General features: G+C 44.8%; 2 protein-coding genes across 8 annotated transcripts in view; one reads left to right on the top strand and one right to left on the bottom strand.

The window, feature by feature from the left end:
• Ptpre (protein tyrosine phosphatase receptor type E) overlaps positions 1–26,667 on the top strand; it is a 146,581-nt gene extending 119,914 nt beyond the window's left edge. For 4 of the 5 annotated variants that reach the window (XM_027409104.2, XM_035442140.1, XM_035442141.1 and 1 more), the window contains 14 exons: positions 3,603–3,679; positions 4,352–4,388; positions 5,490–5,587; positions 10,125–10,244; positions 11,671–11,834; positions 12,454–12,589; positions 13,208–13,357; positions 13,638–13,731; positions 15,148–15,224; positions 16,418–16,552; positions 20,816–20,941; positions 21,690–21,856; positions 24,132–24,267; positions 26,041–26,667. In XM_027409104.2, coding sequence (XP_027264905.1) covers positions 3,603–3,679; positions 4,352–4,388; positions 5,490–5,587; positions 10,125–10,244; positions 11,671–11,834; positions 12,454–12,589; positions 13,208–13,357; positions 13,638–13,731; positions 15,148–15,224; positions 16,418–16,552; positions 20,816–20,941; positions 21,690–21,856; positions 24,132–24,267; positions 26,041–26,115 — 1,592 coding nt within the window. In that variant the 3' untranslated portion in view covers positions 26,116–26,667. Of the gene's footprint in view, positions 1–3,602; positions 3,680–4,351; positions 4,389–5,239; positions 5,368–5,489; positions 5,588–10,124; positions 10,245–11,670; positions 11,835–12,453; positions 12,590–13,207; positions 13,358–13,637; positions 13,732–15,147; positions 15,225–16,417; positions 16,553–20,815; positions 20,942–21,689; positions 21,857–24,131; positions 24,268–26,040 lie in introns of those variants that run through there. The other variant, XM_027409105.2, reaches the window with a different exon arrangement.
• A 5,399-nt stretch (positions 26,668–32,066) lies between these two features.
• Positions 32,067–59,826, bottom strand: Mki67 (marker of proliferation Ki-67). 3 transcript variants are annotated; one of them, XM_027409101.2, is made up of 16 exons: positions 59,428–59,826; positions 57,194–57,272; positions 56,990–57,105; positions 54,641–54,707; positions 52,125–52,170; positions 50,519–51,526; positions 49,012–49,187; positions 47,961–48,222; positions 47,756–47,874; positions 47,487–47,658; positions 45,464–45,619; positions 43,572–44,729; positions 39,470–43,205; positions 36,446–39,152; positions 35,122–35,547; positions 32,067–32,405 (listed from the first exon to the last, which is right to left on the bottom strand). In XM_027409101.2, the coding sequence occupies exons 1-16, from the start codon at positions 59,517–59,519 to the stop codon at positions 32,340–32,342; spliced, it is 10,386 nt and encodes a 3,461-aa protein (XP_027264902.1). In that variant the 5' UTR covers positions 59,520–59,826; the 3' UTR covers positions 32,067–32,339. The 3 variants fall into 3 exon arrangements, with proteins under 3 accessions (XP_027264902.1, XP_027264900.1, XP_027264901.1); XM_027409099.2 differs by having other exon boundaries at positions 39,470–44,729; XM_027409100.2 differs by having other exon boundaries at positions 39,470–44,729; positions 50,645–51,526.
• Between the last annotated feature and the right edge of the window lie 11,269 nt (positions 59,827–71,095).

Here is a 71,095-nt window from a genome sequence, read left to right as displayed (position 1 = left end):
GTAGAATGAAAAGCCCACATAGGTTTGGCACCCTTGAGAGAAGGCTTAGCAAACCTTATTGTAACTTCAGCAGCAAACAGAAACCATGAGCTGGGGAGTGTGGTTGCCAAGGAAGTCAGAGCAAGGGTGCAGGCTGCTGTGGGCTGGGCCTCTCACGGCCTGCCGTAGCTGGCTGAGCCTGGTCCTGAGGTGCCTGTCTCACTGCCAGGACAAACCCTGCATTTTCCTAGACACCTTTTCAAAAGCTGACCCAGGAGGGTTGCAATCCTAGTGCCAAGTCTGCAGGCCTCCCACACCTTCACCACAGCCTTATCCTTCAGGCCCACAGGACAACAGCCTCAAAGAGCTCCACAAAGCTCAGACTTGATTCCTGAACAGGGGCCTCTTACTGGTGCCAAAGGCCCTTGCTCTTGAGTAGAGCCCTGCGGGGTCAAGGAGCTGGCCACAGTCAGCTTTGGTGTGCTGTGTGTACAGGAGCTGTGACCTGTCCAATATGTGATCTAGATTTCTATCATTTTCTGGAGATAGCTCTTCCCCACTGTCCATGCACAAGGTTTATAAGTCATTTTTGTAAAGTCCACCATGATCCTAGGATCCAACTAAACCTAGAGTAATTGACTAATGGGCTTTAGTGTGTTGGAGCCAAGGGAGGAGGGGGTAATTGTGCCTCCAGACTGTGAGGGTTGCTTGTCCCAAGTTTAGACTCTGGATACAGTGACTTTACCGCTGGCTGGGTTGTGGAATCTGAGGAAGAAGGGGACCCATGCTGTGACTCAGTAGCTCAAAGACAAGAAAGGCCGAAGCTAGAGGGCATCTGTGCTCTTCAGAGTGAAAATCGAGGTATTCAAAGATCAGTATTGATTTCTGATTTAATGCTTCACCCTTCTTGATGAGCTTAATTTGTTCCTTGGTTTGGCCCTAGTGTTTTTGGGACAAGGTTAAGCTGGATCCTAGGATTGTGATGGGCTTTACAGAAATCTCTTATAAACCTTGTGCTACCTCCTGAAAGTGCTGGAAATCTAGTCTAGGATCATATATTGGACAGGACACAGCTCCATATACCTCAGAGTCAAGGAAATTGAGGGCATCTTACCTAACTTTCTCTCTTAGTCATTAAACCTGCTGTCCCCTAAAACTATCACTCGAAGTCTTAACCAAGAATATGTCTGAGACAGGTGACAATTCACACTTGTAGTTTCAACAGTCTCCAGGCTGAAGCAGGAAGCTCTCCAGATAGAAGCCAGCCTGGGCTACAATGCAAATGAGACCCTGGTCAGAAAAGAAAATTTAAAAAGGAGAGAAGAAACAAGGATGGGAGGGAGAAAAGGTGAGAAAAGAAAGGAGACACAGACAGACAGACAGACAGACAGACAGACAGACAGACAGACAGAGGAGTGCCAGTATCTTGTAAAAGTTCAAGGAAACCAAATGATGGCCAAGCTCCTGCAATAGGCATAGTCGGATGCTCAGCTCACCAAGGAGTCATCCTGGCACAGGCTGTGTGTCTTCCAAACTCTTCCTGCTGCGCACAACGCTGGGTTGCATTACAAAAGGAAACCAACCTGGCCTCTCTCCATGTGAAAGTGTGGCAGCTCTGTAAACATTCCCATTCAATGTCCCCCATAAGTTCCCTTGCTCCTGCCCCAGAGCGAGGGCCAACCTCAGCCTTCCCTTCCCAAGAGTAACACCTGACTTGGGGTGTTGATAGTTATCCAGGACTGTGGGTACATGATGTGTTTTGCAGGAGCAGTGAGCTGTTTGTTGTTTTCTGCGGCATGGAAACACCATGCCTGTCAAGGGCCAATAGTGTCATTCGGTTAAGGAGAGACTTTTCTGGATATATGGAATGGTTGGTCCTGCTGGGGCAAGACAGTGAGCTCAATCTCATGGAGTCGGATTAGGATCTGTAAGGTGGGATGGGAGGACCCAATGCTCACAGCTCTAGGTGCCTCATGCCTTTGTTAGTCCACCCCAAGCCAGGGAAGACTTGCAGTAGATTCAAAGATGCCCATGGGCTGGAGTGCAGTGTTGGCCTTGGCCTGGGAATCCCAGAGGTGGAGTCAAATGCTCTGTGTCCAGAGGCTAGACTTGTGTCGGGGGGGGGGGGGGGACTCTCTCTAGCCAGCAGCCTGATGGCCCTCTACTGGAAGGATGTCACTGGTGGTAATTTTAGAAAGAGATGTTTTGACAGCCAAGTGTGACTTTTCAGGATTAAGAAGCAGGAAGTGCTTAGAAGCTGTGAGAGTCTAAGTCCGTGCAGATGCTATTTTTTGTCTATGTTTCCGTAACTGTTCCACAGTGTAAGTCATTCTAAATTCTGTTCAGCTAGCGTGACATGTGCCGTGCCACAGCTGTTTCCCAAGGCCCTGAGCCCCTGAGCAGGAGTGTCTAGACGTGTGACCGTGGATTTGGGGGGCTTATCATCCTGCCCAGCATGCGTGGGCTAGTAACTGTCCCCAGAGTTGTGCCATCCCCTCCTCTGGCCAGAGCAGGACAGATGAAGCTCAGCAACGAACCTCAGCCAGGGAGTCTGGGATAACACACAGAGACCAGCCAACAGCCTAACATGGATAGCAGGCCACAGCAAAGCCCAAGTGAGCCTGGAACTCTCAATCCTCCTGCCTCGGCCTCCTCTGTGTTGGTGCTACAGCCCTTCCCACTTCAGCCATCCTTTTCACTATGTGCTGACACAGTGACAACGTTTCTATGGAAGAAAGGGTTGTGGAGGAACCTATGCCACAGCTCCCTGATGCACACATACATTACAGCAACACCCCACACCATATGTATAGCACGTCACATATACCACACAAATAGTCCACTACGACACATATCATACCACACACTCCACAACACACACGGTATATGCACATTGTGCCATATACCACACATAATAAACTCACAATCAGCATGGCCTACCATACAACACATACTTAGCACACTAAAGCGTGTACGTGCCACACATGTATAACACACAATACCTCAAAAAATACGCACACCACACAATACAGCACATATAACTCACAAAACATACACACCATCATACAGCATCATCCTTATATCATAGACACATCCTCAACACATATCATGTGTATATAACACACAACACACACACACACACACACACACACACACACACACACACACCACTCTGGCTGCCCTCCCACACTAGGAAACACTCCATTGAGCTATCTAGACTCTCCATAGTCAATGGTCCAACACGTACGAGCCCAGTTTCCTTCCAGCACTGGAGCAGATGGTGAAGAATGGGAGCCAGAGTTCAGAGTCCCAAACTCTTTACCCGCACATCCCCTGGAAAGCCTGAACAAAAAGACGTAATCCTTCATCCCAAGGTCCTGCTATGTGCCCCTCAGTTGTCAGCATTTGGGCCCATTGTGAGAACATGGTCACTTCACTCCCTGCAGTTCTGCCTGTGTGATCATGGGGCCATCTCTCCTCCCCCTTCCCCTGGCAGGAGCACCCACCCTGACCTCAAGGGGAGACCTGGTTATGTCCTTCCAATGATTGACACTTAGATAAAAGACACCCTGGGTCACTGTAGCTCCTCGTCCTAACGCCATGGGATTGTTTGTTTTTCCCAGATGATCATTCCAGAGTGATTTTGAGCCAAGTGGATGGAATCCCCTGCTCTGACTACATTAATGCTTCCTATATAGATGTAAGTTGACGCATTTCCTTTCCCCTAGCCTGACATAAAGCCAATGCTGGGTATTCAGGGGCTTGGTCTGAACCCTAATGTGTGGGTGTCTTCCTTGCTGATCCTGAGAATGTGTGTGTGGTCACCACCCTTCAGGCAGTTTGGTCACACTGAGAGTGTGAGGACATCACACTTTTCCAGCTTGTATCTTTACCAGAAGTCACAAAGATAACAGATCCTGGGGGATAATGACCACAGTAGACACTGGAGGTATTCAGTCAAGTTCCTTATGGTGCTGACAAACTAGAACCAGCCAGATGCCTCTGACTAGACAAACCACAATAGGTCACAGAATTAATTTAATTTTCTTTGAAATATCATTTAAAGTTTTAAATTTCTTACTTGAAATATAAAGAAATAAAAGGATTTTGTATACAATACATGGGCCCAATTAGAAATATAAACATGTGTATGTCTGCTTGCATGTGTGTAGGAAAACAATCAAACAAAAAACAATAGGCCATAGGAAAATAGTACCTGTCCTCTCTGAGGTTGCTGGTGGGTTTTGTTTTTGTATTATTCTTTCCTGTTGACCACATTCTGTGGGGTGAATCTACCCTCCCCTTCTATGAACAAGTGGTCCCCTGGGCAAAGATACTCCTGGATAATTACAAGTCTGACTTCATTTTCTAGGGCTACAAAGAAAAGAACAAATTCATAGCGGCTCAAGGTAAGCAGGCTCTTGATTTAGTTCATGTCCGTGCAGTATTTTTATAAAGTCATTGGACTGTCTAACTGCCAACAATACCAATGATCATACTGTTTTTTTGTGGGTGTGCACCACTGGCTCACTGGGTCAGACACCCATGCTGTGTGCCCCTCTGTGACTTCACAGCACACACAAGGGACCTCCAGTTGCCTTTCTGCCACCATAAGGCTCACATTCAGTAGATAATTTTGACTTCCCTCAGCTGTCTTAGCTCGGAGGCTCCTGCTTTGCTGGGAAGACGTGTTGGAGAGGCTTTTAGCTCAAGGTTATAGCCATCATGGCTCAACCACAGAATCATATCCTTACCCTTGGACCCAGTTCCACCCTGTGCTTAGAGAACCTGCTGGAGGCTGTCTTTCCAGGAGGGTTCAGCAATTCCCCAGGTATCAGTGAAGCTGAAACTAGACTTCCCCTCCCCCTCTTCTTAGGCCTGATTCCCTAGAAATAGAAGTACTCGTTACACTCAGGGGACCATGCCCTCTGTAAATGAGAGGAAATCTGTCAAACGTTGGTGGAAACGTAAAAAGGGTCTGCATTTCTGTCATGAGCACCGGCTTGCCAAGGAAAGATTTCTTAACTCCCTGCCCCCTCCTCTTGAGCATAGAACTCTTAGCCTCGGGATTGCAAAATAGTTGTTATACCCCTAGGCACTGTGTCATATTCAGACAGGAAGTGGACAAAGGGCAGAGGCGTTTCTTCTTTTTCCTGTGCTCTATCCCTCTCCTTCCCGCCTCCTCAAGCATACAAACTCACTCACACACATTTGCATTCCCATTCATCTGGAGGGGGCTGTGACTCTGGGGGATTCAAGTGTGTGGTAGCCCCCAGCTACTATGACAAGCAGAGCCGAGATGGCCCTCAAACATCTGCCTGTGCTCTCCCTTTTTGGCCTGGGAGTCAACATAGTCACCCAGACTCTGGCTGGCTGGCTGGCTATACGGTAAGCTTCCAGGTTGCAGGGCCTGTCTTGTGCCTGGGGAAGGTATGAACCTTCCATGGAATTCATGGGGTGAGCTTAGATGGCTCCTCCATGCTGATGCTCACCCTCCCTTCTGCACTCAGGCCCTAAACAGGAGACAGTGAATGACTTCTGGAGGATGATCTGGGAACAGAAGTCAGCCACCATTGTCATGTTGACGAATCTGAAGGAGAGGAAGGAGGTGAGCTCTCTCCTGCACTGACCCTATAGCCTGGCACTCACCAGGGAGGCCCTGACCACTTCTTCTGCCTGGGCACCTCTCTTCTATCAGTGGGGGGCAAACAGCACTCTTCCAGCACCCTATCTTTTTTTTAATTTGAAACAAGTTTCTTTTACACGTCAATCCCACTTCCCTCTCCCTCCCCTCCTCCCCTCACCCCCTGCCCTCTCCGACCCCCATCCCATCCCCTTTCTGCTCCCCAGGGAGGGTGAGGCCTTCCATGGGGGATCTTTAAAAACCTGTCACAGCATTTGGAGCAGGGCCTAGACTCTCTCCCTAGGCTGAGAGAGTATCCCTATATGTGGATTGAGCTCCCAAAATCCATTCCTGTACTAGGGATAAATACTGATCCACTATCAGAGGCCCCATAGATTAACCTGACCTCCGAACTGACATCCTCATTCAGGGGTCTGGAACAGTCCTATGCTGGTTTCCCAGCTATTAGTCTGGGGTCCATGAGCAACCCCTTGTTCAGGTCAGCTGATTCTGTGGGTTTCTCCAGCCTGGTCTTGACCCCTTTGCTCATCACTCCTCCCTCTCTGCAACTGGATTCCAGAGTTCAGCTCAGTGTTTAGCTGTGGGTATCTGCTTCTGCTTCCATCAGCTACTGGATGAAGGCTCTAGGATGGCATAGAAGGTAGACATCAATCTCATTATGGGAGAAGGGCATTTAAGGTAGCCTCTCCACTATTGCTTAGATTGTTAGTTGGGATCAACCTTGTGGATCTCTGGACATTTCCCTAGTGCCAGATTTCTCTTTAAACCTATAATGCCCCCTCTATTATGGTATCTATTTCTTGCTCTCTTCTATTCTTCCCCTGACTCAATCTTCCTGTTCTCTCCAGTCCTTCTCTCCCCTCCTCTTCTTCCCATCTCTTTCCTCTAACTCCCTCTCCCCTCCCCCCATGCTCCCAATTAGCTCAGGAGATCTTGTCCTTTTCCCCTTCTCCGGGAGAGCATGTATGTTTCTCTTAGGGCCCTCCTTGTTTCTTAGCTTCTCTGGCGGTGTGGATTTAGGCTGCTACTCCTTTGCTCTAGGTCTAAAATCCATATTTGAATGAGTACATACCATTTTTGTCTCTTTGTGACTGGGTTACCTCACTCAAGATGGTTTCTTCTAGTTCCATCCATTTGCCTGTGAATTTCAAGATTCCATTGTTTTTTTCCACTGAGTAGTACTCCATTGTGTAAATGTACCACAATTTCTCCATCCATTCTTCAGTTGAGGGGCATCTAGGTTGCTTCCAGATTCTGGCTATTATAAATAATGCCTTGAAAATGGTTGAATAGATGTTTTTGTTGTATGGATGTGCTTCTTTTGGGTATATGCCTAAGAGTGGAATTGCTAGATCTTGTGGTAGTTTGATTCCCATTTTCCTCAGGAACTACCATATTGCTTTCCAAAGTGGCTGTACAAGTTGGCACTCCCACCAGCAGTGAAGAAGTGTTCCCCTTTCTCCACATCCTCTCCAGCATAAACTGTCATTGGTGGTTTTGATTTTGGCCATTCTGACAGGAGTAAGATGGTATCTCAGAGTTGTTTTGATTTGCATTTCCCTGATGGCTAAAGATGTTGAGCACTTTCTTATTATTTGTCTTCAGCTGTTTTAGATTCCTCCATTGAGAATTCTCTATTTAGTTCTGTACCCCACTTTTTAACTGGATTATTTGGTGTTTTGGTGACTAGCTTCTTGAGTTCTTTGTATATTTTGGAAATCAGCCCTCTGTCAGATGTGGGGTTGGTAAAGATCTTTTCACATTCTGTGTCCTTTGCCTTACAGAAGCGTCTCAGTTTCAGGAGGTCCCATTTGTTAATCTCAGTGTCTGTGCTACTGGTGTTATGTTCAGGAAGCAGTCTCCTGGACCAATTCATTCAAGGGTACCTCCCACTTTCTCTTCCAAGAGGTTCAGTGTGGCTGGGTTTATGTTGAGGTCTTTGATCCATTTGGAGTTAAGTTTTGTGCATGGCGATAGATATGGATCTATCTGCAGTCTTCTACATGTCAGCATCCAGTTATGCCAGCATCATTTGTTGAAGATGCTTTCTTTTTTTTTTTCCATTGTATAGTTTTAGCTTCTTTCTCAACAATCAGGTGGTCATAGGCGTGTGGGTTAATATCAGGATTTTCAATTCGGTTCCATTGGTCTACCTGTCTATTTTTGCCAGCACCCTATCTTGAAATCGCTTCTCCACATTTCTGTATTTTACTGTCCTGCTCCAACATAAGGAATCATAGTTTCCCTTCTTTGTCTGAGGATCACCTTGACCACCCATAGCTCTAACCCCACTGGAGAGGGACAGACATTAGAGTGAAAGGTACCAGTGTGTGTCACATGTGGTGGGCCTGGCTGCCAATGAACACCATTGCCTAGGCCTTCCCTACACTAGAGAGATGGTCTCCAACAACAGGCTCATGGGAGGCATGGGTGTACACCTGAATTTAAAACATCAACTAAGAATAAGAGGTGCAGTTGCCCTGTCTCCTATCAAACAGATCCTGGTAGCATCTGCCAAGCCTGTGTCTCCATCTCCAGTGCCAGGAACTGACTCAGATGCAGGCTTTAGGGGAGAACAGCAGAACCCTGGGAGACCTGTGGCCTGCCAGACATGCTGTTGGTGCAGGACTCTTTTTCAAGTGAAAGTGGAATTGGAAGCCTGAGGGAAGCTTCCCCAGCTGGGGAGACCCAACTAGTAGATGCTTCCAGCATGTTCCAGCATGAAGGTCCAGCTTGGCAGAAGGTGTCTGCCTGCCAGGCTCCCACCCAAGGCTCTCTGCATGGGTGGCACTAACTTGGTCCTCACAGTACTCCATGTGCTGAGGACATGGGCAGGGCCTACAGGGTTTGGACAGAACACCCAGCCTTGGGGTACATAAGAGAACAAGGGTGGGACCCACGTAATGGGCAGCAGAACACTCTTGTCCCCAGGGCACCTAACTAGTGGGCTCCATGCCCAGCAGCACAAGAAAAAGCCTGCAATGTCAATTTCTAGTTTTCTTATCCATCAGGGAGGGAATGGTGGAGACAGAGTGGGCATTGCTGCTTCTTGCTTACTTCATGACTCCTACCCTTATTACTCTTCGTCACCAATGGAAAGAGTGACATAGGGAAAGGGAGCTCTCACCATAGATTTCCTGCCCTGTGTGGAGGGACCTCCATTCTGTGAACAGGGAGACTGACCCTCATCAGAGCCCTCGCATCTCTGTAACCCACTGCCCACAGAGACCAGGTCTTCCAAGGGCTGCTTCTCCAAAAGACCCTAAGCAGAGGACCTCTGTCTCCCTGTGTCATGGTGGTGTCATTCATCTTAGTCTCCCCTAGAGCCTCCTCCTGTATTTTTGTGACCTTGTGGCTCAGGTCTGCCTATTGGTTCTCTCAGTTTCCACTACCTCAGATGGAGTTGTTTCTCAAGAGAGTTCCTTTTCCTTGGTGGCTTTAGTTGTGGTCTCCACAGTGTCCTCATCCTGGACAGTTCATTGCAAAACCCAGCAGCTGGCATCTTGTGACCTGAGTAAGGCCTGATGGTAGGGCAACCAAGAGCTCCCTGGGGCCTGAGACCCCTGAGACCCTGTTCCTTTCAGGGAAGAATTGCTTGAGAGTACTTAGAGCCCCAGGGGAACCAAGACTTACCCAAACAAGACCCTTTAAGTGTCACTACAGGCCACGTTCAATGCCCTGTGATGTGACTACAGGCCAGTTTAGGTCAGGATACCAGGAGGGGTGATGCTTGGTCTATAGTGTTGTGACAAGGATGCTGGTCTCCATGGTGCCAGGTACCTTTTACTTTAGGAGCATTTTGATCCTGGAGGACAGGCCAGTTTGCTGTGCTATTTACTGCCCATTTGTAGGACAAGCTGTGAGGTGACTGGAAGACTTGCTAAATTTTAGAGATTTCTCCAAGTAAGATTGTGCAGCTCTTTCCCCTCTTGGGGTGGGGGGTCCCCATTGGTTTCCACACCGTGCTGACGGACAACTTAACTGCCTGTTAGGGGCTTGTCTTGGGTAAAGAACTGCCTCTGTGGCCCGGAGCTCCTCATACGTTCCCATGTTAGCGTGACCTCGTGAGTGGCAGGCATGCAGGGTGGCAAGCAGGAGCAGTCTAACCGGAAGGAAACTGAGTCCTGGGCCCCAGGGAAATGCCCAAGAAGGGCATTCTGGGAGTATGGGGGCAGAGGGAGTTTGGGGTCAGGCTCCCTAACTCTAAAGGGAGCAGGTTTAGCATGGACAGGCATGCTGGAGTAAATAGTATGTGAGGGGCAAGGCAGTGAGCAAATGGGATGTCACTTGTCCAACCCCAAACACTCTGACTTTTTCATAGCCATGTTTGTCACCTGTGAGGCCTTGCTTTCCCCCTTTATAAAAGGCACACTCTTGCAGGGTCATCCTCCCAGCTCCTGGGAGACTGACTGCTGACCTGGGTCACTTGACCTTACACTGATGGTGGGAGGCCACATCTTGGACTGTGTCTTAATTCTTTTCCTTCAATTGCTCCTCACAGGAGAAGTGCTATCAGTACTGGCCGGACCAGGGCTGCTGGACCTATGGGAACATCCGGGTGTGTGTGGAAGATTGTGTGGTTCTGGTGGACTACACCATCCGAAAGTTCTGCATCCATCCGGTACGCATGAATGTCTCATATTGGCTTCTCGGGAGCTAGGTTGGGGGGCTTTACAGAGTGAAGAGCTGCCCTGCCTCACCCTACTCCCAGCATGGCAGGAACTCTCACTAAGGCTGCAGCTGCAGGGCTGGAGCATGTGACAGACTGGGACAGAGTTAGTGGACCAAGGACCTGAATCTACAGAGAGCTGGGCACTTTGACTCCCAGCAACTGTGCTAGGCCTCCCTAGGAGGTGGGTGAGACAGCTGGAGAGGTAGGGGATTCAATGGGGGGCCTTTCCCACTGCACCAATCAGACACTACGCCACCAAGCTGTACTCAGGGTCCAATATGATGTCTTACACCCTAGCATTGTGAAACAAGACTGTTTGTGACAGGGTCTCACTGTGTGGTCCAGACTGGCCTGGAACTCTGTGTATGGAGCACACAGGCTTCAGACTTATAGAGATCCATCTGCCTCTGCCTCCCAAATGATGGGATTAATGATGTGAACCACCATGTCCAGTGACAAGATTGTTTTATAATGGTATCCAAATCATGTTCAGAATCTCCCCCACATTTTCATGGGGGAGCCTCCAATGAAAATGCCTGTGAACAAAACAAAAGGATAAAATGAAGGCTTCAGGGATAGGGCATTTTATCAAGAACAAATGTAAAGCAATGCTGTGATTAGGTTGCACAATCCGAACAGAAGTTTCTAGAAGCCACTACAGAAGGTTTTGAAAGGATGGACTGAGGGTGTGGCTCAGTGGTAGAGCATGTAACCTAGCATGCTCTGAGCCATCCAAAAATCATTATCCCTTGCTGGCCTCTCTCCTAGACACACAGAATATACATGCATGCAAGTGTGCACGTGTACAGCACCCACACACCCACCCACACTCACACACACAGAGTTCTAAACACACTAGCACTGTCTTCTTCCACCATCAGAGTCAGAGGAACAGTGCTGCAAAGGCTTGCAAAATTTATGAGGGAGGGTCTGGAGGTCTCTAATGTGTAGGCTGAGCCTTCATCTTTTCTTCCCACACTGAATTTTTGAGAGTTAAAGAATATGCTAGTGTAAAAACAGGTTTAATTTTAAAAATAATAAAAATTAAAAGAAAAAGACTCAGGTCTCCAGGAGTGAGGTGGGACTGTCCAGACAGAGCCAACTGGCCCACCTCACAGCTGGAGTATCTGAGCATTAGGGCAAGCCTTGGGAATGTGTGGCTACAAGAATCTGGCCTGGGAATAACCAGCTATGTGAGCCCTTTGCCATCCAAGAGCTGTATGTACTCACATCTGGAACAGCACCCCTGTGTTCCAGGGTTCTCTGTGTTGGTGGACACTGACCTGGCATGGGCCCCCAGCTGTCCTTCAGGAGGAGATGCTGAGTGGTCAGGGTGAGATGGTCCCACCTCTCACTTCTTCCTTCTCCTTTGCAGCAACTCCCCGACACCTGCAAAGCCCCACGGCTGGTCTCACAACTACACTTCACCAGCTGGCCTGACTTTGGGGTACCTTTCACCCCCATTGGAATGCTGAAGTTCCTGAAGAAAGTGAAGACACTCAACCCCTCACATGCTGGGCCCATTGTGGTCCACTGCAGGTATGTCAGGGAGGGACATGGCCTTTGCAGGCAGCCACAATGGGGAGGTGGGGGTGGTGGCTAGTGGGACAGTGTTGGGTGAGCAGAGCTAGCACTGGTGAACATGAAGTTTCACAGCAGTACCACACTTGGTCACTGGAACACCTGCCCCAGTGATGTCCCAATAGAACCGCAATATGTAAGCCTCTTCAAAGCTGACAGGCCCAAGTTGGTGGCAGGCATGGGAACTCTGGGCGGGTCCACTGCCTTGCCCTCTCTACTGCCAGATACCCCAAGGATCACTCAGTTCCCATACTAGGACACAACCACAGTGGTGTTAACAAAAAGACAGTGTTTGGGGGTAGGAATAATGAACAAAACACACACACACACACACACACACACACACACACACACACACACACAGGGCTTCAGTGGCTCCAGTCCTGAGCTAAATTTCTGGGGCTGCAGTGCCCTCTTGTGGCCATACATAGATTCGCTCCTTATTCTCCCAAGTTGCACCCTACTTAATTTTGCCCTAGGCTGTGTCCTTTGTCCCCAGGTTCAGGCATCTTCCCAGGCTTGTCATTTACTTCAAGGGAATGTGACTTACGAGGTGGCATCTTTCTCCTCCCTGAAGCGCGGGCGTGGGCCGGACAGGCACTTTCATTGTGATCGACGCCATGATGGACATGATACACTCAGAACAGAAGGTGGATGTCTTTGAGTTTGTGTCTAGGATCCGCAATCAGCGCCCTCAGATGGTCCAGACAGATGTGAGTGGCACCTCTTCCTGCCCTGGCCTAAGCATTGCAGAGCACTCAGGTGCCTCCGAGCACTCGCCCCATACCACAGGCACATTAAAAACATGTTTTTATTGTGTTTTTTTCCTTGTTGTTTTGTTTTTACAGTACCAGGCATTGCTCCCTGGTCTGTTATGTGAATTCACTCTATCCCTGAGCTATATTCTCAGCCTTCTTTTTACTTTCTGAGATTGGCCTGGCCTTGACTCAGCTTCCTGAATAATTGGAATTTTAGACCTGCACCATCAGGCCCAGCTTATAGGCCTGGTTTTGATAGGCAGGTGGCTATAGTCTATCAGCATGCCCAGTGTTAGACCCAGTGTCCCTTCCACTCTGTCATTACCTCCCACAGAGTCTCAAAGACTGGTGACCCTAACTGTTTGTATGTTCATTTGCCGTGGGGAGCAGTTCTAAGCTGCTGGAGCCACCATGGTGGCAGTGGCCACTACTGTCATCTTATTTTATCCTAGACAACCAGTCTATATGTTCATTAATGGACTCTTGCCCTTTAGCCTTCTCTTACCAGCAGAAGAAGCAAGCACTCCACTGGGCCCAGGGCAGACTTGAGCAGCACCCCCTGTCTTCCTACAGGTACAGTACACATTCATCTACCAAGCTTTACTGGAGTATTACCTCTATGGGGACACCGAGCTGGATGTGTCCTCCCTGGAAAGGCACCTGCAGACCCTACATAGCACAGCCACCCATTTTGACAAGATCGGGCTGGAGGAAGAGTTCAGGGTGAGTGCAGCAAGGCGCCTTCCTTGCCCTGGGGTAGGTGGCTGAGGAGCCCAGGAAAATGGTGTCTATTTAAATAAAGCCTTGAGATCAGAAAGTTAGGAGATGGGAGATGGGTGTCGGGTTGTTGGCTTCCAGGAAAGAATAACAGTGCAAACTACATGTAGGATCACTTAGTCTCCCAACGTCAAGGAACTTCTGGAGATGGAGACAAACTTCTGAGCAGGTCCCCCCCTGCCTTAGGTCTGTTATCCTTTGCTCTAACTGCCTTCCTTGGCTGCAGAAACTGACCAACGTGCGAATCATGAAGGAGAACATGAGGACAGGCAACCTGCCTGCCAACATGAAGAAGGCCCGTGTCATCCAGATCATCCCATGTAAGGCAGTGGGCATGGAGGCCTCAGGTCCTGAACCACCCACCTTTGAATGTCATGCTGGACAGCAAGTGCCTCTGGGTCCAGTCCTGGACACTTGGGAGCTATATCCAATGCCAGGAAGAAAGGGATCCTCCTGGGACCCTTTGGGGAATCTTCACAGACCCATATGGGTCTCAGGGGTGCCTAGAATATGGCTCAAAGGCAAGGCTCTAGAGCTTTACATGGAGGGCTCACTGGAACCTAAGAAGCTTTCCTCAATATGACCTGGTGCCTGACTAGTGCTCTTTGGAGCCTAGAGTGTCCCCCCCCACCCCCCACCCCCCACCCCTCATTCCCCCACCTCCACCCCACCCCCATCCTAGCCCACCCCCCCACCCCTCACACACATGCCCATGTCAAAAGGACTAAATCAGACCAAAAGTGAATTAGCTAAGTCCTTCAAGGAAAAACAAAAACAAAAACAACTTGCCTTGGGGACTACATAGCACTGAACTGGGGTAGAGTTAACTCTGGCCTGCCATTGAGGATTGGGATGACTGAGGCAAACATGTGTTGTAGGCAGGGACCCACATATGCCCTGCACCCGGGTGAGAAATGAAAAGAAATCTAGGCAAACACAACTAGGGGGACATGTGGGAAGCACTTGAAGAGAAGGCAACAATGTTTCTTCGTGCCCTCCATGGAGCCAAGGGTCAGCAACCTCTCATCACATATCTTCTCCAGAAGCAGAGTTCCAGGACTCTAGGAAATCCACCCCCAGCCTCCATCCCTTGGCTCTCTGTAGCCTCGGTATTTACCCTGGCAGCCCCAGCTCCTATCTGGTCACCCCCTTTTTGTTCCTATGCAGTATTTTTTAATGCTTCTATTGGGGGACCTATTTCACTGATTCTTGAAAAGTGAAAATGATAATTGGGTTGTTTTCAGAGCTTTCCTGAACCACGTTATGAACCTATTTGATAATGGAAACTTCCCTGAGAGTTGGCTTTTTAAATTTTGGTCTGTGCCTCAGTTTCTTTTCCTGATGAAATGCTCTGACAAAACAACTGAAGGCAGAGTTGATTCTGACTCATAGTTCCAGGGTACAGTCCATCATGGTGGGGAAGTCAATGCAGTGGGGAGTTTGAAGCAGCTGGTCACATGATCTCCACAGTCAGGAAGCTGAGAGCAATGAGGACATGCTGCTGTTGAACCCGCTTTCTCCATTTCACACAGTCTAGAATTCCCTGGCCAGAGAATGACTCTGCCCACAGTTTTGGGTCCTCACATCAATTAATGTAACCAAGGTAACCCCCACTGTTTGCCCAGAGGCCTATCTCCTTCTAAGTCTAGACCTTATCAAGCCGACGTTTACCTTGACCATCATAGTCTATAAGGCAGGGTCGCATCCACACTAACAGAGGAAATCCTTCTTTGCAGATGACTTCAACCGGGTAATCCTCTCCATGAAAAGAGGGCAAGAATACACAGACTATATCAACGCATCCTTCATAGATGTATGTATTGCAGCCATGTGTGTGCTTGGTGCAACATGTGACTCCCTCTGGTATGAACAAGTGCCCTGGAGTGTGAACATTGCTTTACACACAATAAGAAGCACCAGCACACCATTTTCTTGGCAGAATTACTGGTTTTCTAAAGTAACAAATAGTGACCCAGTTGTGTTAGTACATACCTGTAATCCTAACACTTGGGAATTAGAGACAGGAATATCAAAGCTAGCCTCAGCTACATGGGAATGTTGAGACCAGCTAGTACTACCTGAGATCAAAAATTCAAAAAAAGGGAAAGATGGCTTATCAGCTAAGAACACTTGATGCCCTTGCAGAGGGCCTGGGTTTAGTTTGCCATGCCCATGTAGTGGCTCATAACCACTGGAACTTCAGTTTCAAGACAGCAGAAGCTCTCTTTTGGTCTCTGAGGGCATCAGGCATGTATATGGTACACATACATACATGTAGGCAAACACTCATACACATAAAATTAAAAGGCAATGAATCTTTAAAAGACAAGAATCAACAAATAATGAGCTTTGGAATTGGGGCCTCATCTCGCTACTAATTGGCTGTTTCCACGTGACCTTTAATGGATAGCTTCCCACATTTGCATGTGTGTGACACCAGTTATATGTGCAGAACCTGCTCTGGCTCTTGAGTGATGTCTGTGACTTGAGCCCACATAGACTGAGTGATTATCTGTCTAGGGACAAGTTGAGGCTGGTCTCCATGCACAGTGGAGTTGGAAGAGAAAGAGACAAGAAAGAACTTTGCAGTCAACAGCCTATTAGCACTTCTGTCTGCACTTGAGGGAACAAACAGATGGAGGTGTTGAAACTGGAAGCCCGCTCCCCCCTTCCCCCAGCTCTACTCCCAGGCCCTCTCATCACCATGATGAGAATCCAGCTGTGACATACAGCCCATTAGAATCAAGGCCACTAAGTGCTGTCCTGTTAACCTGGAGCCTTTGATAGCCCTTAGAGATAATCTTAGCTACTGAAGGCAAGAGGTGTACAGCACCCTGATGAAGGGGCAGTTCCTCCTTCAGGGGTGCATCAGTGGGCTGGGGCATGTGCCTGTGACAGCAGGCCTTCTGTTCAGGCCATCGGATGTTGGAGTTGCTGACCCAGCCTAGGGCTGTCGTCAGGGCCTGTGGAGGTGGTAGCTCACCCCTAACCTCTGCTTCCCTCAAGGGCTACAGGCAGAAGGACTACTTCATGGCCACACAGGGGCCTCTGGCTCACACAGTTGAGGACTTCTGGAGGATGGTGTGGGAATGGAAATCACACACAATTGTCATGCTGACCGAGGTGCAGGAACGGGAGCAGGTGAGCAGCCTCTGTGCACTGGCTGCATGTGAGGGCGTGGCTGATGATATAATGCCTCAGCAGTGTGCACCCTGGGAACACATGTGTGAGAGGGCTGAGGAGGGAAGGAGGGAGGAGGAGGGTGGGAGGGAGGGAGGGAGGGAGGGAGGCTGAGGTGATTGGGATCGTCCTTCATCTTTGCTTTTGATGGATAGAAGGGTGGTTAGCTGTAAATAGCCTTGGCTTTACATATCTTTACACTTGCCTTGATTTGCACTGTTTTTTTGTTTTTTTTTTAATGTCAAGGTCACAGGCTGTGAATGCAAAAGGCATTTACTTACTGTTTGCAAGACATAAAGGCAGACATTGATCTATGCCCCTGGTTGTAGTCCTAATGAAGTTAGATGACTTCAGCATTTCCATTTTCCCAGAGATCCACCTATGGCCTGATAATGTCACAAACCCAGAAAAATATGCTTTACTAGTACCAATTGTCTCTCTAAGTGCCACCACAAAACATAGCCACAACCCTGAATCTCTATTTTGATTTCTTTGCTTTAAAAAACAAAACACGGGCTGGAGAGATGGCTCATTGGTTAAGAGCATTGGCAGCTCTTCCAGATATCCAGAATTCAGTTCCCAGCAATCATGTGGTGGCTCACAGCCATCTACAATGGGATCTGATGCCCTCTTCTGGCATACAGGTGTATATGCAGATAGAGCACCAAATACATAAAATAAATAAATCTTTAAAATGTAAAAAAAAAAAAACAACAAAAACTTTATTGAGCCATGCTTCACCCAGAAAGCAATCCATCTTGTTAGGGTTTAATGTGTTCATATGTTGGGCAAACATATCTTCTGTCTAACTCCAAAGCATGTTCACCATCTGACAAAGAAACTGTTCCATGAAGTCACCTCCATACCCCCACCCAGCCCCAGACAACCACTGGCCAGTTCCCTGACTCTACTGACTGGCTCTTCTAGACCCTTCTATAAATGCAGTCACACAGGGTGTGCTGTTTCAGGAGTGGGTCCTTATATGCCATCATGTCATCAAGGCTCATCCAGTGTAGCATGAATCTGGACTTCATCCTTTAACCATTTAACATACATAAACAATGTATCATGATCATATCTCCTCAATCCCCCTTCCCTCTTCCCTCAGGTACCCCCAGCATGGCCCCCTCTCCTCTCCTTTCCTTTTTCTTGCTAATCCACCGAGTCCCAATTAATGCTGCCTGTTGGAATGTGAACTGCTTTTGTTAGCTTGTTCTTGGGTGGGTCTCGAGCCAGTAACTATAGATGCAGTGAATTTATGAAAGGAATGGCCATTCTGGATCCAGAGGCAGAATTTCATGCGCTCCTCCCATTTCTGGCTCTTAAATTCTTTCTGCCCCTGCTTCTGTGATGTTCCTTCCCTGAGCCTCGGTTGGGTCCGGATGGGGGCAGGGTCGATACAGATGTCCCATGTAAGGCTGAGCACTCAGTACAGACACGTCTTCCTTATTGGCAGTATTCCGTCAAGTGAATGGTATACAGCTTGCATTTCCCCGTTTGCAGCTGATGGGTACGTGTCCTGTTTCCACTTTGGGGCTGTTGGCTTACTGCTGCTGTGGGTGTTTGTGCTCCCGTCTTTTGTGCAGGAAGAACTTTTGTGTTTCGCACCTACATACCTAGGAGTGAAATCACTTCCTCATACAGTAACTCCAGATCATAAACTTGGATCAAGTTTTTAAAATTATATGCTGGGGGGGTGCATATGAATACGGGTGCACAAATAGACCAGAAGAGGAGTCAGAGCCCCTAGAGCTGGAGTTAGAGGCAAAGGTGAGTTGCCTGACATGGGTGTTTAGAACTTTCTGGTCCTCTGGGGAAAAAAAAACAAAAAACAAAAACAAAAAAAAACCAGTGCCTGCTCTTAGCCTCTGCTCCAGCCCCATTTACATTCCCAATCCCAGTGTTCAGGGGCTGTTTGTCCACATTCTTGATGTCACTGGTGTTTTGTCCTCTTGATTAAAGCTATCCTAGTAGATACATTATTTGTTAGGCAGTCATTACACCAGCTGGACTGGTAGCAATATGTATAATCCCAGTACTTGGGAAGTGGCAGCAGAAGGATTAGAGAATTTCTCTTAACCCTCTGCAACAAGGTAAATTCAAGGACAGACAATAAGGCCCTCCAGGGGGCACTTTTACATCAAACGTATTCATACCTAAAGAAACAGTTACTTTATCCTACTTCTGTTGCAACTTTCTATAAAGAATTCCATTGTGTGTAATCTTCTGAGACTTGATTTTTGTTTTTTGTTGTTGTTGTTGGTTTTTTTGTTTTGTTTTGTTTTTCTTGAGACAGGATTTCTCTGTGTAGCTTTGGAGGTTGTCCTGGCACTCGCTCTGGAGTCCAGGCTGGCCTCGAACTCACAGAGATCTGCCTGCCTCTGCCTCCCAAGTGCTGGGATTAAAGGCATGCGCCGCCAACGCCTGGTAACTTGATTTTTCTAGATAGAATAGTGACTTGGCTGTTTTTCTATGCTTATGTATTTGACTGTGAAACAGCCACTGTTTCCTTGTATTCTGCTACAAAGATCACACATCCTGCATCCACTTCTTTAGCCCTTTTTACATTCCTTGACAGTGGGCCCAATTCCATCCTGATGCTTGATAAACAGTGATGACATGCTTCTTGCTGCCAGTGGTTAGCAGGTGCCAGGTAGACAAAATGTCAGATTGCAAATTGTCCAAGAGTGAGAATTCCTGGTTGCTGTCCAAAGTGGTTTTTCAAGGGAGTATTGGCGATGAATAAGACATATTCATTGGCATGCCCAGTGTTCTCAGAGTGCCTGGAGTTCTCAGGCATCCTGATCCTTGCTAACTGAATACTAATTTAGCTTTCTGTGGCTTTTATTGGCATTTATCTCATTCCTACAAGGTAGAACATCACCTTACATATCTATGCATGTCTTCTTTCTTGTATCAAATGCTTTCCCTTGCTTTTTAAACCTCTATTGCTATTTTCTCATTGCTGGGAAAAAAAAAAACAGCTGATGGAAGGATTTATTCTGGCTCATGAATTGAAAGAAAATCCATCATGGCAGCCGGAGCACAAGGCTCCTGGTCACATTGCATCTGTAGTCAGGAAGCAGACAGATGGGCCCGTGTGATCCACCCATTTCCCCCTGTTCATTCATCCCAGGACTCCAGTCCATGGAGTGACACTACCTGCAGTCAAAGTGTGTTTTGAAACAGCTTCCCAAGAAGCTAGGTCTGTCTCCAAGGTGATTCTAAACCCCATCAAGGTGTCAATTAAGATTAACCATCTGGCATCGGAGCACCTGTTTTTCTACTGGGCTGTTTCCTTTCTTATTGCTTTAGGAGTTCTTTCCATAGGGCAGGGGTTCATCCTGTGCTGGTTTCATGTGGTAAGCATCTTGCTGCAGACAGCAGCCTCCTCTTTACTCTTTAGATGATGGTTGTTGATGGAAAAAACGTGAACTTCATTGGAAGCTGATATTTCTTTTTCTGCCTCAGGGATGGCTCAGTATTTTATGCCTTCTTGTTTAGTAAGACACAAAAAGTGTTCTTCAAGTAAAAGAATATCCAGGGTCAAGATCAAAATATAGGATAGTGTTGTTTGCTTACTGGCCTGACTCTAGGAGAAGCTGCGTCGTTCATGTCAACCTTGCACAGTGAGTCAGGGATTTAATCTTCCAGTTTCACTGTAGTCAGACTTCCTTTGGGACTGCCAGCTCCCCAGGAACGACACAGAGACTTATTATTCATTATGAAAACTTGGCCTTAGTTTAGGCATTTTCACAACTAGTTCTTATCACTTAAATTAACCTGTTTCTATTAATCTACATTCTGTCAGATAGCTCACTTACCTCTTATGTGTACCATATGTCCAACTAATTCCGTATCTCTGTAGTGTCTCTCAGGTACCCAGATTCATTCCGAGTTCCTCCTTCTGCACTGAAGTCCCGCCTATTCTCACCTGCCTAGCTATTGACCATTCAGCTCCTTATTAAACCAATCACAGTGACACATCTTCACTCAGTGTAAACAAATATTTCACAACATTCCACCCACTGAATAAATCCTCTGTTCTCTCACATATCAAAGTACCATATGTTAGTGTCTTTCCAGACCTGTTCTCTGCTCATGGTCAACAAGGCACTAATGGAATTTAGATCCATGTTCAGATTTTCTGATCACATGAAATGACCCAACTTCAATTCTGCACTTTAAGTGGTAACAACAAAACATTTTATTTTGTCCCCCTAGGATAAATGCTACCAGTATTGGCCAACAGAGGGCTCGGTGACTCATGGAGATATAACTATAGAAATAAAGAGTGACACTCTGTCTGAAGCCATCAGCATACGAGACTTCCTGGTTACTTTTAAACAGGTATTATGGCTGTGAACCCCAAATTCTAGTAGACCTTAGGAAACACCATCACTCGGTATGTGCTTACTGCTGTATCATCTACCTGTGTCTAAGTCCCAGGGAACCACACGGGACCAGGAGAGCATCCAGTAGTAGGGGTTCTATGAAACTGTCGTTTCTGTGGCCACTTGCCTCCTGCTGGAGGATGTGTGATGACAAAGAAACACTGGGCCTTGCTATCTCCCAGTGTTTCTGGAGACAGTGACCTTAGCTGGGGATGGACCTGAAGGATGGTAGAGAGACCTCCTAGGCCCCCCTTCCGGAACCTCTCACTGTCCCTGTCCACACTGGACCTTGAACCCTGACCATACAAAGTGTAGGCGGTCTGGCTCAGTGAGAGGTAGAAGAGCTCGCAAGCTGAACTCAATTCTGAACTGAGAGAATCAGTTCAGGAAAGCTAGACTTGTGCAAATACTTGTTCCCTCGGGTGGTGGACTGCCTGAGCCGCTGGGCTTGCCTCCAGCTCTTGATGGGAACTCAGAACTTAACTTCCCAAGAAATGTGAGCCTAATCTTTGAATGAAACCACCAAGGCCCCTGAAAGGGCTGGGCTGAGCCTAGTGGGGGTCTAGAAGGAAACAGTCCCTGCTAGACAGGCCCCTGGACTGCCTAGGTGGGGGCTTTGAGACCCAGAGGGACTCATGGGCAGTCAGGCAGCTCACTGGCAGGATGTGGGGCAGCTTTCACTGAGACTTCTCTCGTATCTGTAGCCCCTGGCCCGCCAGGAAGAGCAAGTCCGAATGGTGAGACAATTCCATTTCCATGGCTGGCCTGAGATTGGAATCCCAGCTGAGGGCAAAGGCATGATCGACCTCATCGCAGCAGTGCAGAAGCAGCAGCAGCAGACAGGAAACCACCCCATCACTGTGCACTGCAGGTGAGCAGCCCCTCCCCCACGGGCGCCCTGCCCTGGCTCGATAGCTAAAGTGGTCCATACGTTTCTAGAGACCTACTCTGCAGCTAGGGGGAGCTGGATAGCTTCTCTCAGGGGATTGTTTCCCGAGACTATGAGTCACCTTCCCTTACACACACACACACACACACACACACACACACACACACACACACACACACACACACACATCCCTTCACAGATGTGCACATAAGCCACTTCATTACACAGGCAGAACACACATCCTGGGAGGAGTCAGAATGCGCACAGGGTACTCTGTCCTGTTGAAGTCACACAAACTTCCCAGGAAAAGCCCTCAGGTACCCTTCTGGACTTCAGCTAGCCTGTATTAACTCTGACACGCAGCTCTGGCTCTAGCTGCCCCACCCCCATTGTCCACCTTCTTTCCTGCCTTGGAAAACATTCAGTGCAGATGACTGAAAGCACAGGATGGAATATGAAGACATCATGAACAGATCCACCCTGGTATCTGTGGTGTGTGTAAAATCACGAGGTTACATTAAATGTAACCCATGAAAAGTCAGAGGTTAAGCCCAGGTGCCCCTCCTCAGGTGTGAACCACCTTCAGTTGGTTTTGTATTTGCTGATTAAGCTATGTTGGTTAGCCAGGGAGCCCCAGGGCATGCCATGCTTTTTTCTGAAGTATGTGGTGATTGAACTCAAGGTCTCATGCTTGCATAGCAAGTACTTTTCTGACTGAATCATCTCCCCAGACCCCAGTATTGAATCTCTAAAGCAAACCTGTTCCAATACTCACATAGGCATAGTTAAGCTCAACGACAGAGACACATTCCTGATGTCCCTAGAGACAGCAAATCGCCAGGCCTATGGCCACAACCAATGGAGAAGGAGTGAATGTATGACAGATCCGTAGCTCCCCTGCATCCCTGGCTGGGCAGCTCCTGCCAGCATTGTGCCACCTACTGCAGTGATCTTGACCATACCTGTACAGCCCTGGCAAGAAACTGTTTAGGAAGCTTTTATTTTGGGGTGATTCTCACTAGCTGTTGGAGCTGTGGTTGTTTCATTTTCTGAAGATTTGACTCACACTTTAAGGGGACCCTTTATTTCCATTCATTACCCTTGATGTCCAAAGAGGCCCTGTTTAATGAGAGAGATGGCTACTCTTCCTGTGTGGATAACCCACCTAGTGTACTCCATGCCTGGCCAGCAAGTGGCGCTCACACCTCAGTTTTCAGTCCCAGGAGCCTTTCCAGAAGCTCCCTGAGGAGCTAGAAATGAGTCTCTTTGCTCTGCAGTGCTGGAGATAAGTTCTTCAAGCCTGAGATGGCAAGTGGCAGCAGGACTTGAACATCAGAGTAGGCCCACACTTGTGGAAGATTCTAAAAGGCCCAGGACAGCCATGCCCCTCCCGAGGGCACTAGAAGAGGTTGGCCTGGTGCCTCCTTTAGCCTCTCCCAGACCAAGCACCATCTTCTGGGGGAACCCACGATTTCTAGCAGAGAGCTTCCTATCATGCCATCCCTGAAACATCACCTTTAGGTGTCAATGCTCCAGAATCCAGGCCTTGGCACTTGTACCTAAAATTTAAAAAAAAAAAAAGTTTGTATTTCTACTTCATCCTAGGCAATGCTGAGCTGACAGTCAGGGGACCATATTTTTTGTAAGCACCAATTAAAAGCCTCCAAGTTGTACCCATCCATTTCAGGTGCTGCCTGACTACAATGCTTAGGGAAGGAAGTGGGGCACTGTTTGCTGGATCTTGCTGTATTATGTATATAAGCCATCCTTTAAGCTGCAGTCAAGGGGCTTGGGCAATGGCTCAGTCAATATAGTGTTTTGCTGCATGAGCCTTTAGCCACATAAAAAGCCTTGTGAAGTGGTGCACATCTGTGATCTTCAGTGCTAGTGAGGCACAGATAAACCAATGCCTGGGGGCCTGGTGACCAGCCAGCCTAGACAAGACAGTGAGCTCTAGGTTTAGTGAAAGAGCCTGTCTAAAAAGAAGGTGGAAAGCTATAGAATAAGACAGCATAGACCTCTGCATGTACACACACACACACACACACACACACACACACACACACACACACACTTACATACATATGAACACATACAGCATCAAACACAAAGATGCAGTCAGATGTTGGTGCCTTTCAGTGACTGATACTCTGCCCTGGCACTAGGAGGTGGGGTGGGGTGGTGGTAAATGCATGCCACGTTTCTTCCCCATTCATACTCTTTTGCTTTGACTTCACTATGCACCTTCCCTCCACAGTGCTGGAGCAGGGCGGACAGGTACATTCATAGCACTCAGCAACATTTTGGAACGAGTGAAAGCCGAGGGACTCCTAGATGTGTTTCAAGCTGTGAAGAGCTTAAGACTTCAGAGACCACACATGGTGCAAACCCTGGTAAGAATCTGAACGATCTGATGTTCCAGAAGAGTTGAGAATTGTTTCATGTATTTGATGTCGGTTTCATTAAAGGAGCATCCGCTGTAAGGGAGGGGAAGGAGGGTTCATTTCCCAGAGTGCCTGACCCAACTGCAAACTGCAGCCTTTCACAGTAACACACACACACACACACACACACACACACACCTCCCCCCACCAACCATGGGTCTTAGGGGGAAGTTTTCCCAGCAAGACTCAAGAGGAGGAGCTCATGCACAATTTTTTTTTTTTCATTTAAAAACACTGTTACAGAGTTCAAAAGCAGCCCTGAAGTTCAAAGCCCTGCTGCTTGTTATTTTCTGGGTTCCACTGTTGCATTTAGTAGGTTTGCCTTTGGAAGGTCTCACTCAACCTCAAGGCCCCTCTGAGGGTCTTGCCTGGGAGGGGGGGCTCCTAACATCCAATTGCTCTGCATATTCTCTTTCATTACCCAGTGCACACTTCCTGGGTAGAGGAAGAGACTCTGCATTGAATTCAGACATGCTTCCTGCTGAAGGAGCAAGTGCAGGTTTAAAGGCTGTTCTCCATTCATCATTTCCCAAAGCCCCCTCATTAGGCCTTCTCTCCCTCCCCTCATTCTCCACGCTGACCACTCTTGACAGGCAGCCTGACTCCAGTGCAAAGATAGTTGCTGTGGCGGTGATAACAGAAAGGCCCCCCGTGAACCCAAGACATCTAGTCTTGCAAATTCGCATGAAATGTATAGTAATATAAAAACCATGTGATTTTTCATTTACTTACCAGTTATAAATTAGGCACTGTGAACTTTATTTTTCAATGTTAAAATTGTGTTTGTTTGTTTGTTTGTTTGTTTTTCCCACCTCAGAAATAGTTTTCATCCAGCTATGGTGGCATATACCTATAATCCCAATACTGGGATGTGGAAGCAGGAAGATTAAAGTTTAGGGTCATTCTCGGTCACAGTGTGAGTTCAGGCTAGACTGAGCAACATGAAACTCTGTCTCAAAACAACAAACATGTATTAAGTAAACACACACACACACACACACACACACACACACACACACACACACACACTTGTTTCCTGGCCTTGGGGATAGGATAAAGCACTTGTCTTGAAAGCATAAGGACCTGAGTTTCATTCCCCAAAACCCACAGTAAGTTTAAAAAAAAAAAAAAAAAAAGATGGGCATGATGGCATATACTTGTAATCCCACAGCTGGGAGGTAGAGGCAGGCTTCCTGGGGTTCACAGGCAGCAAGCCTAACCTACTTGGCAGTTTCTAAGCCAATGAGAGACCCTGTCTCAAAACCCAGGTGGACAGTACCTGAGGAAGGAAAGACACCCGAGGTTAATCTGGTCTCCACATGCGAGCAAACACATGTGTACCTGCACACACACAAATACACACAGAGATGTGCACACATATACACAAAATATTTTTCAATGTCAATATGAAAAGTAGAGATGTTTTCCTAAGACCTTTCTTAAAATATAGTAATAAATCATCCTAACTTTTTACAAAGAAAATCCTGACATATCAAATGCCTGACAGGAGGTTTACAGGGCAATTGCTTATGGTCATCCACATAGAAAAACAGCTTGGTTTAAAACATGTCTTGTGCTTAAAAGCTACATTACATAACAGAAGCTGATGTGTGGGAAGGAACCACAGACTTTGGTGTATCAACAGACTGACTGACATCTTCTGATTAAAGGCATCAAGGATGTGTGAAGCAGCTTATTAATATACTTTTGTTCTCTTTTCAGGAGCAATATGAATTCTGCTACAAAGTGGTACAAGATTTTATCGATATATTTTCTGATTATGCTAATTTCAAATGAAGATTCCTGCCTTAAAATAGTTTTTAATTTAATGGTCAGTATATTTTGTAAAAAAATGTTAATTTATTTCCTAGTGGACATTAATATCCTTCCTAATTTCTTTGTATATATTTTGTTATGTTCTAAAGCTTACCTGCCCAAAGGGTATTAAGTCTTAAATGCCCTTTTTAAAAATTGGAATAATATGTTAAGGTCCAATACTATCTGGGAAGATCTATATTTCTGCTAATATCAGTCAATATCTTAATTCTGTTAGATTCACATCATGTGATGTCACATGTCATGCATCTGTAATTGTAGTTCTTAATATGTCAAATGTGTTTGTGAAAGACACTAAACATGAAGCCCCTTATGGAGAAAACAGTTGAGGGGACTCACAATCAGGAAACATTTACTCTCCCTACCAACTGTGGCATCCATCCAGGGCATCAGGGTGTGGCAAACAGTATATGTGGGGGCTTCGGTAAAGTCCTAGGTCTCAGCCATGTAGTTCATTTTTACATTTAAAAGATCAAAGAAGGAGCCAGGCATGGCAGTGCATACCTGTGTTTCTAGCACTCTTGCAACCTGAATCTAGGTCTCAGATCCACAAGGGTAGATGGTGACTTTCCAGTGAATTTTTAAAGGTGTTTACTTAATGAAAAGCTGTCTCTACCACTGTAGAGTTGATGAGAAGAGGTACTGGTCCCAGGTCATCTATTCTTACAGGCTTCCAGCATCCTCACACTAACCATCAGAGCTGTGTTCCTGGTGAACGACTTGTTGTCCATCTGCCTATGTGCCTAGCTCAGAATCCAACCAATTTCTTTTCCAATGCCCCCACCTACTGGCCCAGCTGCCTATGCCAACAATCTACAGTCTCAATTCAAAACTATTTCCTTGCCTTCCTCATTGAAATGAAATCTTACACACACACACACACACACACACACACACACACACACACACACACACGGGCACACAGATAGAAACAGCAGGATGACCACAAGCAATTGCACTGTAAACCTCCTGGCAGGCATTTGGTATGCCAGGATTTTCTTTGTAAAAAGTTAGGATGGTTTATAAGAAATCTTAAAATCTAGATTTGTACAGTTTTTTAAACATCCCCCTCCTTGGTGTTTAATTTTTTAAAAAATGAGAGAAAGAGAGAGAGAAAAAGTTGAAGTGTAACTTACCTTTGGGTGAAAATGCTGCTGAGGCCTCTGAACCCAGGTGACAGTGATGGTCACACTGTCAGAGAAGAGTAGGTTAGGGGAAGGATGGGGGCGGGGGCGCAGGGTGAATGTAGAAACGGTGATTTCAATATGATCTTCCTACAGCATTTAGGTACCTAGCAAATGAGCACAATGTTAAAAAAAAAAAAAAAGACATCTGGTCTAACTCACTGAAGGCTTTGAACATATGCAGTTTGGCTAATTTTTAAAAGAGATATGAAAATATAAAGGCCTCATTTGCCATCTCCATGGAGGACTGATCATACCTGCCTATTTGCACTGTTTATCCTTGTTTGTTTATAGTGTGTAAGGGGACAACCCCAGGGTCGGTCGTTGCCTCCTACAGGTGAACAAGTCACCAAGCTTCTCTCACACCCAAGAGCACTGAGTTCAATCCAAAGGCATGAACTGGTGCCCAGCATGCAGGGTGAAAGCAGACAGTGGCTTCTGTCATTACCACCGGCTGCACCCAAGGTTGGCTCTCTGCGCTGAGGACTCTCCTCGCTGTGCAGTAGTGGAACACAGGAAGACGATGGAAGAGTGAACTTTCCCTAGCCAGTGGTTTCATTTGTTTCATGTTAAACCTCAAGCCCAATGCCTTTCTTTGACTTAAGCAGGACAAAGGGCTTCCACTCTGCACCCCAAGCCCACTGGAATGAAGGTGACATCACACTGGTCCCATGCCAAAGTTCAGCCATGCGCCTTGGCACCCCAACTTAGTTGCTCAGAATCCCAGGCATCTCTTGTATCAAGAAATGCCTTTAGGGTAGACCTTTTCAGGATGTCTAGAAAAAATATTCTATTTGTGTGTTTTTTCTCATCTCGGGGCTGCCCCAGGCTCCCTCATAGGAGCCCCAGTTGTTTCTAAACAGCTTGTCTCATTCCAGAAATAGAAGCCACCCTCCTGTGACACATTTGGGGTAGCATTTATCTTTCTTTGAAGGGGCCAACCCCTCCAGTCTCTTGGCTAATGCCACAACCAAATTCAGCTTCCCTAAGACACAGAGACTCAGTTTGCAAGGGGCATCCTACATGGGGTCTCAGCGTCTTCTGAATTATCTGGCATATCCTTCTCTTCTTCCTTCAGTCAAAGGTCTAGTATACACCAGTGAACAGCCTGGCACCTACAACAACCTTCTCATTTCTGTGTTGCATGCAGCTGTGTTCAAATGCCAAATAGCAATCAGAGCTGAGTGTTCTGATCAGGTGCGTTCCTTGGTCACTGTGTGACTTGCTTTACTCTCTCCATGTGCTAGATGAACGAGGAATGCACACCTGTGTTTTCCAAGGTATTTTTTAATGTGTTTTTAAAAACTTTTTAAAAATGAGCCTGATACCTGTGTTTCGGAATTTGGAGACATGGCCATGTTGTTGGGTTTTTTCCATGTATATTTACTGATATATATATTTGTTTGTAACCAAGACATGTTTAATTTATGTGCAATCTTCATGTATGTATGCATCATGCATCATGGTTCCAACTCTATTTTCTTTGATTACATTTACCATTTGATCTTGCCCTGATTAACACCAGTGAATATCACTGAATTTTGGGACATGCAAACCGCAAGATCGAGAACACCCTGATGCAAGAATAAACCTCTGAAAACCAAGCTGTACCTGTAGTGCTGTCTTCACACATCTGAACTTAGTTCTCCTGCCTGAAGTCCAAGTCCTTTTAGATAAGACATGCATTGGGGGCTGGGAGTGTAGCTCTGTGGTCAAGTACTTACTTAGCATGTGTGAGGCCCCCAGGTTAGAACCCCAGCACCAAAGACATGCATTTGGCATACAAAGACAATTTAGTCTTATTTTTAAGTGTGTGTGTATACAGGTGCATGAGTACACAATACATGTACAGGTACACAGTAATGGAAAAGTAACTAATACAGCAATGGGCAGCTGGAACACACTGGCTGTGACAGACCTAACCATGTTGATTAGGGGAGGATTGTGGAAGCATTTGGATTTTGGGGCTGGAAAAACCATTGAGTGCTCAGAGTTCAATGTGAGCTCTTCTGTGGGAATTTAGACGATAATGCTGAAAGGTGTGGACAATGGAGGCCGGGCTTTCAAAGTTTTGGAGGGAAGCAAAAACTATCAGGGATGTTTGGATATTTTGAATTTAGACTATGTGGGCTCTGGTCAGCTGGGACTTGAGATCAGAATCACTGATTCCTATTATTCCAGGCCTAGACTTTACCTGTTTGGTACATTGTCTGGAGCCTAGTGCTGAGACTTCAGTGTTCCAAATCTTCCTACTTCTCCAGGGGGAAACCTCAGCAGAAAGCTTGGAGGTATAGGTCCTCTGGAAATGATCTTAATTAGCTTGACTCCGGGCGCTGGCCAAAGGCTACAGGAGCTACAAGTAGTCATCTATTCAGTTAATCCTCCTGACTGCCTTGAGCTGGAACACTTGAGAACATCATTCTATAGACTAGAAAACTGTCTGTCAAAATGAGAAAGGCTTGCTCTAAGTCACACTGCAATGAGCTGCAAGCCAGGATTACACACTATTAAACTAATCAGTTGTAGTTAAGGGGCTGAAAATTGTATTTGAGATGCTGATTCTCACTAGGTGCCTGGCTTTTGCTGCCAACCAAGGACCTGCCTTGGACAGTGGCTGGAGTGGAGAGGCCTGGAAATTTCTCTGGCGCTAAGATTAGCATTCCAAGGAATGGTAGTGACGAAAGTGCAGGGGTGCACCACCTTCCAGGCAGGTTGTGGGAAGCAGGAGCAAATGACAGCAAAACAGGAAGAGTTATACAGGCTCCAAGAGGCAAACAAATAGTGTATCTTTCTTGGGAATTTCCCATCATGGTTTCTGGGGGGAAACTGACATTGCTAGATTGTAGCTAAACGCTTAAGGAATGGGTGGGTATTTGTTCTCAACTACACAATTAGCCAAGAAGACAGGTATTTCTCAGATGCTCCCAGCAAGGACAAATGGAAGATGTGTTCTATAAATGTGTCTTTAGCACCGGTATCACCCTGGAATGAGCTTTTTAGTTTATTACGTGGTGGCCACATGTGAGTGTGTACATGTGTATGTGCGTGTGCGTGGGAGAGAGCAAGCGCATTCATCCACCCATGCAAGCAGTCTGGTATGGAGGCCTGAGGTTGATTTGGGATGTCTTTCCTGTTTCAAAAGATAAGGTCTCTTACTGGATCCATTTTGGCTAGGCTGGCTGGCTGGCAAGCCCAGCTGACCCCACATCCCAGCTCTTACATAGGTTCTGCTAATCTGCTCCAGTCTTATCGCCTGCACGTCCAGCGCTTTACTAAGCCATCTCCCACTCCCTGAATGAGCTTTTCAATCCAGGACCTGTAGCCCTAAGGACAACCCTTTAAGCTCTAGAAGCACTAGTTACCTCAGTGAGAAAATGTGCTGACATAGCTCAGGCAGGAATTCCTACAACTGAACAGGTTTTTCACTCATCACTGTGTTCTGTTCAGCTAGCATGCAGTTGACTGAAATTTCCCACATACATAAAACATTTCTAATTATACATCAGAACGAGACTTCAAGATTCAAGTCAATTAAGGGCACTTTCAGGCCTTACACTATCTAACAAGGTGAAATGGGCTCGATCTTCCCCTGCCTTCTGCTCTGCACAATCCCCTTTGCCAGCTCAACTGTCACCTGTCCTGTAAAGCCTCAGTTGTCCCCTTAGGAATAACTTGTTGCCATTCCTTATGAACAAAGAAATCCTGTGGTAGATAAGATGGCAGAAGTAACTCCCAGACTCACCCAAATTGCTAAGTCCCTGCCTTCACTTAGTATCTCACAACTGTATACTCAGCTGCATGTCAGACACAAGGATAAAGAAGTGAGCACCATTATCCCATCTGACACGGGAGGCCCAGTGAACAGCACTGGGTAGAAATACCTGGAACAATGATGTGCTACTGCTAGAAAACACAGAAAGGGGACTGGGGGACAGGGTGGAAAGTACAAAAGTTGGATATGCAACATGCACAGTGGAGATATTCAAGTTATGACTATGGTCTGAAATGGAGTCTAGGGTTAAAGTGAGATTTGGGAGATACTCATCTCATACCAAATGCCAGGGTGGCTGTGGGTACAAGCCTCATGCTGCCAGGCAAGAGGTCAGAAAAAGCACATGATAAAAACAGAAGCTAGGATAGGAAACTAGAGTAGCATACTATCCAACGGCAATAATTCCATAGGCAAGGCAGCCAACTTGTTCAGTATAGATGCCTAATGAAAAGCACAGGAAGGCTGGAGATGGCCCAGCTGTTAAGAGCCATGACTGCTCTTCCAGCACCCACATGGCAGCTAACAACTGTCTCTAGCTCCAAAATCTGACACCCTCACACAGATATACATGCAGGCAAAATAACAATGCAAATGATATTAAAGTAAATAAATAAAAAACTAAAAACAAGAAAAGCACAGGTACCAAGAACTCTCTTAACAGAACAACCTATGTCCCTGAAGGTGGGCTCACCAGACATCCTTGTTGTCACAGCTGTTTCTATTAAAGGTCAAAGACTCATAGGATCAGGCTGACTCAAATGACCTATGATCGGTCTACAAACCAAATGTTCCATTGTACAGTCATCCTGTGTAAGAAATACGGATCTAATGACACAACTAATGTCTACTGAGAACCCGGTCAGTGGAGGGACACAGGGTAATTCTTCCTGCCTTTGCCATTAACAGAGGACACAGGCAATGGTATGATGCTACAGTTGCACAGAGAGATCACAGGAGGCAGTGAACTTCAGAACTTTATTGTGCAGGACAGAAGGCCACACTTCTGCCTGCCCACCCCCAAACTTTTAAATTGTTATTGCTCTGAGATCCCTGGTGACCCCCTTCATGATCTCCATTGGAGTTTGAAGAGAGAATAACCACAAGAGCTCAAAGCTCCCTTCCTTAAACATAGGCAGTATTATTTACAGTTTACTTTTACATAGGAGGAGAAAAACCACACTGGAATTTATCACTAAGCTAACTTAATATTTCCTTCTTAAATGTCTTTGCTACACATTTTTACTATTCTGGTGACTTCTTGTCCTTAGTTTCGTGGTGTATACAATGTCTTCATCCTGTTTGGGAAGAAAAATAATAATGTGAAGAAACAATTTTTGTAACCAGCTCAACCCTACAAACCCACTATCCTTATTAGGTGTCATTTAGATGTTCAGTCTAAAAATTAACTTTGAGGGGATGGAGAAATGGCTAAGTGGCTACAGGCTCTTTCTCCTCTTGCAGAGGACCTGAGTTCAATTCCCAGCACTCACATGGTGGCTCACAACCATCCAGGGGATTAGATGCACTGTTCTGACTGACCACGGTTGACCTATTACACATACATATAGGCAAAACACCACACACACACATACACACACACACACACACACATACACACACACACACACACACTGTAAAAAACTAATTTTAAAGTTGGAGATCAGTTTTGCAGTACTTACCTTAAAACTGTCTCCCCTGAAACATTTTCTTACTTTTTTAACATAGATTCTGCTCCTTCACAAGTTTCTAACATACATTACGGTTCACTAGTTAGAAAGCATTATTCAGAAAACATGAATCTGAAGGTGGCCTAGATGAGAGCTTAAGTGTCCTAAAGATAACTTCCCACAGATAGAGGATGGTCATTGTGTTCTGAGTTCTCCTGTGTGGCTGCAAGAGCATAGTGAGTCTTCTAAGGCAGTGGGGAGATCTACCTGATGGGGATCAATCTACAGAAAGCAAAAGATGACAATAGCCTCTCAGAACAAATAACCAGAAGTTCTGGTACCGATAAACACAGGGCCCACCCAACACAAATCAGGAAAAGCCAAGGGTGATGATGGACATACTTTAGAAGCAGTTTTATGGGTGATCATGAACAGTAAGAAAAGGAGAGGAGAGTCAGAAAACAGAAACTCTAAAAGTATGAGGCTCACTGTAGATAGGTAAATCTTGGTATGTGAATGCTGTTGAGTTCTAGAAGGCAGTAACAGGTAGCTACTAACATGGGTTGACTGATGATAGAAAGGCACACACATCAGATGAAAGGCTTGCTCCTCTAGCACTCTGGCAGCATGGCCCCTGGAAAATACATATACACCACATATGCTGTTTCTGCATCTATGGACATACAGAAGCACATGGCTGGCAGACAGCAAAGAGTGCAGCCCTGGAAAAAACTTATCAGTGTGTGGAGTCCCCTGGGTGCCTGTGGGTGGGGAGAGGAAGCCTGAGTCCCTATGACATGATGACCTGACCTGATCACCCTCAGAGCTTGGCAGTTGTTGAGTTCAGGCTCATTCAAGTAAAAAAGAGTGGGTGGGTTTTACTCCTTCCATTTCATTCTGAGAAAACACTACTTTCAAAACTATGAATCTGTGTTTAGCATTCTTATTTAAAGTGGAAATATGAGAAGCACTGTTAACTGTATGAGGCTGAGTTCCTAGTCCTTTTGGTATCTATAATGAAGGCTAACCACAATGAGACAGTTTCTCCTTCCAGGCAGCCCATCGCCACTTTCTTGAGCTTCTCTTCATTCTTCTAGAGCAGTGATTCTCAACCTGTGGGCCACGAGCCCCTTGAGAGTTGAATAGCCCTTTCATAGGGGTGGCATACTAGATATCCTACATATCAAATATTTACATTATGAATCATAACAGTAGCAAAATTAGTCATGAAGTAGCAACAAAATATGGTTGGGGGTCACAACAACGTGAGGAACTGCATTAAAGGATGGCAACATTAGGGAGGTTAAGAACCACTGCTCTAGAGCATTCTATCTTCACATTCTCATTAGACTTTCATGCCTTCTTGCTCTCTCTCCAGCTATGTAAAATGTGTTGTGGCATCTGGAAACTCTAGTCTCCTTGTGTTGTTAGTCCTGCTGCTTGGTTTATTCCAAAAGTGGTTAGAACTGGCCAACTTGGCCACAACTCTGCCTCAGTGATTGTTGCTACTATTATCACATCAGTTGTCTCAAAATACATTATGTTCAGGTTCAAATTGAGTATTGAGAGCAATTACATATCACTCCCACAAAGGTAACTGCTCACCCTATCTTTAACTTTTCTTAGAATACTACTTATTGTAAACATGCCATTGGGGTCAATGCACATCAGTGACAATACATTAGTACTTACAGTCTATTAGCTTAAATTCTGTGTGGTGAAATGACACACTTCCTACTGAGTAAAATTTACCTACTTCTATTTGCGTAGGAGATAGCCAATCCTGGGTTTATTCTGCTGTTTTATTTCTTTTTAAATCAAACTTACTCATTTTATATGTGTTTTGCCTTCATGTATTGTATGTATTGCTTGATGCTCAAGGAGATCAGATCCCCTGGATCTACAATTACAAATGGTTGTGAGTCCTGAGAATCATATCTAGCTCCTCTGAAAGAGAAGTTAGTACTCTTATCTGTTAAGCCAATTCAGCAGCCCCTATTCAGCTATTTTAAAGGAAGTCTTTTGAAGTCCAGGACATCTTTGTTTTAGTTAAGTGTTGCTGACTTCGAGAGGCTGAAGATGTCATCCATAACCATGACAAGCAGTATCACAAGCATCAGAAAGTGACATTAGATGAATGCATAGCTCTTCTGGAATGAAACCTTCAATAAGGTGAATTCACTATTCAAAGTGGAATTACCAAGACACACAGAAAGTAGGTGGTTTGGATGTTGGCTTCTCCCACTAGCATAACTAGGAGCTGCTGGTGTGTTCTGATTTGCCTTCGTAACCTAGGCATAAATATTGTCCCAGTCTTGTAGAACGTAAAACAAGAGGGCCTTACCTTCTTTGGAACTTTTGTATCTTTCTTGGCACCCCGAGTCACTCTTGGCTTAGGTTCACTGTCCAAAGTGGCTCCAGTTTTTCTGGATCTCAGACACCTGACATCTGAATCTCCAGAGATCCCTTTCTCTTTCTGAGTCTTTACCAAGATTTCTGCACCTGTCTCACTTGTTTTCTCTTCTGCTGCATGAGGCTGGGGAATTTCACTCTGTCCTCCAGACCTCAAGCATATTCTTTTCCCACTGACTTTGCCCCTAGATGTAGACTTCTTGGCTCCATCATCTGTGTTCTGCAGCTCTGTCTCCTGGGAGGTCTTCACTGTCTTCTCATTTTTCTTTATCCCAACCTTCTCTGCAGATACACCAACCTCGGGTCTTGGCTGTTTTTCATTGGTTTTCTTTCGGTATCTGGAGGGCAGAGGCGTTTTCTAAGGGAATGAGAAGACAACTACAAAATTAGTTAAAGCTCAAGATCCATTAGGAAAAAAAATTAAAAAGTAAAACTAAAGAAAAAGGACCAAAAATTTTATATTGATTAATTTACTAAGAGTCATCTAAGATATCCAAGACAATGCCTTAGCCACTTTGTTCCCATGGAAAAATAATCATCCCTGATAAATTATAAATTCAGGATGTCAATCATACCGAAACATTCCAGTTCATACTATTGAAGAATGTCCACCATACAGGCAGTAAATGAGTCCCTGGTCCTTTAATGATCACCAAGAAACAAGAGCCTGCAATCTGAGGGATGCTATAGTGATCTCCCTGTTCCAATCCTTCTCAAGGTTATATGAACCTTAGCACCTGTGTTTTGTTTTTGTTTTTTTAATTTAAATATGTGCATTGGTATGAAGGTGTCAGATCCATTGGAACTGGAGTTAAAGACAGTTGTGAACTGCCATGTGGGTGCTAGGAATTGAACACAGGGTCCTTTGGAAGAGCTGCCAGTGCTAAGAGCCGCTGAGCCAACTTGATAGCCCCAGCACATGTGTTTCTTATTTGAATACTGTCACATACACAGAACTACACTGCCCACCTGTTCTCTGGTTAATTCTTCAAACTAAAGATACATGCAAGTCATTCAGTCCCTGAGAACTACTACAGCCACTTTTAATTAGGTCTTATGCAGACAGGAAAACTTTAAGGAGTTTGTCCCTTGTGCAAATCCCCTAAGGATCAATGGCCAGCGCTATTAATGATGGTAAATAGAAACAGTAAGGAAATGACTATTTATCTGTGAATAAACCCCATTACACACAAATTACTGCAGCAAAATGGGCCCCATCCTTCCTGAAAAGCACCCACTATGTCCATCCCCATCACCTGGTCTGGATGGGCTGAGTTTTCTACTTGGGCTTCCTTTTCTTCCGTGATGTTGCTAATCTGCTCTTCCACTGGTTCAATTTTGTTTGACATGATTCTCAGCTGTTTCATCTTCACAGGCTCAGGTGACACATGCCTCTTGCTGGAAGCAGTCCTCTGTTTCTTAGGTGCAGGTTTCTCATCTGTTGCTTCCTGCTTTGGAGTCACAGAGCGCAACCCCCTGGTTCTTGGAATACTTCCATCTCTTGCAGACTTCCTCTTGGGTGGCAGGAAAGTGATGCTTTTGCTTTGCGATTCTGCAGAGTCCCTGGTATCCACCACCATTTCCAAAGTTGTTTCCGTAGTGTCCTCTTTAGAGGCCCTTAGCACTCTCCTGGATGTTCTCAGAGGTTTTATGGGGACTGGCATTTGCTGGAGAGTACTTTTAAGGCTATTGGTGTCATGTCTTAGTTTCTCAGTGTGCTCTGACATTTGAGTTATTTCTTTGGATTCACCCAGGACTTCAAGAGATTGGACCCCATCCTTAGGTCCTCTTAGCTGCCTCCTGCTGGCAGTTACAGTGGTGACTGTTTCTAATTTCTGCTTTCCAGGTTCTTTTGAAGCTTGAATGTCTTTGTCATCAATTTCAGGGACCTTGCGAGATCTTGAAGTTTGCCTTGATGATGGTACTGCCTTCCTCACTAATGAAGGCACTTCATCCACCTCTACTTTTCCTCGCCTTGTCCTGGGACGTCTTGGTGAGATCGGGAGGCTATCTACCTGTTCTGGTTGCGGAGAACTGCAGGGAATCTGTGTGGGTCTTTCATCATTTGCTGATTCCTCAGTATGACCTGGTCCCTTGGGACCAGGCAATTCTAGGGGTTGTGCCTTTTCCCTGAGTACTCTCCGTGGCCTCTTGCTAGCAGGCACACTTGCTGCTGGGTCAGTCTTCTGCTTTGTAGACTCCTTAAGCTCTTCAACATTTCCACTATCACTCACAGGCTCTTTTGGGGTATTCCTGGTTTTCCTGCCTGGTGGTTTTCTCTGTGTTGTGGGCTCTTCTTTCATGTCTATTTTGCACAGTCGTATTCTGAGCTGCCTCTCTGAGGCTACCGAGCTTTCCTTTTCTTCTGGTTGTGGAGATTCACAAGAGTATCTTGTGGCTGTTTCTTCTTGGATGCTGGGTAGCTCCTCTAAGGGTTGGGTCTTCTCCTTAAGTGTCCTTGATTGGCTCCTCTTGCCAGTTAAACTTACAGTTGGGTCTTGTTTCTGTGAAGAATCTTTAAACTCTTTGACATCTTTACTGTCACCCACAGGCTCTTTGGGTGTGTTTCTGGTTCCCCGTAACACTCTTGTAGTTTTTCTTTGTGCTATAGGCTCTTTGGTCACACCCACTCTCCTGAGTCTTCTTCCTGGCTGTGTCTGTGAAGTTGTGTCCATGGACTCTGGAGATTTGCTGAGCATCTTTGTGGTTTTATCAACAGTCACTGAGTCCACTGCTGAGCTTGGAGTTTGGGAGAGCTCTTGGAAGCCAGGCAGGCCCTCTAGGGTCTGTGCCTTTTCCGCTCGTGCAACTCGTTGCCTCTTGCTGCTGGGCACACTGACAGCTGTGTCCAATTTCCGCTTTACAGATTGCTTCCTTGTGCTAATGCCTTTGTCTTCACCTTCTGGTACTCTAGATATGTCCATTATTTCCTGTGACATTTGTGGAAGCATCCTGTCTCCTGATAGTTCATTTTTCACATGAACTTTCATCAGTCTAGTTCTGGGCTGTCTCTGTGAGGTGATTGAAGTTTCTGTTGGCTCTGGTGGCAGAGAGCTGTGGGGCATTTTTGTTAGCTTTTCACCTGCCACTGAATCCTTCTCATAGCCTGGTGTTTGGAAGAGCTCCTGGAGACCAAACAGGTCTTCTGGGGACTGGGATCTTTTCTTACATGCCCCTCGCTGCCTCTTGCTGCGAGTTACACTTATTGCTGGGTCCAATGCCTGAGCTGCAGATTCCTTCAAATCTTTGGTTCCACTGCCATCATCTTCTGAAAGTCTGGATACACGCATGACTTCCTGTGATGAACATCTTGGCTTACTTAGCAAAGAGTGCTTTTCTCTCGCATCCACCTTGTCAAGACCTGTCTTAGACAGTCTCTTTGTGCTTACTGGAGTTCTGACTGGTTCTGCTTGTACAGATTCCAAAGATACCTTTGCAGTTTTCCCAATATTCACTGGGTCACTGGCACCAACTGGAGTTTGGAAGAGTTCTTGGAAGCCATCCAGGTCTTCTAGGGATTGAGCCCTGTTCTTAGTTGCCTGTGAACTTCTACTCCTTGAACTCCTGGTAAAGTCCACTTTCTGCTTTGGAGTTTCCATAATGTCTATGCTGTCGCTCTCTTCCAGCGCTGATGCTGTGGGTGTGCAGGTGGCTCTGCCTGGTGACTTTGTTCGTTTCCCAAGGGTTGAAACTTCTTCTGTCACATCCACTTTCCCAGGATCTGTCTTAGACAGTCTCTTTCTGCTTGCTGGAGTTCTGACTGGTTCTGCTTGTACAGATTCCAAAGACAACTTTGTAGTTTCCCTAACAGTCACTGGATCACTGGCACCAACTGGAGTTTGGAAGAGTTCTTGGAAGCCATCCAGGTCTTCTAGGGGTTGAGCCCCGTTTTTAGGTGCCTGTGACCTTCTCTTGCGTCCTATTGAATTCCCTGTGAAGTCCAGTTTCTGCTTTGGAGTTTGACTCTCCGTGGCCTCTTGCTAGCAGGCACACTTGCTGCTGGGTCAGTCTTCTGCTTTGTAGACTCCTTAAGCTCTTCAACATTTCCACTATCACTCACAGGCTCTTTTGGGGTATTCCTGGTTTTCCTGCCTGGTGGTTTTCTCTGTGTTGTGGGCTCTTCTTTCATGTCTATTTTGCACAGTCGTATTCTGAGCTGCCTCTCTGAGGCTACCGAGCTTTCCTTTTCTTCTGGTTGTGGAGATTCACAAGAGTATCTTGTGGCTGTTTCTTCTTGGATGCTGGGTAGCTCCTCTAAGGGTTGGGTCTTCTCCTTAAGCATAATGTCTGTGCTGTCGCTCTCTTCCAACGCTGGTGCTATGGGTGTGCGTGTGGCTCTGCCTGGTGACTTTGTTCGTTTCCCAAGGGTTGAAAGCTCTTCTGTCACTTCCACCTTACCAACACCTGTCTTAGACAGTCTCTTTCTGCTTGCTGGAGTTCTGACTGGTTCTGCTTGTACAGATTCCAAAGACAATTCTGTAGTTTCCCTAACAGTCACTGGATCACTGGCACCAACTGGAGTTTGGAAGAGTTCTTGGAAGCCATCCAGATCTTCTAGGGATTGAACCCTGTTCTTAGGTGCCTGTGACCTTCTCTTGCGTCCTGTTGAATTTTCTGTGAAGTCCAGTTTCTGCTTTGGAGTTTGCATAATGTCTGTGCTGTCGCTCTCTTCCAGCACTGTAGGGGTCCGGGTGGTTCTGCCTGGTGACTTTGTTCGTTTCCCAAGGGTTGAAACTTCTTCTGTCACATCCACTTTTCCAAGATCTGTCTTAGACAGTCTCTTTCTGCTTGCTGGAGTTCTGACTGGTTCTGCTTGTGCAGATTCCAAAGACAACTTTGTAGTTTCCCTAACAGTCACTGGATCACTGGCACCAGCTGGAGTTTGGAAGAGTTCTTGGAAGCCATCCAGGTCTTCTAGGGGTTGAGCCCCATTTTTAGGTGCCTGTGACCTTCTCTTGCGTCCTGTTGAATTTTCTGTGAAGTCCAGTTTCTGCTTTGGAGTTTGCATAATGTCTGTGATGTCGCTTTCTTCCAGCGCTGGTGCTGTGGGTGTGCGTGTGCCTCTGCCTGGTGACTCTGTTCGTTTCCCAGAGGTTGAAAGCTCTTTTCTCACATCCACCTTACCAACACCTGTCTTGGACAGACTCTTTCTGCTTGCTGGGGTTCTGATATGTTCTGGTTCTGAAGATTCCAAAGACATTTTTGTAGTTTCACAAACAGTCATTAAATCTTTTTGACTAGCTGGTGTTTGGAAGAGCTCCTGGAGACCAAATAAGTCTTCTGGGGACTGAGATCTTTCCTTATGTGACCCTTGCTGCTTCTTGCTGCGAGTTACACTTGCTGATGGGCCCAGTGTCTGAGTTCTGGATTTCTTCAGATCCTTCTTCCCTCTGCCATCATCTTCTGGAAGACTTGGTATGTGTACACTCTCCCCTGCAGCACACCTTGGCATATTCAGTGAGATCTCTTCTCTCACACCGACTTTCCCAAGACTTGTCTTGGCTAGTCTCTCTGAGGTTTGTGTGGTTCTAACAAGTACTGGTTGTGGAGATTTCAAGGACACACTTGTTCTTTTGTTATCAATTACTGGATCCGTGCTGTGGTCTGGTATTTGGAAGAGTTCTTGGAAGCCATCAAGGTCTTCCAGGGGTAGGACTTTTTCCTTAGGTGCTCTTCGCTGTCTTGTAAGCCCAGTTACATTTGCTGCAGTCTCTAGTTTCCCCTTTGGAGTCTTCACAATTGCTTGTATCCCATTATCCTGCTGCACTGGTGATGTGGGAGCTTTGCCTGGGGACTGCTTCCAGAGTGCTGAAAGGTCCTCTGTTACATTCATTTTCCAGAGACTCATCTTGGGCAGACTCTTTCTACTGCTTTGCCTTCTAACTGGTCCTGACTGTGGAGATTTGGTGGGGATTTTTGAGGTTTCACCAATAGACAGTGAATCTTTAGCATGGCCTGGTGTTTGGAAGAGCTGTTGAAAACCATGCAGGTCTTCCAGGCGTGGTGTCTTATCCTTAGATGCACGTCGCAGCCTCTTGCTGTCAGGCATACTAGCTTCTGAATCCAGTTTCCGCTTTCCAGATTGCTTTGATGCCCGGACATTGTTATTGTCAGGCCCTTGAAGTGTGTCTATGGCCTTTTCTATTTGTGGATGTTTCTCTGATTCTGAAAGTTCTTCCTTCACTTCTATGTTACCCACACATGCCCTGGACTGTCTCTTTAGGCTTTGGGTGATTATTACAGTTTCTGGTTGTAGAGCATTGATGGACTTCTTTTTGGTTATGCCAACAGCCAATAGGCCATTTCCATGGTCTGGTGTTTGGAAGAGCTCTTGGAGACCAAATAGGTCTTCTAGAGATTGGCCCTCTTCCTTAGGTGTTCTAGGATGTTTCTTAGGCCCTCTTAAATTTCCTACAGACTTCAATTCCTGACCAGAAGTTTCCATAATTGCTTTTATCCCTTTTTCCTGCTGCACTGGTGCTGTGGATGTATGTGCAGCTCTGCCTGGTGACTTTGTTCGTTTCCCAAGGGTTGAAACTTCTGTCACATCCACTTTCCCAGGATCTGTCTTAGATAGTCTCTTTCTGCTTGCTGGAGTTCTGACTGGTTCTGCTTGTGCAGATTCCAAAGACAACTTTGTAGTTTCCCTAACAGTCACTGGATCACCGGCACCAACTGGAGTTTGGAAGAGTTCTTGGAAGCCATCCAGGTCTTCTAGGGGTTGAGCCCCATTTTTAGGTGCCTGTGACCTTCTCTTGCGTCCTGTTGAATTTGCTGTGAAGACTAGTTTCTGATTTGGAGTTTGCATAATGTCTGTGCTGTTGCTCTCTTCCAGCACTGTAGGGGTCCGTGTGGCTCTGCCTGATGACTTTGTTCGTTTCCCAAGGGTTGAAACTTCTTCTGTCACATCCACTTTTCCAAGATCTGTCTTAGACAGTCTCTTTCTGCTTGCTGGAGTTCTGACTGGTTCTGCTTGTGCAGATTCCAAAGACAACTTTGTAGTTTTCCTAACAGTCACTGGATCACTGGCACCAACTGGAGTTTGGAAGAGTTCTTGGAAGCCATCCAGGTCTTCTAGAGATTGAACCCTGTTCTTAGGTGCCTGTGACCTTCTCTTGCGTCCTGTTGAATTTTCTGTGAAGTCCAGTTTCTGCTTTGGAGTTTGCATAATGTCTGTGCTGTCGCTCTCTTCCAGCGCTGGTGCTGTGGGTGTGTGTGTGGCTCTGCCTGATGACTTTGTTCGTTTCCCAAGAGTTGAGAGTTCTTCTCTCAAATCCTCTTTCCTGAGATCTGTCTTGGACAGACTCTTTCTGCTTGCTGGAATTCTGACTGGTTCTGCTTGTACAGATTCCAAAGACAACTTTGTAGTTTTCCTAACAGTCACTGGATCACTGGCACCAACTGGAGTTTGGAAGAGTTCTTGGAAGCCATCCAGGTCTTCTAGAGATTGAACCCTGTTCTTAGGTGCCTGTGACCTTCTCTTGCGTCCTGTTGAATTTGTTGTGAAGTCCAGTTTCTGCTTTGGAGTTTCCATAATGTCTGTGCTATTGCTCTCTTCCAGCGCTGGTGCTGTGGGTGTGCGTGTGGCTCTGCCTGGTGACTTTGTTCGTTTCCCAGAGGTTGAAAGCTCTTCTGTCACTTCCACCTTACCAACACCTGTCTTGGACAGACTCTTTCTGCTTGCTGGAGTTCTGACTGGTTCTGCTTGTGCAGATTCCAAAGACAACTTTGTAGTTTCCCTAACAGTCACTGGATCCCTGGTACCAACTGGAGTTTGGAAGAGTTCTTGGAAGCCATCCAGGTCTTCTAGAGATTGAACCCTGTTCTTAGGTGCCTGTGACCTTCTCTTGCGTCCTGTTGAATTTGTTGTGAAGTCCAGTTTCTGCTTTGGAGTTTCCATAATGTCTGTGCTATTGCTCTCTTCCAGCGCTGGTGCTGTGGGTGTGCGTGTGGCTCTGCCTGGTGACTTTGTTCGTTTCCCAGAGGTTGAAAGCTCTTCTGTCACTTCCACCTTACCAACACCTGTCTTGGACAGACTCTTTCTGCTTGCTGGAGTTCTGACTGGTTCTGCTTGTGCAGATTCCAAAGACAACTTTGTAGTTTCCCTAACAGTCACTGGATCCCTGGTACCAACTGGAGTTTGGAAGAGTTCTTGGAAGCCATCCAGGTCTTCTAGGGGTTGAGCCCCATTTTTAGGTGCCTGTGACCTTCTCTTGCGTCCTGTTGAATTCCCTGTGAAGACCAGTTTCTGCTTTGGAGTTTGCATAATGTCTGTGCTGTCGCTCTCTTCCAGCGCTGGTGCTGTGGGTGTGCGTGTGGCTCTGCCTGGTGACTCTGTTCGTTTCCCAGAGGTTGAAAGCTCTTCTGTCACTTCCACCTTACCAACACCTGTCTTGGACAGACTCTTTCTGCTTGCTGGGGTTCTGATACGTTCTACACATGGAGATTTGTTGGGCATTTTTGTGATTTTGTCAGCAGGGACTGGTGATAGAGAGAGTTCCTGGAAGCCATCTAGGTTTTCCAGGGGTTGCGTCTTTTCCTTAACTTTTCTTACCGGCTTCTTGCTACCAGTTACAGTCAAGTCCAGCATTTGATTTTCAGATTCCTTCAAAGCTTTGATGCCCCTGTGCTCTTGAACTTTGGGGGTATACCTAGTTCCTCCTGACACGTCCACAAAATTTAGTGCAGAGTGTTCTTCTTTCATGTCTACTCTCCTTCCAGATGTGCTGGGCCATGGTTTTGTGCTTGTTTTGGTATTCTCTGGTGTGGGTTGTGGGGATTTGCAAAAGACTTTGGTTTTATCATCACCCATGGGTTTTTCTCTGCAGCTTGGTGTTTCAAAAGGCTCCTTGAGACCAGCTGGGCCTTCTAGAGGTTGTGCCTTTTTGTCAGGGGTCCTTGACCAGCACTTCACTTTGGTTTCATATACTAGGTCCACTTTCTCTTTTGCATCTCTTCGACCATCACTCATTGGTATGTTTTGCATGCGCATGGATTCCTCTGGTGTTTCTATGGTTCCCTTTTCTTGATTAAATAGTTCCTCAGCACAGGCTGCTGTTTGGGTGGTCATCTGACTTCCCATTGAGTCTTTTGTTGGCTTCTTCTCCCTGGCACATGATCTCTTAGCTGATGTTTTTTCTGTAACTTCTTTTAATTCAATAATTTCCTTGAATCTTTGTGAAGTGTTTTCACTGTCCTGCATCTGTTGATCTACTTCTTGTCCTTGCAGTGATGTCTTCCTTAAGTGTCTTCCTGTGATGCCCTTGGCAAGGCCTGCTTCTGTGTTTTCATTCATACTTTCTACAAGTGTATGTCTAAGCTCTCTAGACCTTCTTAACTTGTTCACACTGGAAACTGTCTTCAGAGGCTCTGTCACAGAACCTGGAGTCTTCTTTTCTACATGAGCAATGTCATGGTCATTCTTAGGAGTTTGTACTGTGTTTCCATTTTTGATGCTCCTCCGCCTTAAGGTAGGACTTGCAAAATATTTATTAGATGGTTCCTTTGCTGCATTCTGAGTACTGGAGAGCACATTTTCTCCTATAGGTAACAAAATATATTTATACAATAAACATTTTTACCATCTAAGGTCGTCAACTTAGTATTTTATCTTTAGGAGGTGTATAAGAATCAATAATTTAGTTTCTTATAATAAGCTACTACATGATCTCAAGTTATTTGATGATAGAGCAGGTCCTTAAGAAGCATCTTTTAAAGGCTGCCATGACATGTGACAAGGACCTGAAGACAGGCAATTTTTACTCTGAAACATCAAAAACAGTTATTTATTATCTCGATTCACTAATGAAGTAACAGGTTCTACTGTGTATGTTTAGGGCCCATTATCAAACTCTATATGTAATCAGCAATGACCTTCTGATTCCAAAGATTGGGATTATAGGCAGGCATCACCACACCAAGTTTTTGCAATATAGCACTCTACCAAGTGAGTTGCATTTCTATCCTTGCAATAATTCTTAATATGTGTAATTTATATATGACAGGCCAAGTGTATTGTTTGTGCTTCCATTCTCTTATAACAAAGATGTTAAAAGCATATATAGACATCATTTAAACTTATTAACTGAGTGAATAGTTCTTCCTTCCAAACTAGGTTAATGACCAATGTCAGCAAAACTGCAAAGCCTGCTAGAGGAATGGCATTTCACCAGGGCAAGCTATTGTACAGAGGAATACAATATTGTCCATAAAGAAAAAAGCCATCTTTAAGTCCCCATTCAAAATATAACAGTGGAATAGAGAAATACACCAACCTAAAATCTCTGAGGTGCTAGGCAGAGGTTTGTTTTCTGAATTAGTTACTTCAAACTGTTTTTCGGGCAAATTCCCCGAATTTGAAAGAATGGAGGCCTTGTCATTCATCTGCTGCTGATTCTCCTTCACTGGAGTCTTGAACATTTCAGTTAGTCCTGATAAAGGAAAATATTGGAAACATGGCTTACATTATCCCATTTCCCACACAGGACAAGCTATATGACAGAGAAACTCTCAGATTCTAGGTCTGCATCATCTCATTAAAATGGTGATTTTGTTAACATGCTTATTTAAAAATGGATGGGTTGGGGGGCGGATGAGAAGCTAAATATATCATTTCTCTAATCCTCTCCTCTGGAAAAGGAGAGCAAAGCAAGTGATTTGGTTGACCTCAGTAGTCTTCTACATTAGTTCCCACAAGTAAGTCCTGACACAAGGACAAAAGCTGGACATGGGCACCTGTTCTCAGGGGACATCTGCCAGGAATCCACAACCTAAGGGCCTTGTTCTGTGCTCAAGAAATCCTAGGTTTCTCAGGATCTAAATCCTATGTACAAATAATGTGTGCCCACAATGTAGAATATTGACAGAGCATTGACCATTTTCAGTGCTATCAAGTAAGAAAGAACACACACACACATTATAATCTAAGTGCCATCCACATTCACTTTAAAACCAAAAGGCAGTAGTGACATAACTCCATATAAAAGATTGAAGCTTCCTGAAAAGCTTGTGTGCCATGCTCCTGTCTTTTGGACACCACAGAATGAGAAGTTGAGCTGGTACTCACTGCAGAATGGATGGGTCTGGGAATCACTGAAGTGCCCATCCACACTAGTCCATTCAGCAAATCCCATAGCCTTCTGAGTCTTACTTGAAATAGTTACAAGGGTTTACTTTGTTATTTTAATATGGATGCTGCCAAGACAGGCATGGCAGCCCTAAGAAGGTAGGAGCAGGCAGATTTCTGTGGGTTTAAAGCAAGCCTGGATAGTTAGAACTCTGTCCCAAGAAAAAAAAGACAGTGTAGGGGAAATTGCCTACACCAAGGCATGAGAATTGTCTAATTCTAAGAATGGGTCTAGGAAGAAGGAACATTTAAGATAAGCCACTGTCTTAGGCACCATGTATTTAAAATCTTATTTATCTTTGAGAGATTTTTTTAAATATATATATTCATCACACACTTATGACTTATAACCACACACATGCACTAATCTACTTTTTTGTTTTAGTCTTAGTCTTTTACTTTTATAAAGATAAATGAATTGATCCAAATACAGCTCTTTTAAGGGGTTATTCACAAACATTATACATTGAGGTGTTTGGTCATTTTCAGTTCCTAATCTGCAAGAAATAAAAATAAGATTCTACCTATTCAGTTCAAATCTTAATTCTCTTTCAAATTATACTACTAGAAAGTATTACATATTGAAGAACATGACACAAATCTGTTTTCTTGAGAGTAAGTCTAAACAGCCAGTCACACTTTCACTGATACTCAAAAAAGATTGGAAACAGTTCAATTATCAGTGGCTCAAAAGAATGTTCTTTTATGGCTCCATTTCAGCAAGCAGTTAAGCTCTCTAGAAAGAAAATGAATCCTGAAGAAGCATTAATATTGCTCTAAACCAACAGATTCCCTGGAATCAGCCATCAGTGCAACTCCTCCAAAGTTAGAGCCCTTTGCCCTCACTCCACAAAGCAACTATCCATTTTCTGTACACATTCGGCTCTCCAGAGGGTAGCACTTAAGATTTCCATCACTGATTCCTGTAGAACACAAATCCCCCGAATTGATAGAGACCTGTCCTCTACTTCCAACCAACTTCTTCTCTGAATATTAAAACACCAGAAAGCTGGTTCGATTGTTTGTTACACTCACTGCCACTGAGCTCCCACCTGGGGTTCTAAGGTGGTTGGTTGTAAGGGGTGGGGTAGGGTAGAACTAACAAACACCAAGGAAGTCACGAACAGAAGGACCAAGAAGGCTGTGACTACAGGTGTTCAGGCTGCATTTACCTGACAGATCTTCATTGAAGTCCATTTTCCGGTTTAACATCAAGTTGTTCAGCATTTTGTAGGGCCGAGCAGGCATGCTTACTTTTTCAATCTGAGCTCTCCCTATAACAATGGTACAGGGAGAGTTTGCATGGCCTGTGCTAAACTGATTATGAAGGTTGCTTGTAGGTTTCTATAGACAAAAGAAAGACAGACAAAATATCACAGCATGAGCAATACATACTTAAGACAATTGAGATTAAAAGCAGTGCATGACTGGAGTACTATACCTTTGGAGTATTAGGTCTTCTTTGTCTTTTGCTCGTCTGCTTTTGAGGAACATGTTTTACAACTTTTGTCTGTGTTTGTTTTGCACCGAGTTTTACAACATCTGCCCATGATTTTGCAACTGTCAAAAGGAAAAGATAGTGAAACTTTTCAAAACTCAGCATGAGAAAATTAAGCTTGAAATATTTTGCCCAGGACACCACTAACCAATCAAATTGGCTTCAGAAGCACCACTCCTTCTTTTGGAGCAAATCATCTGTAAAATGTCATGCTGACTTCGGCTGATGGATGCTCTCTTGGCAGGCAGGTTGCCACTCTTCCTGCCTGCTTTCTTGGGAGTGTCTGTCTGATGTAAGGATTTGCTGCCATCGGAAGCAGGCAAGATCCTGCCTGATCTTCGTCTTTCATCGTTTGCCGTTGGTGGAGTTACTCCAGGAGACTCTAGTTTCCCTGGCGACTGAGGCCGTTCCTGACAAGGTAGAGTTGTTATTTATGAGAAACCCGATTAAAGAGGTAATATCTTTGTAGTATCTATTAAAAGCCTTTACAACAAACCATGTAGCTTTTAAGCCCTGTCTTTCTAGGATAAGAAAGGAGTCAGTTAGCTGTTCCATCATTTAAGCAGATGAAGGGGACATATGCATGAGTGAAGTCTGAACTGAGGTATTTCTGGTGAAACAAAATGGGGTCATTGCTCAGTAAAACAAGACACTCTGACTTCAGCACAACCAACACCATCCCTAGGGTTGGCATGGAAGGGCCTGCTCACTTCGAGGAGTTGAGACAAGGTAGGAACGGGCTGGGGGGAAGGGACGAAAAACCAGTCCTTTTTGTACTAACAGAATAAAGCTGTCCCAGGCCCTTTTAGGAAATTGAGCTATACAGCCACACCAAGAAAAAGCAACAAAACAGTGGTGACAGAAGGCCAAAGGTCTAAGGACTGCATGTTCAGAAAATAGATATTTTACCAAAGATTATCCTTCTTGCAACCTCAATGCCCCTATACTTCCAGAAGAAAACAATCTTTGTGATCACACATGCTGCTATCTTCAGATTCTTTTAAATGGTGTTGGTGTGCCCTAGGGTACCACCTCACTTCACAGAAACACCTGAGAGCCCATATGGTTGTTTCTGGGCATGAGGTAAGGGGTAAATAATAAGGTCTCTATTGCCATTCTGCCTCTGCCTGGGTTTTGGGTAGAATGTGGACCATCTGTGAGCTATGAGATATAAACACAATGCCAACTGTCCAGCTTACCTTGATGATTTTCTTCAGGACAGCTGGAGTGTGAGGGGCAAGTGACTTCCTCTTGATTGGTGTTTCTCCTCTTTTGAGTGGTGTATTAGGAGGTAAGTTTTCATCAAACAATTCAGGTCTTAGACGACCACCAAAAGATACACGTCTTCTCTTCAAAGACATTCCCTCACTCTTATCTGAAGTAAGGAATGCAAACATGAAAAGAACAATATAAATGCTGTGCCAGGACTTAGGATTTAATTCAAACTAGCATTAGAAAGTAAGGCATCGAGAAGGCATTGAAACATGGCACCTTCATTCATAAAACCAATGAAGGACGAACAGCCTCAGGACTTCCTAAGAGATCTCAGGAGAAACCAGAGGTATTGTACTTCAACTGGATAGAACTAGGATTCTCCTTAAAACTGAAAATTGCATGTGAAATAGCTTAAGAAAGTTATCTGCAGCAGGTATCACCTTCTACCAGAGAAGTCAGAACCTGAACAATGGTCTGAGGAAACTTATTAAATTGACACACATACTTGGGCCAGACCCAGACCTGCCTTATGAGTAAACTATATTGCAGATAAAAATGTCTAGGTAGTGCCTGTGGGCAGTGCATGCCACCCAAACCCCATCATACAACTTCGTGAACAGTCTACATAAACCCTTGTCCAGGACATACACTCCATTATAAAGTTCAATGGAATACCAGCTGATGAGTACAAGGTTACCAAGGGAAAGACACATCAATGGCCATCAGCAGAAACTATGTCTGATACATTGTTGCATTGGAGCCTGGAGAGCTTTGATTTCTGTAAGCCAGCATGAAACGTGTATGTAGGAAGCCTTGGGTTGTCAGTTCCTGTTTGTAACAGAGATAAAGAGGAAAGCTTTCTCTAGGTGGTGAAATGGCTCAGCAGGTAAGGGTGCTTTGTTGCCAAGCTTAAGGACCTGGACTCAATCCCTGAGTCCAATATGGCCTATGGTAGAAGGATAGAACTGACTCCTTACAAGTTGTCCTCAGACTCCTGCACAAGGACCATGGCACAAGCTTACACTCCCTTTCATCCATATACACAAATTAGTAAATGTAATAAAAAATTAAAAACAAAATGTTAATATCTTGGAAGCACATAGAAGTTTGCTGGTATAGAAACCTGGGTCCATTCCAGTGTCTATTAAAAAGTGCTTATAAGCAACTGAGAACAGTGTGGAACACCCAAAGGCCACTGTATGTTCAATGATGTTCAAAGGACTGCCCGTAGTTTATTCCCAAGGACCAACCTCACAAAATACAACTGGTATTCAGAACCAGGAGTTAAATGAAAAGCCATTAAGATTATACCCCTTACTTTGTAAAAGAAAATCACATTTTTTCCTGAAGTAGTTTCCCCCTAAACTAGCTACACCTCCTCTGTTATTCCTCCTTATAAAAAGCAAAATCTTCAGTACCCATACACGGAATGAACACATAGGGTAGATATTAATCTATTAGGGAAAGTAGATCTACAGTTAAACAACTTACTAATGGAGTCACCAAAGTTGCTGATATCAACGGAACTAAGACCAGGTAGCCCAGAGCAAATTTGCTCAGCTGCTGTGGCTAATTTCTCAGGCTTGCTGAAAGCCTCCTTTGGAGTTTTCTTTTCACCTGGAGCAAGGTGCTGAATTGAAGAGGACCGGTTTTGTGTTTCTGCAGACAGCACTTCTACCTTTGCAGGAATACTCCTCCTCTTTTTGGAAAAGAGATTTTCTGGTGTATCAGCAGGGCTGGCAGCATATTCAACTTTCACTGGAGTTTGGTTTCTAGTTCCCGACTTCCTGGGAGTGACTATCTTATGGACTGCCTTGGCACCTTCACTTTCATCCAGATTCACAGACTCTCTTCTGCTACTAACATGGAAGTCTTCAAGTTGCTGTGAAGTCCGTACAGGGGTCTTCGTTTTAGCTGTCTCAGCAAGAGAGAAGCTGGAACTCAGAGCCTCTGTGGAAGTCTGAAGAGGCCTCACAGCACTGTTCTGGTTCTCAGTCCAGACCTTTCCTACCTTGGGTGAAGAGGGTGCAGTCTCAGGGGTGCTTCCGCTGGATTTTGCTCTGGACTTGCATGACACCAACAGCTTTGTCTCCCACATTTCTTTTTCTGCTGCACATTCAGGTTGTGGTTCTGACTTCCTACGAGATGGCTTTTGTGATTTTATATCCAACTCTTCCTTCATTGACTGATAAAGTTTCTCAAAGGGAGATTCATTTTTCTTGCTGTTGCTAAGGCTATGTGCAGGAGAAGACTTCAGTTCCCTATAACTGCTCCCTGTAGCCCTGGACTTCTTAAAAAGATCACTAGAAGTGGACTCTCCTAGGTTTCTGCCACTGTGCTGTTCTACATGCCCTGAAGAACAGGTATTGGATAGATCTTGGGTAACACTGTCCTTTGAGCCATCTGAGGCAGAACTGTCTCCAAGGAACTTCTTGTCATGCACTGAAGATCTTCTTGAAGCAGTGGTTTTTGAAGATTTGGCATCTTGACCTTTCCCATCTTGGCAATAAATATGAAATAAGAAACAGAAGTTCAACATTTTCTCAATAACTAACATTTTTGGAATTGGGTACCTAATTTTAGATTACCTAACCTAGCTTTTCATTTAGTCCACAAATTACTTAACTCCTTACACTTGTCATCCATCCTCATGTCGTGTCGTCCGTCCGTGCCCCACCCCCCCCACCCCCCAGACAGGGTTTCTCTGTATTGCTTTGGAGGCTGTCCTGGAACTCACAGAGATCCACCTGCCTCTGCCTCCCGAGTGCTGGGACTAAAGTCACAAGCCACCAACACCCAGCTACATTTGCCTTATGTTGTTTCCATCCAGATAAAACATATTAGCTTTGAATAACCAGTGATGTTAACACATCCCACCAGACAACTCAAGATTAAATGGACAACTTAAAAAAGCAAGCACTAGGGAAGAAATTACCCAGCTATCAATCTGCTTTGGTTTGGCATGTTAAATAGAACCAGGCTCTTAAAAACTTGAGAGACCAGGAATTTCATGCCTATATACCCATGATCCCACCCTTGCCACTGTCGTAGTGATCTGATGCTGACAGTCCCAGAACAGAAACCAACCAATACCAACCAGAGTCATCAGAGAAGCTAGCTCTTGAAGCTCGCCGCGCTGGTTCCTACAAATTGGGAAGAACAGGAATTTAAGTGCCTTTCTTAGTGTGGTCATGTTGAAACAATGAAATTAGTCCTTTTATTAATTATATTCATTGGCAAAGTGCTTCTTCTTTATGACATTTAGACTTGAGAAACAGATCCAAGTGACTTGAAAGTTAGTGGTCATGACCTAAGCACTTCTTAGCTGACTTAAGAGTTTTCTTTTTTCATTTTAAGGTTTGTTTTTGTATTTATGTATATGTAGATATGTCTAGTCACATTTGTGTGTGTTCCTGTGGAACAGGATGTTGGATCCTATGGTAGCTGGAATTACTGGTGGTTGTGATCTGCCCAGTGTGAGGGTCAGAAACTGAACTTGGGTCCTCTGGAAGAGTAGAAAGCATTCTTAACCTCTAAGCCATCAATCTCCCCAGGCCCCTGCTCTAGTATGTTTTCTAGAACTTCTTTATCTCCCAACATCACATGAAGGAAGAAACAAAGTTAAAATTAAATTCCTCTATCTGCTAAGTCACCACAGGCACAAAACTATAGGCACCATAAGTTTCACTGGAAATGCTTTCCGGATGTGCTAAATTGCAGTTCCACAAGTACCTGTGCTCTTATTCCTAGCAGGAATCTGGTGTGTATCAGGTTCAGGAAGTTAAGGCACACGAAAGAGTAGCACATCCACAGGCACAACTCGAGCCTGAATAGCAAATCCAATACTCTTTCTGAACCAATAGACAGTCCCTAACATTCTGCAACACAGAACAATTTTGGAGGTGAAGATGTATGTTTGTGTATACTATGAACAGAGTTGATGTTGGGTATCTTTCTCAACTGCTCACTACCTTATTGGGAGAGCGCAAAACTAAACATAGAACCTCACCAATTTGGCTAGACCAGCTTCATCAAACACCAGGAATCCTATCTCTGCCTCCTCAGTGATGGGGATTACAAGTATGTATTATGACACCCATATTTTACAAAGGTTCTAGAGGATCAAACCTCTGATACCCATGCTTACAGAAACAGCACTTTACACCGAGCTATCTTCCCAGCCCTGTAATTTTTACATGATTATATTAAACAGGCATGAAATTCCTATTATATTACTATGAATTTTAGCACTTAACAGATTTGTAACCAGACAAATAGCTCATCAACCATTGAGTGGTACTTGTCTACCCCATAGATCTACAACTACCAATAATTTTACTTTTTTATACCTATTAACCAGTTGAATGGTGGCTGGTGTATGGGATACCTAGCTTCCACCATAGGCTCATGAGTGCTGGGCTCTTCTAAGGAATAAGCAGTATTTAACATGACAGAGATCTTGAAGGAAAAGTATCTGTTGCTAAATGCAGGTGAACTCTAAGGCTCCTAATCCAAGGGACTACAGCTAACTCATGGTAGTAGTTTCGCTAGCATTCTAAAAGGAGAGACAGATTCAAGATTTACCCTAATGTTACTAAGTCCTACTAAGCCTCTAATTATGCATCCACAATTGTGCTGTGATAAAGGATACCAGTGGCGGTTATCTTGCTGATATTAAGTGATGGAATTCCTTCCTTCACATGACAAACACTAAACTCACTTCCTTCTAAACTAGCTTCTTCAGCACTTAGGTTTTACAATGTAATTTATTTTAGACATACAGAGATGGACAGGCACAATGAGTAGGAGACAAAATGACTCATGAGATGTCTCTTTTATGTTCCTGTTAGGTCTCAAACCTGTGACAAATGGCTAACTGAGGTGCTCATCAAAGCAGATGCTGCCCACCAGGTTCTCCCGGCATCCCTCAGTCTTTACCTGTTAAAAAGGTCCTCCTGGCTGCATACCCCATCCACTACTCTAAACTTCGCTAGCTCAGAGACTGAGCTGCCTGCCACAAGTTCCTCTAGCCACTATATAACTCAACCATTTTAGCTATGCCAGTCTCTTGGCCCAAGCAGCCCCTCTTTGGTGGGAACTCCTCCCTCCTCCCCCTTCTCCTCACATGGCCCTGCTCAAGGCCATGTTCACTCTGGACTCTCCAGATGTCTGTCTCTGCCTGTGCTCTCAAATCTACAATAAACCTTCTCTTCCACCATACCTAGAAACATCCATCTTCTTCATATATATATGTGTGTGTGTGTTGTGTGTGTTGTGTGTGTTGTGTGTGTGTGTGTGTGTATCTTTTTTTTTTCTTCATTCAATTTCTATGTATTCAAGCTATTCTAACCATGGGCTTGTGAGATCACAACACAAGTCTAGCAGAACATAAGACCAAGTCAGCACTCTGTTTTTGAATAGCAAAAAGAAGTATGATTTTTACTATGTTCACGGTCAACTTATTTCCTTATTTTGTTACTTATATTATTTCTGCTATAATTAGAAAGCCATTCTTTGCCACCAACTTAAAAGTGAGAAATCAGCTGTTAAAGCATATGAATGAGTTCCCATCATCACAAAAGAATCAAAGTCAAACCTAAATATTTCCCTCACCTGTCCAAGTGATTTTTCTGGAAATCCTGTTGAGCCGCTTCCATCCTCATGATTTCCGTTTTCATACCTACAGTGACCAGAGAATCAGGAGAAGGATTTGAACCTTTAGGTTCATGGGTTATAGATATAAACCCTGGAACAAACTCCAGGCTTTGTTCATAATATTACTGTACACAAAGAAATTGGCTTAGTTAGGAAAAAGATATCATACTAAAACTTTATGCAAATGAAAAACTAACTACAAAGCTATGTTCTAGAATTATGATCACTAGTCTCTCAATCTCTATGGAGGAAAGACATATCTTAGGAAGATGGCACTAGAATCACGACATATCTTGGTGATCAATTCATAGTTGAAATCCTTTACTGTGTGCAACAAAACTTTGGTACCTTAGTGAAGTGGCCTAATTTGAATTTAGATGCTGTCTATGTAAGATATAAAGTCAGCTAGCATCTGGAACCCTCCTCCAAGCCATCACAGTGCTGAACCAAGCCTCTTTTAAGAACTCTAGTCAATAAAAATGTTCCTTCAAATGGTTTATAGAGAAAAAGGACATTTTGTAAGGACTTACAGGTAAATCCACCACGATGCTGGAACTAAGAAAATAGTCTATTTAAAGAAAAGCCACTTGGGAGCTGGAGAGATGCCTCAGAGGTTAAAAGCACTGGATGCGCTTCCAGAGGTCCTAAATTCAATTCCCAGGAACTACATGGTAACTCACAACTACCTATATAATGCGTTCCAGTTCCCTCATCTGGCACACAGTGCAGGCATACATGCAAGCAGAACACTGTATACATACTAAATTTTAAAAAAATCTTAAAAAATAAATAAATAAAGAGAAGCCACTCAACAACAGGTTCCCAGAGACAACAAATGCTATATAAGAATTATAAAGAGTTGAAATTAAGAGGGTAGAAAAGTTGTGCTATGTGAGCATTAATCAAAAGGAATTGAGTTTATTTAGATTTATCATCCAAAGGAATCACTAAGGCAAAAGATGTGACTAAAAGTAGAAAGATATTGTAAATGACAAAGAATTCTGTGCATAATTTAGAATTATGTTCAGGAGTCCATAACCACATGCCCAGATGTAGCATCAAAAAGTATAACAAAAAGTGATAGAGAAAAGAAATTAATTAAAGAAAAATAAACAAGTTCTCAGTGGGTGATTTCAATATATCTCTTAAACTATTAAGCAGGGAAATATAAAATCGTTCCTAATAATAGAGAATTCAATAGGTCTACAGTTAGCACAATGCTTCCAGTAGTTGCAGGATACCATTTTCAAATACAGGAAGGTGGGGATGCAGCTGATCACAAAGAAATGCCCATTAAGAATGAATAAATGGTGAATACTCTTACATATTACTGTATATATTGTGAATGTTATTGAAATACCTACACTGTGAGAGGAAACAAGCCAAAGGCACCCAACATGCTATAAATCTCTCTCTCTCTCTCTCTCTCTCTCTCTCTCTCTCTCTCTCTCTCTCTCTCTCACACACACACACACACACACACACACACACACACACACACACACACACACACACACACACGAGCATTAGTCAGGCATAAACACATAGAGTTTTGTGCTAACTATAAGGTTTAGAGGCCCACCAGCTGGTAACAAGACAACAAAGATACTTCTCTTTTACAGTCACCATGGTGGCTTAGTAAAATAAGTCGTGATTAAAGGGAGTACAAAGAAACTTGCAGAAATTTCCCTTGTGACTTGGTGATCGTGTATTAGTCTGTTAGGACTGCCATAATTACAACACAGAGTGCCTTAAGTGACAGAAATGTGCTGCTCACGGTTCTAGCTGGAAGTCCAAGTCCAAGGTGTCTGCAGGGATGGCTTCCTCTGGGCCTCTTCACAGTGCTTTCCCTCTGTGCACTTGCTCCCTGGCATCTGTGTCCTAATCTTTTATTATTATAAAGACACCAGTCATGGGTTAGGACCCAGCCCAACTACCTCAGTTTGACATAATTGTTCTTAAAAAGCCAAAGAGCTGGGAATTTTAAGATGTGCCACCAACACTGGGAAAGCAAAGACAGAAGGGCCCTTGGGCTTGGCTGTCTAGTCAGTCTAGTCTACTTGGTGAATTCCAGGCCAGTTAAAAAAAAAGAGTGACCCATATCCTGAGGACCACACCTGAGGATGTCTGTCCTTTATTCTCCATAGGCACAGATGCAAGCACCTGTACACACACAAACACGCACAGGCACACACTGCCATGAGATATTTCCAACACCCATCAACACCAAAGAAGGATCACAGCTGAACTAGTTCATGGTTAAAGAGAACACAGTATTTAGACTTAACCCAGGTAGTTTTCACCTACCTAAAAGACCGGTCAATGATTGTTATTATATCTCCATGTTTCAGCTGCACAGGCTCATCTATAGTAGCCCCATTTACTTGGGCTGGATTTGTGGAACTGAAATTATACAATATTGCCTACAAGTGGAGAGGAGAGAAAAATACTAAGGGTTTGCTTAAAATCAAATTCAAAAGCTTTAAAAGTTGATTTCCAAAACCCACTTACCTGCTGCTTATTGACTTCAATTTTGCAATGTTTTTTGGACACTACAGGCAGTTGGATACGAATGTCACATTCAATACTCCTTAATAATAACAATGGAAAAAAAAGTAAGGTTTTTATGGGGGTGTGCAACTAAAAAAAAAACCAACCTCAAATTTAAAAAGCAAACAATTTGACTAATATGCTTAGACTATAAGTGTAATGATGCAGTACAGCCTAAGAAGCCATAAAAGATTATTACAACTTCTAGTACTTCAGAATAATTATATTAGACAACACTAGAACACATAATCAATTACCTTTCATATAAATAGCTATATTAGCCAGATGGTGTGCAATGCACACCTTTGATCACAGCACTGGAGAGGCAGAAGCAGAAGGATCTCTGGGGTTCAAGGCCAGCCTGGTCTACAGAGCTAGTTCCAGAACAGCCAGGGCCACACAGAGAAACCCTATTGCAAACAACCAAAAACAAAACAAACAAACAAAAATAGCTATACTTACAAGAAACAAATAATGGAATACTTTATCAGTTTAGGAGAACTTTATAATTAATGTGTTTATAACAATATGGGTGTGTGTATGGACACAAAAATACTAGTATAAAAGGTGCTGTAGGTAATTAGTGCCTTGGTTTCTTCATATACAAAATATCTATACCAGCACCCATGTTACTATTCATTTATAGTTCTGTCACGTGGATATGTGGCACACAGCCTTTTCACTGTTGTTTTAAAACCACACCAAGTTGACAGATTCAAATGTCCTCACAATACAAACAATAATCCACCCGGCAATGAAAACCAGTATCTAGACTAGAACTGTATTTCTAGAAAGCTAGCACCATGGTGGCATAGCTCAGAAACGACAATTCCTAACCCATCCACAAACCAGGAGTTTCACCGATAGCTCCATTTTGACCTTTAAAGGCCTGAAAATACATACTGTTTTCCTATGAGCCTCTAGAGCAGCAGCTCTATCAACCTTCCTAATGCTGTGATACTTTAATAGTTAGTTCCTCATGTTGTGGTGACCCCCAACCATAAAATTATTTTTGTTGCTACTTCACAACTAATTTTGCTTTTATGAATTGTAATGTAAATACATGTGTTTCTGATGGCCTTTTGGGTGGGGGTCGAAACCCACAGGTTGAGAATTGCTGCTCAGGAGTCTAAGCATATCACTTCCTATAAATACCACGCAACAAAACACAAATTGTTTTCAAAAATTTTAAAACTTGCAAAAAGCATATTTAACTAATATTTCAGAATAATCAAAATGAATGACAGTTTTGAACAACAACAACAAAAAAGGGTACAGAAAGTGACGGCATCCTTACTCTCAAGAAAATGTAGGCTTTGGGTATCAAAACACCAGGCAGAGAGACTATATCTTAGAACCCAGTTCTATCGAGCAGAAAAATCACTACAGTCCATACTTCTTAACCTAAACACCAGATATTCTAGACCAGAGAATTCCTCAATGCCCTGTTCGATGTCAAATACACTATGTCTGTCTCCTCACTCAGTGATACTAGCTACAGACACCTCTCCTAGGGTGACAGGAAAAGATGTCACCAGACTTTGACAAATATCTCCCTGAGAACTACCATTCTCGTCTGACCCCCAAACCCAAATCTCCATCTTCCTGCTGGACACTCATCCTACGTCACACACTGACTGATCTTAACTATCAGGCACCATATGGGACTCTAGGGACGTAATCATTAACAAGGCAGCCCTTGCCTTGGAGCTTAGTCTATTGGGAAACAGACAAATAAAACCCTGAAAACTAGTTAACCAACCTTCATGGTGTTAGGAAAGACGAGCTTTCTGTAAAAGCACCTTCTCAGGTAACATTTGAAAATCGGCAGAATGGGCGGTAAGTGTCAAACTTGACAAAAGTGGCAAGGCAAACAACAGCCTGGAAGGCCTCAGGGAGGAGGGTTATTATCCGACCCACAGGGAAGAGAAGGGGGTAATTCTCCTAGAGCACGCGAAGAGGGGTCTCCTATGTTTTCAGAAGGACGACAGCGCAGAAGCGGGGAGTGGCGGGGGGTGGGAGGGGAGACACCGAAGTCAGCTTGGCGCCTACCAAGTGTTTAAAACCCAGGTTCTATTTGGGAAGCTCCCAGTACATGCGCATGACTTCCGAACACCCTACACGGGCAGCCCCGTCAAGCGCAAAGGGCGACAGAGCCACATCCCGGGGTCACCTAGGTCCCGCCGCGCGCTCACCTTCCGAACAGGCAGGAGCTGAGGCTCAGCGGGAAATGTGCGCCGTCGCCGCCGCTCCGCTTGATGGTGACCAGGCGAGCCGAGGACGCCATGGTCCGTCCGCCCGGCCGTCAGTCTGAGGCGAGTGACTGCGGCCGAGGGCGAAGTGGCCTCTCGGTGAAGATCGCTGTGCCCCACGCCGGGGCCGCTTCTCGGCCGGTCCAGTCAGCACCGGTCAGCCTGGGCCACAACTCACCCGGTCCAGCCGGCGTCAGAGCCGTCGGCTCCTCAGCCGCGGCGGCCTGACCACGGCCACCCGCGTTCTTCGCTCCGCCCCGACCCGCACACCCGCTACCCGCGTCCCAGAAGCCCGCCGCCCGCCGCCCGCCGCCCGCCGCCCGCGACCAGAGTGCCTCCCAAGACAGTTCCGCGCCAAGGCTGCCTGCCGCGCCCGCCCGATTCAAACGAAAACGGCGGTTCAAATTCTGGCGCTAAGTACTGCGATTGGACCAGACTGCGCAGCGAGAGACCAATGGGGAGGGTGACATAGGAGGAGGCGGAACCAGAGGTGGAGCCAGGCTGCGGGCCGGTGGGTGGAGCGGAGCCCGACAGGCGGGCGGGGCCAAAATGCGAGGCCCGCCAGCTAGGCGGGAGTCAGCCGTAGACGCCGTCAGGAAGGCGGACGGGGCTGGTGGGCGGTGACCCGCCTCCTGCGGGCGGGACAGAAAGGCTTGGCTCTTAGGCACCAGGGAACACAAGCAAGGCGATCTGTAATAAAAGCCCGCCTATAGACTTCCTCTCCTAAAATCAAACACGGGTAATACCGTGTCTTGCTTAGAGCTAAGAGCTTTACATTTTTTTAAATTAAAACTCTTCCCCTGCAGTGTCTGCATCGCCGTGGTTGTTTCTCCTGCCTTTTCAGTGTCAACCATTTTGTTGTTTCAAACATGGGGGAGTTCATTACTTTCATCGTACACTCTCCCTTTCTGCTCAGTGAACGATGAGGTGGTGGCACTGTATTTAGTACTTAGTGTTACTACTGCAGCAGGCTTAAGTTTGTAATGCTTTGATGTTAGGGGAAAAAATGACAATTAAGATAACCTTTGCAAGACTACACCTGTAAATTCTAAAATAGGGATCCTGGAATTTTCTGTGGCCAGGTGCCAGGGAAGTGAATGTAGAATACCCAAGCCTTTTGTGTCCCCTTTTTTCATGCTCCCTTCTGTTTCTGAATCTGGGCCTGTGTTCTCCCAGTAGAGTGTTGTGAAAATTCCTCACCTGGGGAGATATAAACAATGTCTACCCTCTTCTCATAAGGTCCCAAGAACAAGCCTAAAGTATGACTCCTCCAAAGTTCAGTGTGGGGAACCAGTGAGTATTAGGCCTGGACTCTTAAACCTAAGCCTTTGGTCAGGTTTATATTTATTCAATATATTTATGGTGTCATTGAGTCTCTGTTCCTCTTCACAATGGGGCCCACCATGAATAAATTTCCTTGTTCCACTTTTCACTGTTACCTGCCTCTTTAATTAATCTATTGAGAATGGGTGACTGAGCTTTCCTTATTAGGGGCACAAGGGTCCAAGCTCTACTCTAACTACTTAGGCATTACTTTCTCATCCCCAAATCTAAGCAATGCATCTAATGAGGGCATCTCACACTTTCATTTACCAAAGCAATCCGTTAAGGCAAAAACAAAACAAAACAAAACAAACAAAAACCCAACTCACATAAACACACACAAACACACACACACACACACACACACAATTGTTACTGTATTGTGAAAGGTGTGTGTGTGTGTGTGTGTGTGTGTGTGTGTGTCTGACTATGTAGATATGAGTTCTGGAGCCTGTGGAGGTCAGAAGAGACCATTGGATATCTTGGAGCAAGAGTTACAGGCAGTTGTGAGCCACCTGCAGTGGGACCTGAACTCAGGTTCTCTGCAAGAGCAGCGAGACCTATTAACCACTGTGCCATCTCTCTAAGCCCTCAGCTCATGTATTTTTAATTGCTTTTAAAACCATACTTAAATTTTAAGGTTTATGCTTTGTTTTAAATTATAGCCTTGGGGAATGTAACTTTAAAAGCCACAGTATCTTAGTTGCTTTTTCCATTTCTGTGACAAAATACAATGATTAAAGCAACTTAAGAAAACAAAACAAAACAAACATTGGGCTTCACAGTTCCAGAGGATTAGGGTCCATGGCCATCACAGAAGGAAGCATGGCAGTAGGCAGATACAAGGGCATGACCCTGAAGAAGTAGCCGTGAGCTTATATCTGATCCTCAAACGCAAGCCAGAAAAAGAGAGGCAGCTAACCCAGGATGGAGTGGACAATTTTAACCTCAAAGTCCACCCCAGTGTCATACTCCCCCAACAAGTCCATGCCTCCTAATCCTTCCCAAACAGTCCCACCAAACTGTGGGTCACACCCAACCACAGGACCATATAAAAAGCTGTTGTAAAGACTCCTAGGCTTTGTAAAAACATCTCATTCTCTCTTCCTCATTCTTCACTTTAAAGCATAGGCTCCCCTAATTTTCAGCTCTCTAGCTTTGCTTTTCTCTGCCTCATCCTCAAATTCTTTTCAGCACCATAATCAAAGAGCAACCTGGAAGCAAGGAGAACTCACTCCTGTGGCTGCTGACTGCAGTGCTGGGCCTCTGCCTTCTCAACACTGCTAACACCTGAACCAATCAGAGGGGCATTTGAAATCCCTCCTCATCCCTGTCTCCCCATCACTGTCACTGGGCCCCCTTCAGCTTTCCCTTCCCAGTGGATATGAATGTCAAATAGAAGGAAGGAGTCAGGGTATCAGCCTATTGGGCCACAGTTAGACTGGGGTCCATCTACAGAAAGTCCAGGACCTGCAGAGAGGCCGACTCTCTGACTGCAGACAGTCAGCCTCTCTGTCTTCAGTGCCCTGATGTGCCACCTCCACCCTACCTCTCCACCCTGTCGTTACCCTAGCCCCACATCCCCAAAGCCCCTGTCACAGTCCCATTGATGGGGGAGGGCCTTCTGTGTATATGTTTGCCTTATTGGTTGATAAATAAAGCACTGTTGGCCAATAGGGAAGCAAGTTAGGCTGGACTAGGAGAGAAGGAGGATTCTGGGAAATGTAGGAAAGGGAGAGAGTTGCCATGTGATCCCAGGAAGAGAGGACACATAAGGCTGGCGTCCTTGGTAAGATAAGTCCTTATAAAAATATATAGATTAGTAGTTATGGTTGATAATTAAGACTGAGCTAGAAAATAAGAAATCCTAGTCATTGGCCAGCAGCATTGTAATGAATATAAGACTCTGTGTGTTATTTGGGGGCCCTAAAGTGGCGGCAGAACCCAGACAGCTGGCGGAAATAGTTATCATTACATCCCATTGCTTTCTTCCTGACCCAAACTCTCTGCTGCCCCAGGATCCACACCCTCTAGCAAGGATTCATCCTCATAGTCCAGTCCTCCCTTTCACAGTACTCCACAAGTCTTTACCAGGTCTGCAGGGATCCTCTCATTAATGCCATATCTCTGTCCCTATCCTGGCCCCTGGACCTTTGCAGATAGCTTTTTGGGAAGCAGGCCCCCATTAAGGCAACCTTCCCGAAGCACAGGTGGGGCTACATCCCTTGCTTCTTTCAAATTCTGTTCCCATTTCTCCATTCCTGTTGTCTCAGCACTGGAGACGATATGCAATCCTTGATGACCTCTGGGGCTCAGCTTGGACTCCTCTGTTGGGCCATTACTCCAGAATGAGCCAGGTCACCTGACCCTCTACCCACCAGGCCTCCTTCCTTCAGAACTCCTGTTTGCTATCACAAGACTCAGAGTCCTGCCAGGCTCTGAGACTACACACATGATCCTGGGCCTCATGTTCCCTTGTCGTCTGGGTCTCTCAGTCCATTCCCAGTGCTCAGCCCCTAGCTTCTTTCTGCTGACAGGTGCCAGGCTCGCTACAGCTCAGAGCTGATACACTCTGCTCCTTTTTTTCTCCCTAGGGTGAAAGGCAGCTGAGCTCTCACACTTAGTGGCCCACCTTGGACCAAATGGTCAGAGACCTCTCCAGAAAGGAGTGTGGGTTAGGGTTAGGGTTCAATATCATCTTCAGGCCTCCATACCCATATATATATATATATATATATATATATATATATATATATATATATATATATATGATATGGGTGTGCCCAAATACATGCAAACATGCATATACACTCTTCATATATTGCATTCACACTAGTCATATATGCAATAAATAAACAAAATCCATATAAACAAGTAAATAAAATTGTTTCTTTTTCATTTAATATTATAAACATTTTATTATAGGTAAATGTTATGATGATAATTCTGTTTCCTCCTATTTGAATACTGGTGGGTTTTCCTAATATTTTATTATTCTAATAAATGCTTTGACAAATATGTTAAGACACAACTTTGTTTTGATATGCAGATCTTAGAGCTTCCAAAATCTAGTCTTTCATCAAGCGGTATGTACTTCAATCACCAAACTACTGTCCTCCCAGGAGGCTGTCACAGTCTGTCCACCAAGTTCAATGCCTGAGAATATCTGCTTTATACCCAATCTTTTCTTCATTAGCATTTAAAATTCCCTGCTAATTAGTTCAGCCAAAAAGGAGTATCATTTCCATTTGAATTGTTCAAATTAAGATTAAGTTGGAAAAGTTCCCCTTACACATTTACATGTTTCATCTCTCAGATTTTTGTGTTATTGCCTAGTTATCTCTTGCTGACTCGAGGCTCTTCTTGCTCAACTGTCTAAGGAACACACCTTTGCTCTGTAGAGTTTCTAGGAATTTACAAGCCAGTCAGAAGGCTGAAGACTAGTGAAAGCCCCGTGGTTGGCTGCCTTGGGAAGATGCATGTAAGGTTTGGAAACCTGCTAGTTCTTTAAGCAAATTCCAAATGGTGAACCAAATAACGCCCTCCCTGTTTAAGTGGCTTCCTGTCTGGTATTGGTTTCCAACAACAAGGAAAGTCACTAGCAGAGAGCAGCTCTTGCACTGCCCGCCACAGGGGTGTGTAAGGAGGTCTCATATGCACTGCCCTCCACAGGGGTGTGTAAGGAAGTCTCATGCACTGCCTTCCACAGGGCCAGTTTGGATATTTGCATTCCTGAGAACAGATCTTCAGTAGTCATGATCAATACTCTTAAGGTCTCTTTTACTTGAACAACTTTGGACATGACACACAACTGATTATCTGTCATCATAAAAAGGACTTGTGAGATTCCAAGTTTATTATTGACATTGGTAAAAATCTTTCATTATCATCCTAACCAATGTCTTACCCTTGAAAAGCAGAAATGTCTTGTTAGGAAATGATAATTTTCCTTGTATCAGATTTTATTTTGCTGGTATTTGTGTGTGTGTGTGTATGTGTTGACATGCATGCATGCATGTGTGTGTGTATGTGTTATATGCATGTGTGGTGCATGCAGACTTGACTTACAAACCACACGAATGCTGACAAAACATGTAAATAAGATGCTAAATGAATGTACTAAAATAAAATGAATTACATTAAATGAAAAGATTGTTTTTATTTAACATATTATTTACTAAATGAATTACTAAATAAAGAAAGAAGAGAAAGGAAAATCCTGGAAGTAGGAATTGAAAAGAAATAGTGTATAATTTAGCAATATGACCCGAAAGTAATGCAAAGCATAATATTATTGAATGACACATCCATTAGGAAATTGGCATTTCCTGAGAGTACAATAGCCAGAAAACATTGAGCAGTTTTCAATAATTCTATTGGCAGCAATATAGATATCACTATTCTGAATATGTATGTTCATAAGAGATGTAGGGTGATGTGACTGTCATGGGACCAGAAACTCTTCAGCCTAAGGAAAAGGGATATCAGCATAAAATTTAAGGAAGTGATGTGTTCTGTGAGCCCAGTGCAAAAAATGGGTTGCACTGTAAATAGATTGGAGTTTATGATATGTTTGCTGTTTCCTGGGTTCTGTCCTCCCAGCCAGGTCTGTATAGCCTGGAAAGGCATGGGGGATGGGCTGGGGTGAAGCTTTTACCAGAGCTGCTGGTGCAGGGTGTGGCTTGAATCTCCTGTTGCCTCCAAAGGACTAAGTATTAAACTTTCTAATCAGTTGCCCAAACATGGGGCAGAAGGCAAGAAGAGGCTCTCCAATGCTATCAGCAACTGAACAGACAGCAACAGAGCCTGGCTATTATATGAAGCAGATTGTTAACTGGCGATGTCAGCATGAATACTTGGTGTATATAGTCTCTTTCAAGATGGTATTCTCTGTTGCCCAAAGTTCTTGTGTTGGGAATTTATTTCCTGGGGAACTGGGTGTTGGGAAGTGGTGACATCTATAAGAAGTGGAGTCTAGAGTGTAGTCCTTGTGTCACCTGGAGCTGAGGAGGCTCTCTCTATAGGCTTACTTTAAATGCTGCAAGCTTGGCTCCTCCTGTTCTTGGTTCCAACTGAATATTCTATGAGTGTGTTCTAACAAGTGCTCCATGGTTCTGAGACATGAGGCACCCTCAGACTAGAGCAGGTACATGCCCCATGCCCTTGTGATGGGGGAAGTACTTCTGTGTATGTTTATCCTATTGATTGTTTAATAAAGTTCTGTTTGGCCAAAGAGGCAGCAAGTTAGACAGGACTAGGTGTCAAAGAGGATTCTGGGAAATGTAATAGAGAAGTGGTGTTCCAGGCAGGAAATGACATAGCAAGGAGACTCATATTTAAGCAAGGAGAAGCAGGAAATGCATTTTTCCCCTCCGCTCTTCCTCCAGCAGCGCAATGTGATCCACCAGCAAGGAGGGACCCCAATAAGGTATCCAATAAGATAAGTCTTATAAAATATATAGATTTAAGATAATTAAGACTGAGTTAGCAGATGAGAAATCCTAGTCATTGGCCAAGCAGCATTTGGCATTAATTTGGGCCTAACTCGGGCGGGCAGCTGGCATAAAGTGCACATGTGGCGATGGGGCTCGGCCAGCATTTGGCGGAAAGATTTATCATAATACCCTTGAGCCTCCAAAGTTGTGAGCAACACTTTTCTTCTTGTTTTTTATAGTGAAAGAAAGCTGATGAATATAGCAGATTCCCTGAGGAGACCTTGAATTTACCAAGTAGTTGGGAGTGTCCTTACTGTTAGCATCTAGGCACATCTTGGCCCCACTCATTGGGGAGCATGGCTAGTGGTACCCTGGCTCTATATGCAGCCACGAAAGGTCCCTTTAAGAAACAAGCTCCTCCCATTCCTACTCTGAAGAGCTAGGTAGGTCTTTTCCTCTCTCTCTCTCTCTCTCTTTCTCTCTTTCTCTCTCTCTCTTTCCTCTCTTCTCCCTTCCATTCCCCCAATAAAACTCCTCACATAAGCTAGGTCTGCATGGCATGGTTTGTTCGTCAGCCACTGTTGAGCTTCCCGCCAAGGTCCCTCTTGTGTATTATACCACTTACCCTCTAGATTATAGCTTGGTACACTGGTTTTCCCTAAGGGGACCCAGATCTCCCCATAAATGGCCATTCTAGATCTGGGGCAGTAGGTGTGAGGGGTAACTCTAGAATATTAGATGACACCAAAAAGCAAGGGTGCTCTCAAAAACTTCCAGGTTTATTTCTAAGGTCCTGGAAACCAAAATAAAGCCACTGGTTCTATTCACCTGTGGGAAATTTTCATTTCATCTTTGGCAAAAATTAAAATTGCTGTGAGTGCTTCAATCACTTTTATTTAAAGTCCTTGAGTTTACAATGATATCAGAAAGAAAAGAGGAGGGGGGAAGAGTTAGAGGGAGGGAGGCAGAGAGGAACGAAAGGAGAGAGGGGGAAGAAGGAGGAGGAGGGAGAAGACAAAAGATGAGGAAGTAGAGTAAGAAGAGAAGGAGGAGAAAGGGAAGGAAAGAAAATACAGAGAGGCTCAGAAGGTCCACTCTGGGTGTTGCAAGGAAGCCAGCAGATATGGCTGCATAGGAGGCACTCAGCCTCTATGTGCTTTCCCTGGGACTATATGTCAGGATTTCTTCCTTGTGACATGAGAATGAGCAAAGTCAGGATAACAAAGAAGAGGCTATTTCAAAGAGTTAAAGGACAGTAACATCACAAAGAAGTGACAGAACAGCTGAAAATTCAAGTGTTGCATCTCTGAGGGGAGGGGTTTCCTCTACAGCTCTGAAGGGAAAGGTATCCTGGCAGCCAGGAGCCAAGGAATACCACAAATCACACTGCACAACAAACCTCACACGAGATTTATTGGGAAAGACACAAGAGAGTGGCTGCCTTTGCTTGGGTGAGAAGCAGCTGGAAATTGAGCAAGAGATAGGCTTATATAGGGTTTCTTGGGGTAGGGATTTTCCAGAGTGGAGATTTCTAGGGTGGAGATTGGTGGGATTTTGAGCTAAGCCCAGGGATTGGTTTCCAAGCTCAGGGATTGGAGGGGTTTTGGTGTGTTTTCAAACCTGGAAGTGGTCTTGAACCTTTTGCCCTACAAAAAAAGACAGGGAAAACAGCAGGTAGAGTCGCGCCTGGGCTCTGCTATGGCTCTCTGGCAGAGTAAGAGGAAGCAGAGCCCTGTCCAAAAGCACTTTACATTCTCCATTTTGAGAGGCATTTGGGACTAGCAGGCAAGAGGATGTGCTGCACTTTCCTCTGTGATTGAAACATTCCACCCTGTAGGGAAGCTACTTCCGATAGAAATAGCTTCAGAAAGTCCCTGAAACTGACCAGGTTCACTAGGCTTCTTCCTTCTAAAGAGGAAAAGGTCAATAAAAAACAACTGAAAAGTTACTCTCAAAGGAGCCAAGTTATAAAGAAAACTCCCAGGCAAGCCCAGACAGAGCCGACCAGCCACTGCCTGGAAGGGGCTTAGGCCAGCTGAGCTACCTGTGTACTGCAGGCTGTGTAGTGTGCTTCAGTTTCTAGCTTCTGTGAGCTCTAACTCATGCTGAGGTGGGCTTTGGTGTTGCAGCTGTCTTTGAGTCATTTCTCTTCCTGTAAGTAACCCCTCTCCCACATTCCTGTGAGTAACCCCAATAAAACTCATTGATTTACCAAATTGGACTTTGGCCATATCTGTACTTTGCTCTGTCATGACCTCCCTCCCTTTCTGGTATGTGTGTGTGTGTGTGTGTGTGTGTGTGTGTGTGTGTGTGTCTCCCCAGGAAAAATTTGTCACCTAACAGATGCCAACTATCAAAGTCCCCAAATGAAAAAGGAAGAGTAGTCAACCCACAGCTGCACAAGTCACAGCACAGAAAAGTGTAAAAGAAAAGCAAAATGGTGTTTATAGAGCTGTGGTTCTCAACTTTGTTAATGCTATGACCCTAATGCCATGACCCTCTTGTGGTGCCATCACCACCACCATACAATTATTTTTGTTGCTACTTCATTACTATAGTTTGTGAATTGTAATGTAAATATTTTTGGAGATAAAGGTTTGACAGAGGGGTCATGACCCACGGGTTGAGAACTGCTGCTACAGATGATCATAACTCAACTCCCAAATCCCCAAACAGTGAACGGATTAAAATATTCCATCAAAAACAGCCTGTAACCTCTAGAAGTGACCAATAAACTCAGAGGAGACATACAAACACATGAACATGAACAATGTGAGGAAATCCATTCCGGATAGAAAAGAAAGTCAGTATCACATAGGAGTCAGCGATGGGGAAGAGAGATTGAGAAGGAAACGAGATCTTAAGTAAGAAAGAAACCTTGAAAAGGAAAAACACCATTTAATATAACAAAATACATAGTGTTGCCTGTTGTCAAGAAACAAGGTCATGCAGAAAAGAATCAGTGTGTGAAGATTGGGGAGGGAAGAAGAAAGGAAGATATAGCAAAGTAAAGGAAGGAGATGTGCAATGGACATTTCTGTATCACGTGGGGAAACTGATGGGGAATGTACTTCTGTGTATCTTCATCTTATTGATTGTTGAATAAAGTACTGTTTGGCCAAGGAGGCAGCAAGTTAGGTGGGACTAGGTGTCAAGGAGGATTCTGGGAAATGTAGTAAAGAAGTGGTGATCCACGCAGGAAGTGACATAGGAGGGAGACTCATAAACAACGGTAAGAAGGAATTGGGCCCCCTCTGTCTTCCTCCAGAGTCACCATGTGATCCTGGGATGAGGACACCAATGGAAGGCATCATAATTTAGATAAGTCTTATAAAATATATAGATTTATGATAATTAAGACTGAGGTAACAGATGAGAAATCCTAGTCAATGGCCAAGCAACATTTGTACCTAATACAAGTCTCTGTGTATTATTTGTGGCCCTAATTTGGTGGGCAGAACTCAGGCGGCTGGCAGAAAGCACTCATGTGGCGGTAGGGCCTGGGTGGCTTTTGTCGAAAAGATTCATCAGAACAGAAAACTGTTCATGTAACAACACAGGAGGGATTCTGCATGCACGGAAGGAAGAGAGACAGCCACAAGCACAAGAGTTCAGGAAAATAGATGTGAAAAGGACAGATGAACAAAGGAAAGCAAGGAAAGGTCATCTGTGCTCCACTCAGTGAGTGAGCAAACCCCCACTACAAATAAGGGTGGGGGAAGAGTGTTCCGGCATCAGTAAAGGGGGAAAAATAAGCACGACCACAGCCTCAAGAACCTCGGAATGTGATCAAAAGACAAAACCTAAAGATCCATGGAGTAGAAAGACCTAACGTAAAAACCAAAGGCATAAAATGTTTATTTATACACAATAACTCGTCCAATCGATATGGGAGCAAATGGGCCAAATAAACAGTTCTTAAAAGAAGGCAGACAAATTGCCAAGATATGAAAAAAAGGGGGGGGTTTAGCCTTAGCATTAGTCTTAGCTATATGGAAAATGAAAATGAAAATCACACAGAATGAGATTCCAGTTCACACCAGTCATAATGGCTATCCTTAGGAAAACAAGACGAACTGCTGACTAGGGTGGGGGGAAACACACAAACTGATGGTGGGAGTGCAAGCCAGTGTAGCCAATGTGGAAATCAGTGTGTGGTTTCCCCAAAGCCAACTCCAACCAGCATATGACAGGCGATCATATGAACCAAACTCTGCTCACATCTCACACGGTCTTCACCTGGGACCTGCAGTCTGAAAGAAATAGCCACCTCTACCTGTGGATGGTATGGAGAAAAGGCCTGAAGTACAGCTGGACATGGAGTCTATGCCTTATCTTCAGCCCTCTAGAGGCTTAGGCAGCAGGATCCTGCCTAACTGGATGGGCCAAACTGAGCTGCACACAGGGAGATCCTTATCTCACACACACAAAAAGCAAACCTGAAGTGGACCTGGCTTGCTTGGAAGCCTCCTGACTCTCCTGGGATGCCCTTGGAAAAATCTAGAATGAGGATGCTTTTATAGTACTAAAGAAAAACAGAGAAATGACTTCATCAACATTAAAAAAATTATCACTCCAATAGTACAGTCAAGATAATGAAAAGAAAATTAGACTTGGTGGTGTAGACCTGTGAACCACACTGGAGATCAGAAGTTCAAGGTCATCCTTGGCTGTGTGGGAGTATGATCCTTTCAACATAGTATAAGGAAGCTAAGGGCAGGAGAGGGGACCTGAGCATTTGAAAAGTGGATAGGGCTAAAGAACACAATAGAATACCATTCAATGATAAAGAGAAATAACTATCAAGCAATCAGAAAGGTTACACACTGAACCAACCATATGACTTGTTGGAA

Source organism: Cricetulus griseus, chromosome 3 (assembly GCF_003668045.3).
Source record: "Cricetulus griseus strain 17A/GY chromosome 3, alternate assembly CriGri-PICRH-1.0, whole genome shotgun sequence".
NCBI classification, from domain to species: Eukaryota; Metazoa; Chordata; class Mammalia; order Rodentia; family Cricetidae; genus Cricetulus; species Cricetulus griseus.
The sequence above is the reverse complement of the archived record's forward strand: the minus strand, read 5'-3'. Positions and strand labels throughout refer to the sequence as shown.

Coding starts and splice junctions, on each gene's coding strand:
- Mki67 (XM_027409099.2), bottom strand. CDS start 59,519: ATGGCGTCCTCGGCTCGCCTGGTCACCATCAAGCGGAGCGGCGGCGAC. Junction 57,273..59,427: donor AGCTCCTGCCTGTTCGGAAG/GTGAGCGCGCGG, acceptor GTTATTATTAAG/GAGTATTGAATGTGACATTC. Junction 47,659..47,755: donor GAAGACCTAATACTCCAAAG/GTATAGTACTCC, acceptor TTTTGTCTATAG/AAACCTACAAGCAACCTTCA.